This window comes from Pseudorasbora parva, chromosome 6 (genome assembly GCF_024679245.1).
Source record: "Pseudorasbora parva isolate DD20220531a chromosome 6, ASM2467924v1, whole genome shotgun sequence".
NCBI lineage: Eukaryota > Metazoa > Chordata > Actinopteri > Cypriniformes > Gobionidae > Pseudorasbora > Pseudorasbora parva.
Window position 1 is genome coordinate 287,501 of NC_090177.1, and position 57,500 is coordinate 345,000.

General features: G+C 39.5%; 2 protein-coding genes across 8 annotated transcripts in view; both read right to left on the minus strand.

Annotated features, from left to right (window-relative positions):
- Positions 1-3,913: 3,913 nt before the first annotated feature.
- On the minus strand, positions 3,914-47,411 carry si:ch73-168d20.1 (NLR family CARD domain-containing protein 3). 7 transcript variants are annotated; one of them, XM_067445328.1, is made up of 18 exons: positions 47,366-47,405; positions 44,760-44,843; positions 44,124-44,207; positions 42,982-43,065; positions 42,578-42,644; positions 41,992-42,196; positions 37,947-39,660; positions 36,039-36,212; positions 35,305-35,478; positions 34,946-35,119; positions 13,835-14,008; positions 12,660-12,833; positions 12,361-12,534; positions 11,099-11,272; positions 6,145-6,318; positions 5,874-6,047; positions 5,447-5,620; positions 3,914-4,135 (listed from the first exon to the last, which is right to left on the minus strand). In XM_067445328.1, exons 1-18 carry the CDS (start codon positions 47,380-47,382, stop codon positions 4,033-4,035), a joined length of 4,098 nt encoding a protein of 1,365 aa, XP_067301429.1. In that variant the 5' UTR covers positions 47,383-47,405; the 3' UTR covers positions 3,914-4,032. The 7 variants fall into 7 exon arrangements, with proteins under 7 accessions (XP_067301429.1, XP_067301430.1, XP_067301434.1 ...); XM_067445329.1 differs by lacking the exon at positions 47,366-47,405 and adding an exon at positions 47,308-47,328; XM_067445333.1 differs by lacking the exon at positions 44,760-44,843 and having other exon boundaries at positions 47,308-47,411.
- Positions 47,412-54,968: 7,557 nt separating this feature from the next.
- The window catches only part of LOC137078236 (zinc finger protein basonuclin-2), a 3,912-nt gene continuing 1,380 nt past the window's right edge, over positions 54,969-57,500 (minus strand). Inside the window, exons 3-5 of the mRNA XM_067445382.1 lie at positions 57,449-57,500; positions 56,399-56,634; positions 54,969-56,248 (exon numbers count right to left, since the gene is read on the minus strand). The exon at positions 57,449-57,500 is cut by the window's right edge and continues 51 nt beyond it. Of these exons, the coding sequence (XP_067301483.1) occupies positions 55,127-56,248; positions 56,399-56,634; positions 57,449-57,500 (1,410 nt within the window). The 3' untranslated portion in view covers positions 54,969-55,126. The remainder of the gene's footprint in view (positions 56,249-56,398; positions 56,635-57,448) is intronic.

The window sequence follows — 57,500 nt, forward strand, 5'->3', positions numbered from 1 at the left end:
CCCAATGATGTGTAGTTTAACCCAATGATGTGTAGTTTAACCCAATGATGTGTAGTTTAACCCAATGATGTGTAGTTTAACCCAATGATGTATAGTTTAACCCAAGGATGTATAGTTTAACCCAATGATGTATAGATTAACCCAATGATGTATAGTTTAACCCAATGATGTATAGTTTAACCCAATGATGTATAGTTTAACCCAATGATGTATAGTTTAACCCAAGGATGTATAGTTTAACTCAATGATGCATAGTTTAACCCAATGATGTATAGTTTAACCCAATGATGTATAGTTTAACCCAATGATGTATAGTTTAACCCAAGGATGTATAGTTTAACTCAAGGATTTATAGTTTAACCCAAGGATGTATAGTTTAACCCAATGATGTATAGTTTAACCCAATGATGTGTAGATTTACCCAATGATGTGTAGTTTAACCCAATGATGTGTAGTTTAACCCAATGATGTATAGTTTAACCCAATGATGTATAGTTTAACCCAATGATGTATAGTTTAACCCAATGATGTGTAGTTTAACCCAATGATGTATAGTTTAACCCAATGATGTGTAGTTTAACCCAATGATGTATAGTTTAACCCAATGATGTATAGTTTAACCCAATGATGTGTAGTTTAACCCAATGATGTATAGTTTAACCCAATGATGTATAGTTTAACCCAATGATATATAGATTAACCCAATGATGTATAGTTTAACCCAATGATCTGTAGTTTAACCCAAGGATGTGTAGTTTAACCCAATGATGTATAGATTAACCCAATGATGTATAGTTTAACCCAATGATGTATAGTTTAATCCAATGATGTATAGTATAACCCAATGATGTATAGTTTAACCCAATGATGTATAGATTAACCCAATGATGTAAAGTTTAACCCAATGATGTATAGTTTAACCCAATGATGTATAGTTTAACCCAATGATGTGTAGTTTAACCCAATGATGTATAGTTTAACCCAATGATGTGTAGATTAACCCAATGATGTGTAGATTAACCCAATGATGTATAGTTTAACCTAATGATGTGTAGTTTAACCCAATGATGTATAGTTTAACCCAATGATGTATAGTTTAACCCAATGATGTGTAGTTTAACCCAATGATGTGTAGTTTAACCCAATGATGTATAGTTTAACCCAATGATGTATAGTTTAACCCAATGATGTGTAGTTTAACCCAATGATGTATAGTTTAACCCAATGATGTATAGTTTAACCCAATGATGTATAGATTAACCCAATGATGTATAGTTTAACCCAATGATGTATAGTTTAACCCAATGATGTGTAGTTTAACCCAGTGATGTATAGTTTAACCCAATGATGTATAGTTTAACCCAATGATGTGTAGTTTAACCCAGTGATGTATAGTTTAACCCAATGATGTATAGTTTAACCCAATGATGTGTAGTTTAACCCAATGATGTGTAGTTTAACCCAATGATGTATAGTTTAACCCAATGATGTATAGTTTAACCCAATGATGTATAGTTTAACCCAATGATGTGTAGTTTAATGAAAAGGCTTATATTGGCCTGATCACACACTTGGCTCTTCTATCGTTTCTCATTTACATTCAATAAAAATGAAGAAAATGTTCTAAAAGTGGAAATAAAGTTCCCGAACGAAATGTTTAATAATCATAAAAGCATTTATTGGGTAGGGGTCGGTGTAAGAAGGGCTCTTATTGTCACATTAGGGTGTCATCCATTTAATAAAGATAACAATTTGCACAGTTATTATTGCATCCTGTTAATGTACAACAATACTGAGGTGAATAATATGAATCTGTCCAAATAAAGTATAAACAGCATCTAATCAAACATGGTGTAAATATAATATATCCCTGTTTCGCCGCTACCTTTCAAATCAATAACAAAACCCGTAAAAATCAATAACAGCAACAATTCGAACAATATTTAAAGCATAATTAATGAGAGTTGTTGTATTTTAAATCCAATCTTTTCTTTTGTGAAAGTCATAAAGTTAATCACACTGATGTCTGAATATTCATCATAACATCCGGATCATTCAATTACAAATAATACTGTATTTCTGAAAGATCATACTACTGTTTTTAACCGCACAGTTTCGGTTAACGGTTAGGTAGCGACCACAGAATAGTGAAAAACACTGTAAAAAAGGCAAATTTTGATATTTTGCAGTACAATCGACTGGGATGTTTACGTTATTTCAACTTAAATTATTTTAAACTGACTTACAAAAATGAGTTACGTCTTGTATTACTAATAAAAAAAAAGTTTAACATTTGTTAACTTATTTTGATGAGTTAAAACAATGTAAAAACATATGTTGTCATAACTTATTGAACATATATTTTTTTACAGTGTAGTGTGCTTGTGTTTTAGTGTGCGACTCATACTAATATACTAATATAGTAATACACTAATATACTAATGGTTTGCATAACGGAAATAAATTGTTTATTTCCCCTAATAAATCATTCTGTGTTCCCTTTAGTCTCTACCGACACATGTGGTGAAGTTACGGTAGTGAAACTTTCACACACTTTAGAGTCTCGCTCAAAGATGCTAATCGTGGTTAGCTAGCACAGTTCTGAACCGTTGTACACACACATTAAAACTACATTTACGGAACAACATCCCAAAAAAGTGCTTACTGGCAGAAAAGCGGAGTTTGGTGGTGACGTTACTGAATAACGTTCAGACTTATGGACAGATTTAGCTCAGAATGACGCGCGGATATTTCCTGATTTACAAAGAAAATATAGATTTAAAAAAAAATATATATATATATATATATATATATATATATATATATATATATATATATGAATACTTTATAATACTTTGTAGAAAAATATAAAAAAGATATTTGTAAAAACAACAAATGAAAAAAATTGATAAAATTATTTCAATGCCATTTTCATAAGTTAGGGTTTGGGACAGCCAGCTCCCAGTTGAAAGTACCAATAAATGATATATATATCTTAATTTCTCAAATAAAGACTGGATGTATATTAAGCTAACGGATATTTTAAATATTATTGTGGGATTCAGTAGTTAATACTAATAATAAATGAAATACTTTAAGGCTTTTTAACCCTCTGGTGCTCCTCGTTTAGGGCTGCATTGGTCATCATAAGTGACCCGACACAGAATAATTAAACTTCCTCATCCCAGTAAAACCAATGCAACTTATTTTTCTTCAATAATATTATTTTTCTTTTTCATTTCGTATTTTGTAGATGATTTGATGGTATTTTTTAATATGTATGCAATATTATGGTCTATTTTTGCCTCTGAAAATTATACCATTTTTTTTGTGCAGTATTTCTTTAAAATAGGGACCAAGCCTCCCAAAATACTATTGTAAGGCAGATTAGCGCCTCTTTTGGAGATATTTAAGAAATGATGCAGCCACGGGTGTAATCCACTAGAGGTCTCCACGGAGCGGCTTCTGAATTCCCTCATTCTCTTTTCAACACATTTAATATATTTTTTAGATGGATTAGAATATATGTTTAAAAAATCTCAAAGACTGTGTATTATATATATATTTTTGTTGTTAGAAATAGTGTTTTTTCTTCTGTGAATGTTTTGCAGATTTCTCATTCATTTCCTATGGTGGTCATGTTTGACCGAAGAGCTCAAGTTGGAGTATTTTTAACGTCCACCTAGCATGCTCAAATCATGAATAATCTGTGTGTGTGTGTGTTTACATGCCTAATGCTAGGACAGCCACCACGTTTCATATCACTCCGATGAAGTTTTTTTTTTAAATTTCAAAACTTCAATTAAAAAAAAACTAAATTTAAAAAAAATGCCAAAGAGCACCAGAGGGTTAAATGTATTTCTGGCTGTGGGACAGCAGTTTGCACCACTCCTATAGAATGGTCCGCATATTTATATATATATAGAATAAGAGATATATTGAACGTTCATTTACACATTTAAAACAAACAAACCAAGCATTACTTTGAGTTTACAGAGTGCCTCCAGTAGATCGCAGTCCCTGTTTAATGCCCTAGTTATAGTTCAGATTGAGCTCTCTCAGGTGTGAAGGGTTTGAACTCAGAGCTAAAGTCAGAGCAACACAACCTTCCTCTGTAATATTGCAGTGAGACAACCTGAGGAGACAAAGAGAAATGTGACGAAACATCCCTGGTTTACATAGTAAATAATAAAACTGTAGTGATAATGGTCTTATCAGTACATTAAAGGGTTAGTTCAGCCAAAAATGAAATGTCTGTCATTAACTCCTCTCCCTTATGTCGCTCCACACCCGTAAGACCGACCTTCACACACAGTTTAAGATATTTTATATTTAGTCCGAGAGCGTATGCAAGTGTATGCACACTATACTGTCCATGTCCAGAAAGGGAATAAAAACATCATCACAGTAGTCCATATGAGACATCAGTGGGTTAATTCGAGTCTCTTGAAGCATCCAAAATACATTTGGGTCCAAAAATAACAAAAACTACGACTTTATTCAGCATTGGCTTCTCTTCCGCGTTTGTGTTCAATCCTCAAATAGAGATCCTCAAATAAATGACAGAAGTATCATTTTTGGCTGAACTAACCCTTTTAGTAGTAATGGTCATAACAGGAATATTAGAAATATAGCGGTGCTAAAAAGATGCATAAAAAGAAAAGTATGGATCTTGTTGTTTGTATAAAGTCCAGTTATTTAGCATTTTTCATCAGGCAGATGAAGTTAAAGGGACAGTTTACCCAACTGTGGGAATTCTCTCATTAATTACTCACCCTCGTTACAAACCCAAAAGATTTTCACTCATCTTCCAAACACAATTCGAGATATTTTATTAATGAAGAAAAGTTATTTCTGTCCCTCCATCGACAGCAAATACCACTTCGACACATCAAAAAATTCATAAACAGATCGTAAAACAAATCCAAATGAATTGAGCTGTTTAGTACGAATTTATAAAGAGACACCATTGCTTTTTATGATGAACATATTTAATATAGGCTTTTATTTACATATAAACATTCATCAACTCTCACATCAGTTGTGCTAAGTGGAAGTTCAAGCATTTTCGCTTGATGGACGAGAGCCAATGAGGTTTATTCTCATGTTACGCAGCACGCTTGAGCTTCAGCCTCTTCAGAAAATTTGTACTAAACCGCTTGATTCATATGAATTAGTTTTACAATCTCTTGATGAACTTTTTGACTTGTGAATGTGGTAGTTGCATAGCTGTCAATGGAGAGTGCAGAACTGGCTCAGATCTTATTTAAAGTATCTTCAGTCGTGTTCTGAAGATGAACAAAAGTCTAAGTTTGGGGAAAAAAAGGAAGAGTTTTCATATTTGGGTGCACTAACCCCTACAACTTTAGTCTACAGAAGTTCATCTAAATGCATGACTGTGTCTTGTTTTAATACGATAATGACAAAAATAAACGTTATCACTCACTCTAGTTTCTCCAGTTTACAGCACGGGTCCCGCAGTAGAACAGACAAAAGGTTAACTCCTAAATCCCCTGGTTCGTTGTAGTTCAGATTGAGCTCTCTCAGATGTGATGGGTTTGATCTTAATGCTAAAGCCAGAGCAGCACAACCTCCCTTTCCAATACTGCAGCACTCCAACCTGAGGAAAGACATTTACAGCTGAGCCCTCAAATTATATATATATATAAACCTTCATCCAATGCTAAAGTTAGGGTCTTTCTCCAACATTGTTTATACCTTTTGCTTTAGTGTGTCAGTAGGAATTATCAATTTACATTTACAAACATTCATTTGGCATTAACTATAATCCAGTAATATTTTTGTCAAACTTCTGATCTCACCATCATCAAGTCTGTCTGGGTTTAGAGACATATATAGGAAATATCACTCACTGTAGTTTCTCCAATTTACACTGCTGATCTCCCAGTAGATCATAGAGCTGCTTTACTCCTGAGACCTCTGGTTTATTAGAGTTCAGATTGAGTTCCCTTATGTGTGAGGGATTGGATCTTAGACCTGAAACCAAAGAAGCAAAACCTCTCTCACCAATACTGCAGTCATCAAGCCTGCAAAGAAAAGAATAAAATGCCTCAATACTCAATATGCATATCAACAGAAGTGAGTGACACTATATGAAAACATGTTTAAAAGCCTGATACTCACTCTAGTTTCTCGAGTTCACACTGTGGATCCTTCAGGAGATCAGAGAGCATCTTCACTCCTGAATCTCCAGGTTCATTCCTGCTCAGATTGAGTTCTCTCAGATGTGACAGGTTCGATCTCAGTCCTGAAACCAGGGCAGCGAAACCTTGCTCACCGATACTGCAGTATTCAAGCCTGCAAAGAAAAAGAGGAATTTTCCTCATGCTTAAGCTCAACACAAGATCAAGAAGATCCAGAACTGAAATCTTGCAGAGTGTCTTTTCTCCAGTGCTAAAAGGAATTGCAAATGTTATGACACCAACCGTACACCAGAGTCCTGCACGGGTCCATTTTTGGAGACCCGCCCACGCCAGTACCCGCAAGGTTTAGCACCAGATCCGACCCGTGACCCGTGAAAATATCAAAATTAAATCTGCACCCGCCCAGACCCATTATATTTGGCCCATTACCCGACCTGTGCCCGCGTTAATCGCACACGCTAAAATCATTCCAATTAAAATGTTTTATTTTATTATCTTGCACCTCTCTCACCATCACAACAGCGTCATGAATGGGCTAATGAAACAGGCTAAAGTGCCTTTATAGCAGGGGTCTTCAACTAAAATGACTTGGGGTCCAGTAAATAAACCTTCCTCACTGGCCGAGGTCCGGAAAATGATATACCTAAAAACATGAATTGATGTATTTTTGCCAGATTAAAGAAATTAGTGTAGATTTAAAAAATATATATATTATAAATATATATATATATATATAATATATATTTATTGAACGAAATATAATATGTTCTCATATAGGTAAACGTCTTTTCATATTGTTAAAGCAAACATAGGCAATCATTTACTAAATGTATCTCATTTTGAGGTTGTTCTGTTTAAGTTTCGTTGGTACAAAATATCTAATTCAACCAGTAGCCATGTTTGACAAAAAATATGATGAATGAAAAAATGCCTTTATCTCTAAATCTGCACTGAAAATACATTCAACATTGCTAATAATGTAAATAATTTCAACATTGCTAGCAACTAAAGTGCTTTTTCTGCTGAACTGAGATAAAGAGTAACAATCAATGGACACACACCCTCCTGGATAAAAAACTAAACAGAAATCTCATAACATGATTGTATGTTCATTCACATGTAAAGTCTTTCCCGAACTAAATGTAGGCTATCTTCAGCACTGCTCTCTCTGTGCTCCAAATTGCACTGGTAAAAAAAATCATAAGCAATATTATCCAGAAACACAAACAGGTAAAAATAAAGTGCCACCAGTGTTGGAAAAATGAAAATGTGCAAGAAACATTTCTCTTTATTTCAACTGTTCCTTTAAATCCAGAGAAACATAAATAACCTCAAATAACATTTCAAAAGGCTGAGCTGAGTTGAACTTAAAGACGGAACGGTGTGCAAACTCACCCGTTAACATGGGAGCTGAAATAATAAAAACGGACATGCCACGAGCTGCACGATTTATTCAATTTAAATTATATTTCCCTCAAATCGTCCATGTACATACTGATTTCACCCGTCTATGATTTCACCCTGTGCTACAAGATACACTCATCGTGCAGTTCTTCTGTCAGAAGTCGATTCAAAACTGAGCTCGCGCGTATATAATGTGTGTTTCCGGTGTGAGATCCTGAGACGCGCCGCTGAGCTTCAGTCCGGTGTGTGACCCCTTTACCTATCAACGCAACCGTAGCAACATAGGAAAAAAGGGTTCTGCTGAGCTGCCTGATATAAATGATTATTGATAGATTATTTATTTAGGTATTTATTTATTTTTTAAATCGCATTTGGCATTTATTTATTTCATTAGCCAACGTCAAAAGGCTTTGCCAGTTGGCGACCCCTGCTTTATAGACTCGTTGTCAACAATTTTATATACTCCACCCACCAACTTTACTTTTACTTCATCCATTGCTACTCCTCCAACGCTCGCTCCACCTGGGCTACGAGAGGCATTAACAAATGTCGCAGTGGTGGTGACATGATGGGTCAAATGGCATATCGTCGTTGCGTGTATGTGTAATGGTAATTTGGACATAGAAATTGTAATACAGTATGTTCGAGGGAAGAAGGAGGCGGGAACCGGCGAACATTTAAAAGACTTTAACCAAACAAAACGAAAGTAACGTGGGCAGCCTCTCACGGACAACTGCCACACACACACACATAATAAAACGTAAACACAACTCGAGGTCAAATCCAGGTCTGGTGATCTCTCGTCCTTTATTGGTGTCGCTCGTCCTTCTATGCCTCAAGCTCCCTCATGAGAGGACTCGAGACCGGTGTGGCTCGCAGCTGACACTCATTCGCCATCACGCCCCGGTCTCTCTCTCTCGCTCGCTCATCCACCTCGCCACAGAAATATTGCACATATTTTCCATCCGCGCTACTACCCACCCACACAGAGTTGTCGCCTTTGGCTTGGCTTGCTCAGTTGGGGACACTAAAAATATGATTAAAGTTATTCAACTTATTATACAAATAAAATGTATGAATTAGGTCTTATTTAATTCTATAAACTTAAATACTGATCTGCCAACATTGTTGCTATATGATAAATTAAACTAAGCTGATAACATCACTGTTTTCTCCAGTACGACTGTACAGCGAAAATCTAATTTTGTCGCAATATTATCCTGTTTGACACTGTGAAGCTGCTTTGACACAATCGTGATTGTAAAAGCGCTATATAAATAAAGTTGATAGATTGATTGATTGATTGACAGAGTTAATTATCCGCCCGTACCCCCGCCAATGAAATTTATTAATATCAAAATCCACCCGTTTTAGCCACTTTATGCGGGTACCCGTTAAGTCCCAAAGTCCCGTTAAGGCAAGTCATTGCACTCTGCGTAGCATACATAATTCAGTCATGCAAGGACCAAAAAAGCTGAACATGGGTTAAATCTAATCTTGTACTTAGTTTGTACTTTTACTCTCACTCACAAGGTGTCACAATATAGTATTTATTCAGGACATATGATATAGTATCAGTGATCGACCAATATATCGGATTCCTGATATTTTCCCAGATATTTAAGCATTTTCCCATAATCGTATCGGTTTTGTAATATCTGATTTCCCCATAAATGGCGCCATCTTGATGTCGTTTTGAGAATTGCATACAAGCGCGCCATTAACAGACTGTCTGAGGGGAGATGAGTCAACAACGGTGTTCAAAGGTAAAATAATCTGCATCCCTTAATTAATAAACTTTGTTTAACATAACATTAATGATTAATGTCACAATAAAGACATAACTTCACATGAATGAAAGAAAACAGCCATGAATGAGGGTGTGTTGGAAATAAAAGCACCGAATTTCTTTCTTTCTGTGTGTTTATGCTCAGTCGCATTCAGCCGTTCACTCATCGAGTTGTTGCTCCAGCATATAGGCTAACGTTACCGTAGGCTATGTAAAGAAGACAGACTCGTTTAAAACTCCTTAAATTATATTAACGTCTGCTATATAACATTTATATAATAAACATCTTACTAATTACAGCTCCGTGAAAATGAATTATTAGGCCACCATGAATGAGAGCATGCTGGAAAGCGCTAAACGTATTTCTCTCTCGGCATTGTTTACTCTCTGTCGTGTTCAGCCGTTCCCTCACTGAGTTGCTGCTCCAGCATATAGGCTAGTCACCGTATGTAAACAAGATCGGCATGTTTAAAACTCCTAATTATATTAACGTCTGCTATATAACATTTATATAATAAACATCTTATTAATTACAGCTCAGTGAAAATAAATTATTAGGCCACCATGAATGAGAGCATGTTGGAAAGCGCTGAACTTATTTGTCTCTCGGCGTTGTTTACTCTCTGTCGCGTTCAGCCGCTCTGTTACTGAGTTTAAAACTCCTAATTATATTAATGTCTGCTATATAACATATATATATATATGTATATATATATATATATATATATATATATATATAAATATCTAATTAATTACAGCTCCGTGAAAATTTATTATTAAGCCTATCTCCGCGAGACGTGCAAGTTAAACGCAGAGATGAAAAAGCGCTGTCGTCAGCATTTCATAGATATACACAAACATTAATTTTGATACTGGACTAGATGAGATTGACTGTAAGAAAAATAAACAAACCTGCGAATACATCATAGCTATTACAATTCCAGAGAATATCAATCTTTAGTCTATTAAACACATAAACCTTTTAAAACTGTAGCTTAAAATGAATGCTTATATTTATGATCATAGTTATGGGGATTTGATAGACTCAACTCTCATTTATGTTCTCCATTTGAAAATATTAGACTTTATAAATGTATTTTGCCTGTTGTTAATATGGCTGCATTTATAAACAAAAAGGTGAAACAGCATTCATGTTAAAAAGACTGCACTGTATTAAAAAAATGCTAATTTTGTTAGACTATTTATTGATGTAAATGTCTTTTGTTCTGTATGTAAGGGAGTGCAATGGCAAAAATTACAGTGTTTAAACAGCTCAGTTCAGTTCAGTGCTGTTGCTGTAATTGTAAAAATCAGAAATAACACAATAAATAAATATTGGTTCTATATATTGGGTTATCGGCACATAAACATCCAAATAATTGGTATCAGTTATAAAAAATCAATATCGGTCGATCACTATATAGTATCTTATAAAACCTGCACTCCAAATTCTCAAATATCCTTATCTAATAACCGTGATTAATTAATTTTTTATTGATGCTTTAAAAACTGCTGAAACAGTTTAAGTAGTTATTGAGGGAAAACAAAAATAATTTTGAGGTTTTGGCTTATATCTTGATTTTGGGTCTTTTTAGTGTAAGATTACTTTAATATACTGATAATATTTGAATAGTTTAAATATTTTTTAAGTCATCCGTTTGAGAACCACTGAAATAAACACATCGTGCTGATGTTGGTATGGTACACTGATAATTAAGTACAATAAAATAAAACCACTTACTGTAGTTTCTCCAGTTTACAGTGTGGATCCTTCAGCAGATCAGAGAGAAGCTTCACTCCTAAATCTCCTGGTTCATTATTGTTCAGATTGAGTTCTCTCAGATGTGATGGGTTTGATATCAGTGCTAAAGCCAGAGCAGCGAAACCTTGCTCACCGATACTGCAGTCATACAGCCTACAGAGAAGAAGCACTCAGTGTGCATGTATATGTGTGATAAAGTAAGTTTTAGCTTGTTCAGAAGTAACAAGTGTGTGATAGATAAGAAGTGCTTATCAACAAAACACAAGATTTAAAAGCTCAATGTGTTTTTTAATATTTGAAAATGAAGTAATTAGGACAGCCACAAATATTAGTATTGTAATTTAAAACTTGTAATATACAATAAAATTCATACTTTTTATTTTGGAGTAAAATATTACAGTAGTGTTAGGTTAGGGTTAGTAGATTAAAGGGTTAATTCACCAAAAAGCGAAATGTCTGTCATTAACTCCTCTCCCTAATGTCGCTCAACACCCGTAAGACCTCCGCTCATCTTCACACATAGTTTAAGATATTTTATATTTAGTCCGAGAGCGTATGCAAGTGTATGCACACTATACTGTCCATGTCCAGAAAGGGAATAAAAACATCATCAACAAAACACATCCATAAGTGACATCAGTTGGTTAATTAAAATCTCTTGAAGCATCGAAAATACATTTTGGTCCAAAAATAACAAAAATTACAACTTTATTCAGCATCGTCTTCTCTTCCGGGTTAGTGTTTAATCCTCAAATAAAGATTTAAACGCTTGTGAATCAGTGAATCGATCAATGATTCGGATCGCGTGTCAAACTGATGTCACATATGGACTACTTTGATGATGTTTTTATTGGCTTTCTGGACATGGACAGTATAGTGTCCTTACACTTGCATACGCTCTCGGACTAAATATAAAATATCTTAAACTGTGTGTGAAGATGAGCGGAGGTCTTACGGGTATGGAGCGACATTAGGGGGAGGAGTTAATGACAGACATTTCATTTTTGGGTGAACTAACTCTTTAAGTTGACATGTAGTTGCAAAGTCACTTATAGTCAGTAGAATGTCTGTTGGGAGCATCAAAATATAGTGTTAGCAGATATTAAGCAGACGGCCTACTACGACTACTAGCTGACGTGTAGTTGCAAAGATACTTATATTCAGTAGAGTGGAAATATATCCTTAAATATATCCAAAAATATGGAAAACTAAATATAAATAATATTTAAAATATCACTTACTGTAGTTTTTCCAGATTACAGTGTGGGTCCTTCAGTAGATCAGAGAGAAGCTTCACTGTTGAATATCCTGGTTTGTTCCAGCTCAGATTGAGTTCTTTCAGATGTGACGGGTTTGATATAAGAGATGAAGCCAGAGCAGCACAACCTTCCTCTCCAATGCCGTCATATTCCAACCTGCAAATAAGAGAACAACTGACATTTACTGCTTGACACATATTCTACATTCAATATAGAATGAAGAAAGAAACATTCAAACATATAAGACACGTTCTTTTGATAAAATGATTATCATCACTCACTCTAGTTTCTCCAGTTTACAGTGGGGGTCCTTCAGCAGAACAGACAGAAGTTTCACTCCTAAATCCCCTGGTTCATTGTAGTTCAGATTGAGCTCTCTCAAATGTGACGGGTTTGATAAAAGACCTAAAACCAGAGCAGCACAACCTTCCTCTTCAAGTCTGCAGCACTCCAACCTGAGGAGAGAAAGACAGAGAAAATTTGTTCACACTTGTAGTTTGCTTACATTTAAGCTCTGGTTCTTTTTTACTCTGTAATTTTTAACACTGAACAACAACAGCTAAAACAGTAAAAGTAATTGAAAAATTACACAACTTAAAATTAATTGTTTTACAAGTACTTTTTTTTTAAACTTACTTGACCAGCCTATTCCTGCTCTGCTTTTCAACCATTCTCTCCCCTTTATTTAAAATAATTATAATAATAAAATGCCAGAGTGAACATCCTTACAGAGATGTTTGCAACAATCACATTTTTATCAATTATGTTAAAATTAGCTAATTTTTCCCAATGGTTGGGATTTCCTGATATGAGTAATTACCTATATATATATTTTATAGATGTAATTTTATAATTACAATATTGATTTAATTTCTTTTATATTTATTATAAAAAATTAGCAAAAATGCAAATGACAAACAATGACAAATACTACAAGAATATGAAATAAAAAAAACGGTGCTTTATATTTTAGCTACATTATAGATGTTTTTAACAGTAGCATTCAAAAAAGAAAATAATTACTCAAATGTAAGAAAAACTGCATAGTCTTCACTCCATTAATTAACTATAAACTGATTCATAAATATATTAAAGCTATTCAGTCAATCATTGGGTGATTTTCTATATTCTTTTGTTGTGTGATTAACATTAATAACAGAACATTAGGCTACCGGTCCGGCCCTTAAAGACCTGCATGGACCACATACATTGGAAAACAATGTCTTTTTACAAACTGTTCATGTTCGAGAACTCACATAAAGCTTATAAAATGTGTAAAGGATTCAAAACAGTGGTAGGAATTCCTCCGTTAGTCACACAAATAAAGATCTGCCATAAGGAGATACATTTCCGATGAGTTACCAGAAATGCCAGTTTACACATTTCAAATGTATTTCTTTATGTAATGTTGGCAAGGTTTTGTGTTTTGCATCCCTGAATATGAATCATCACTCACTGTAGTATTTCCAGTTTACAGTGCGGGTCCTTCAGTAGATCAGACAGAAGCTTCACTCCTGAATCTCCTGGTTTGTTCCAGCTCAGATTAAGTTTTCTTATTTGTGAGGGGTTTGATCTCAGACCTGAAAGTAAAGTTGCAAAACGTTCCTCTTCAACACTGCAGTCATCAAGCCTGCAGAAAGAAAAAGAAAAACACCTTATAACAACTACAACTCTTTACAAGAAAGGTTTAATCAATATTACAAGGGGAGATGACTTTTGTTTTCTTTTACTAATTTGGAAAAATGCAATACACAAAAAACAGCGTGATTTCAACCGCATCAAAAACACCCCCAAAAAACTGTTTGTTGTATGTTGTATATAGATACTAACTGTATATTGAAAATATAATGCAGCTTAGACCCCTGCAAACACAATACCATCACAACCCAAGAGCTCTAAGTCCAAGTAGACAAAAAATAGAATATAAAGATGATACTCAACAGTCCTTTTCTGCTTGGTGGTAGGTAGGAAGTGTAAAGTTCTGATGAAAAACCAATGTCCACACAAAAAGAGAAAAGGAATAAGTCCCCTGGATCAGAGTCCCAAAAGAAATAGGGTATCCTTCAGCTGTACAAAAATCTCCAGAGTAGTACAAAATGTATACACTTGACCAGAGATGGCACATATGAAACAGCTGCAAGGTCTACCACACAGAGTCTCTATTCCCCAGAGGTAAGCCTCAAAAACCTTTACTCTGGGCTATGTTAGCCAAAAGATATAAATGCATATAAATCCATATAAATGCATTGATTAGCTGTTTCAGGTGTGTTTGATTGGGGTTGGAGCTAAACTGTGCAGGACAGTGCACCGAGATTGACTGAGGACCGAGATTGGGGACCCCTGCCTTAAACAAAAAGGCACATGTACATATACAATTACCAAGCAAATTGAAGCTTTAATATGCTAGTGTATGTTTAAAATAGTGTTGTTTATGAATGATAGTCAAGGTGTCAGATGCTGATTAACAAACATGTTTATCATATATTTTAGTCTTATTCTTAGTGCACGCTGTAACAATAAAATTAAAATTATGCTCACTGTCCTGCAGAGCTTAGGGCCAACCTTGGTCAAACTGAACTGCCTGTAATATTCTAGTACTCCTGAAGACCTTGATTAGCTGCCATGCTAAGCCTTGCTGTAGATTTCTGGGTAAATAACTATATAATCGCCAGTATTTAGCTTTAACACCAGAGAAAGGTATTTTACTGTGATACGAGGTGAGATTTTGCTGCACTAATAATAAACTACAGTAAATTACTTTCAGTGCACATGAAGGAAAATAACTGTAACATTTACTGTTAAATTACTGGTCTACATTTCCCTGATGCATTATGTCACCGATTTCAAACTGTTTACATCTTCAGTCAGAAAACAAGGATTAATGCATTAACACACACATACGCATGCAAGCATGCATGCGAGCACACAAATACATACACAAGGGCTGAATGTTTTAGCCTAAACAAGCAGGTGTCACCCATTTGGAGTTTTTTTGCCACTTCTACGTGCGGGTTGAGAACTCCAATAGTAGATTTGTAGAATAGTAGAATTACGTTTTCAGACTGAAAAGGAATCGCACAGCTACAAGTAAGTAAACAATTCAAACATTTGTGTTTTTAAAATACATAATGTAAAGTTAGATTGTTTATATGCATGTTTTGAAATAGCTTCCTGATTAGCAAGTTTGTTAGCCTCTCCTCACAACTCCTCACTAAGTAATATCCCTTTGTGTAGAACATTTTTCCTGGAGTAACTGCATTTATCAGCAATTGAACTCTTGCTGATAAACAACTTGTTTTATCATTGCTTTCGTTTTTCTTAGTAAGTCAGGATTTGCCACAATGTACAGATGCAAACTTTCATAACTTTTTTATACAAAACAACACAAATTTATTTTCTAAGAAAACTTCAACCCGAATGTCAGTGGAAAATGATCTACATCTACCAGACACACCAAGGTTCATGATGCTTGGTAAGTATGAACTATTTGATAAATAATTCATGTGTTTTGGTAGTTTTTATGGTGAAATTTCACTAGATAGCCTTCTATATTCATCTAAGTGGATGAAAGTGACACACATTGCATTGATGAGCAGTTGGATTTCTCAGTGGCACTGCATCTGTTTTCGGCGTCTTCTATGATTTTAACATTGAATACCAATAAGAGTCAGCCAGAGCCACATTAGAACTCATTGAAAGGTACATGTGTAATAATGTAACATGAGTTTGCCCCAATTGTGCCCCAAATTTGCCCCCATTTTATTTTTATTTATATTGTTTCGTAGTATGTTTTTTCTGAACTGTTTGATTTGTTACTCCATTTCTGAAATAGCTATTGTCTGATTCACTCAACAGGTTTTTGGTGAGGATTAATCCTGAGGGGACAAAGTGTGCTTCCAAAGCTGGAACTATAGCCGTAAAACTGTCATCTGATAAGAAAGACTGAAAACATAAATCCACAAGCAAATACATTGTTGTAGAGGCTCACTGAATTTGAGTGGAAAACAAGCAACTAACTGAAATCATTTTTTAAAATGTTTTACTTGTACGGATATAAGAAGGTCATTTAATTTGTGTTAACATAAATAACCTGAGGGTCATTAGTGTCTGAGATGTAGATTTGGGTGTTGTATCCAAGTTAAATCATTTTTGGTTGGAGGCAGGATTTGACATGTCTTGAAATTATTTGTGTGTTTTCATATCATGTTTGTTGATATTATTGTTATGAAGGAGCAAATTATTATTATTAGGGGTTCAAGCACGAAGTGCTGAAACCCTATTGTAATTGTACTGATTTTTATTATTATTATTATTATTATTATTAGGGGTTCAAGCACGAAGTGCTGAAACCCTATTGTAATTGTACTGATTTTTATTATTATTATTATTATTATTATTATTATTATTATTATTATTATTATTATTATTCTCCGCTAAAACGCATCGTGCAGACCAAACCGTAAGAGCTGGAAATTTGAAACTTTGTCAGATGGTAGTACTCATGTTGGGGAGACCCTGAGAAGCTATGACCCCAATTGGCCCATAGGTGGCGCTATAGCAATCAATTGCGAGAAAAGGCTCATAACTCCTAAACCGTTTGGTCCACACTCAAGTGTCATATATCATTGGAAAGCTGAGTCCTTGGCGAACAAAATGTATATCTCAGATTTTATTTATAGTATGCAAATTTTTCCGCCATTTTGAATTTTATTGAAAACCTACTTTTGCAAACTAGTCCCTGGTTTTTTGACCGATCGGAACCAAACCAGTGTCAAAATGTTCTCTGGTCTCTGTTTATCAATAGTTATCAAAAAAAAGTTGAAATTTCGATTCATTTATGCTAATTGGCTTCAAAATGGACGTTCAGGGCGGAGTCTATTTTACTAAAAAGGCTATAACTCAAGAAGGAAATGAGATATCGTCACCAAACTTGGTACACATGTATATCGGCTCAATTTGAGGTCACGATAAAAAAATCGCGATGATTGGCCACTTGGTGGCGCTATAATGTGAAAAAAACATGAAAAGGGCTATAACCACGCGACCGCTAGTCCAATTGACCTGAAAATTGGTATGTAGTGTCTTGGTCCAAGGCCCCATGTACGTCTATGAGGACATTGGCGTATCTCAAAAAACATGGCCGCCATCGGCCAATGAAATTTGAGCACCTATTAGATGGGGTTAACAGAGGCCGATCGGAACGAAACTTGATGGGCATGTTTGACTCATGGTCCTAGAGGTCTGTAAGAATTTTGAAAGAAATCGGCCACTAGTTGGCGCTAACGAGTTTTATGGCTCTGAAATCACGTGTTTTTTCACGCATCCACAAAATATGCATATCATATGATAGACCTCCTCATGCTGAACAAATTTGCCTCTGGAACCATTGCTGTCAATCAAATCATTAATTAAATATTCACAATTATGTTAAAAACTTACTTTTGCAAACTAGTCCCTGGTTTTTTGACCGATCGGAACCAAACCAGTGTCAAAATGTTCTCTGGTCTCTGTTTATCAATAGTTATCGAAAAAAAGTTGAAATTTCCATTCATTTTTGCTAATTGGCTTCAAAATGGACGTTCAGGGCGGAGCCTATTTTACTAAAAAGGCTATAACTCAAGAAGGAAATGAGATATCGTCACCAAACTTGGTACACATGTATATCGGCTCAATTTGAGGTCACGATAAAAATATTGCGACGATTGGCCACTTGGTGGCGCTATAATGTGAAAAAAACATGAAAAGGGCTATAACCACGCGATCGCTAGTCCAGTTAACCTGAAAATTGGTATGCAGACATTGGCGTATCTCAAAAAACATGGCCGCCATCGGCCAATGAAATTTGAGCACCTATTAGACAAGGTTAACAGAGGCCGATCGGAACGAAACTTGGTGGGCATGTTTGACTCATGGTCCTAGAGGTCTGTAAGATTTTTGAAAGAAATCGGCCACTAGTTGGCGCTAACTCAAAAGGGAAGCTCAAAAATTCACGAAAATTGTTGGGTATATGTAGCATGACATGCTGATGAAGCATGAAAAGTTTTAAAGAGATCGGACTATAGGTGGCGCTATAACTGTTAAAAAGCTATAAAAACCATGCATTTTTATGGTAAATTGCCTATATTGGCTGTAAATGGACTTTTCCATCTATTATTTCAGTGTTTAAAATCTTGCTAAATAAAACTTAATGTCTTTAATGCCTATGTGCTTAAAAGGCCTTAAACGCTTGAACCCCGCTAAATGCTGCTTGCAGCTTTAATTATTATTATTATTATTATTATTCTCCGCTAAAACGCATCGTGCAGACCAAACCGTAAGAGCTGGAAATTTGAAACTTTGTCAGATGGTAGTACTCATGTTGGGGAGACCCTGAAAAGCTATGACCCCAATTGGCCCATAGGTGGCGCTATAGCAATCAATTGCGAGAAAAGGCTCATAACTCCTAAACCGTTTGGTCCACACTCAAGTGTCATATATCATTGGAAAGCTGAGTCCTTGGCGAACAAAATGTATATCTCAGATTTTATTTCCAGTATGCAAATTTTTCCGCCATTTTGAATTTTATTGAAAACCTACTTTTGCAAACTAGTCCCTGGTTTTTTGACCGATCGGAACCAAACCAGTGTCAAAATGTTCTCTGGTCTCTGATTATCAATAGTTATCAAAAAAAAGTTGAAATTTCGATTCATTTATGCTAATTGGCTTCAAAATGGACGTTCAGGGCGGAGCCTATTTTACTAAAAAGGCTATAACTCAAGAAGGAAATGAGATATCGTCACCAAACTTGGTACACATGTATATCGGTTCAATTTGAGGTCACGATAAAAAAATCGCGATGATTGGCCACTTGGTGGCGCTATAATGCGAAAAAAACATGAAAAGGGCTGTAACCACGCGACCGCTAGTCCGATTGACCTGAAAATTGGTATGCAGTGTCTTGGTCCAAGGCCCCATGTACGTCTATGAGGACATTGGCGTATCTCAAAAAACATGGCCGCCATCGGCCAATGAAATTTGAGCACCTATTAGATGGGGTTAACAGAGGCCGATCGGAACGAAACTTGATGGGCATGTTTGACTCATGGTCCTAGAGGTCTGTAAGAATTTTGAAAGAAATCGGCCACTAGTTGGCGCTAACGAGTTTTATGGCTCTGAAATCACGTGTTTTTTCACGCATCCACAAAATATGCATATCATATGATAGATCTCCTCATGCTGAACAAATTTGCCTCTAAAACCATTGCTGTCAATCAAATCATTAATTAAATATTCACAATTATGTTAAAAACCTACTTTTGCAAACTAGTCCCTGGTTTTTTGACCGATCGGAACCAAACCAGTGTCAAAATGTTCTCTGGTCTCTGTTTATCAATAGTTATCGAAAAAAAGTTGAAATTTCAATTCATTTTTGCTAATTGGCTTCAAAATGGACATTCAGGGCGGAGCCTATTTTACTAAAAAGGCTATAACTCAAGAAGGAAATGAGATATCGTCACCAAACTTGGTACACATGTATATCGACTCAATTTGAGGTCACGATAAAAATATTGCGACGATTGGCCACTTGGTGGCGCTATAATGTGAAAAAAAACATGAAAAGGGCTATAACCACGCGATGGCTAGTCCAATTAACCTGAAAATTGGTATGCAGACATTGGCGTATCTCAAAAAACATGGCCGCCATCGGCCAATGAAATTTGAGCACCTATTAGACAAGGTTAACAGAGGCCGATCGGAACGAAACTTGGTGGGCATGTTTGACTCATGGTCCTAGAGGTCTGTAAGATTTTTGAAAGAAATCGGCCACTAGTTGGCGCTAACTCAAAAGGGAAGCTCAAAAATTCACGAAAATTGTTGGGTATATGTAGCATGACATGCTGATGAAGCATGAAAAGTTTTAAAGAGATCGGACTATAGGTGGCGCTATAACTGTAAAAAAGCTATAAAAACCATGCATTTTTTATGGTAAATTGCCTATATTGGCTGTAAATGGACTTTTCCATCTATTATTTCAGTGTTTAAAATCTTGCTAAATAAAACTTAATGTCTTTAATGCCTATGTGCTTAAAAGGCCTTAAATGCTTGAACCCCGCTAAATGCTGCTTGCAGCTTTAATTAGGGGTTCAAGCACGAAGTGCTGAAACCCTATTGTAATTGTACTGATTTTTAGGGGTTCAAGCACGAAGTGCTGAACACCTATTGTAATTGTACTGATTTTTAGGGGTTCAAGCACGAAGTGCTGAAACCCTATTGTAATTGTACTGATTTTTAGGGGTTCAAGCACGAAGTGCTGAAACCCTATTGTAATTGTACTGATTTTTATTAGGGGTTCAAGCACGAAGTGCTGAAACACTATTGTAATTGTTAGGGTTTTTATTAGGGGTTCAAGCACGAAGTGCTGAAACCCTATTGTAATTGTACTGATTTTTATTATTATTATTCTGCCGTAAAACTCATCGTGCAGACCAAACCGTAAGAGCTAGAGACTTCAAACTTTGTCAATAGGTAGTCCAAAAATCGAGGAGAGGTTATCAAATTATGAGCCAGATTGGCCAATAGGTGGCGCTACAGCAACCAAAACCGCAAAAGGGCTCATAACTCCTAAACCGTTTGGTCCACACTCAAGTGTCTTATATCATTGGAAAACTGAGACCTTGTCAAACAAAACGTATATCTCCGATTTCATTTCCGGTATGCAAATTTTTCCGCCATTTTGAATTTTGTCAAAAACCTACTTTTGCGAACTAGTCCCTGGTTTTTTGACATATTGGAACCAAACTAGTGCCAAAATGTTCTGTCTAGTCTGAATATCAATAATTATCAAAAAAAAGTTGAAATTTTGTCTCATGGACGAAAAGGGGCGTGGAAATGTACATTTAAGGCGGAGCCTTTTTTACTAAAGAGGCTATAACTCAAGAAGGAAATGAGATATCTTCACCAAACTTGGAACACATATGTATGGGCTCATTTTGAGGTCAGCATATAAAAAATGTGAAGATTGACCACTTGGTGGCGCTATAATGTGGAAAAAACCTGAAAATAGCTATAACCACGCAACCTCTAGTCCGATTGACCTGAAAATTGGTAAGCAGTGTCTTGGCCCAAGGTACCATGTATGTGTATGAGGACATTGGTGTATCTCAAAAAACATGGCCGCCATAGACCAATGAATTTTGAGCACCTATTAGACAAGGTTAATGGAGGCTGATCGGAACGAAACTCAGTGGGCATGTTTGACTCATGGTCTTAGAGGTTTGTAAGAATTTTGAAAGATATCGGCCACTAGTTGGCGCTAACAAGTTTTATGGCTCTGAAATCACGTGGTGTTGCACATATCCATGAAATATGAATATCATATCATAGATCTCCTCATGATGAACAACTTTGCCTCTGGAACCATTGCTGTCAATCAAATCATTAATTAAATTTTCGTAATTATGTTAAAAACCTACTTTTGCGAACTAGTCCCTGGTTTTTTACCCAATTGGAACCAAACCAATCTAGGACAATTCTATAGACTCTTTAGGTCAATAATTATTGAAAAAAAGTTTAACTTTTGCATTTAGATGGCTATAACAGGGCCATTTAGAAAAGAGGCGTGGCAAAATACACTCAAAAGCCTATAAATCCTAAGGGGAAACTCAAAACTTCACGAAAATTATTTGGTATATGTGGCATAACATGTTGAAGACACATGCAAAGTTTTATGGAGATCGGAGTATAGGGGGCGCTATAAGTGTTAAAAAGCTTGGAAAACCATGTATTCCCTATGGTGAATTGCCTGTATTGGCTGTAAATGGTATTTTCCATCTCTGTAATCAGGTGGGGTTAAAACAGCCACATAATATGCATATATTATGATAGATCTTCTCATACTGAACAACTTTGCCTCTATAACCAATACTGTCAATCAAATCTTTATTTAAATATTCACAATTATGTAAAAAACCTCGTTTTGCAAACTAGTCCTTGGTTTTTTTGCCTGATCGGAACCAAACCACAGCAGTATGATTCTCTGGACTCTCCTGATCAATAGTTATCAAAAACATGTTGAACTTTACACTTTGGGTAGCTATAACAGGGTCATTTGGAGAATAGGTGTGGTAAAACATGCTCAAAAGCCTATTAATACTGAACGAAAACTCAAAACTTCACAAAAATAGGTGTGTGTGTGTGTGTGTGTGTGTGTGTGTGTGTGTGTGTGTGTGTGTGTGTGTGTGTGTGTGTGTGTGTGTGTGTGTGTGTGTGTGTGTGTGTGTGTGTCTCTGTCTGTCTGTTTGTCATGCTAGCAAACAGCACTTCCAACATGCTACACATGCTAGCAGTGATTAGCTAAGTGTTAATCAGGCAAAGAACATAGTAAGAACTCTATAAACATTATAGTGACCATCTGTGACAGCTAACAACTGCCTAGCAACACCATAACAACCATCAAGAACAACCTAGCAACCACCTAGCAACATGTTTATCATGTTAGCAAAGTAAAATAGTAATTTTGTCATACTATTGATTAATATTGTTCTATAATTCATATTTAGACTTTATAAAGTATATTTATAATATTTATTATTATTATTCTCCGCTAAAACGCATCGTGCAGACCAAACCGTAAGAGCTGGAAATTTGAAACTTTGTCAGATGGTAGTACTCATGTTGGGGAGACCCTGAGAAGCTATGACCCCAATTGGCCCATAGGTGGCGCTATAGCAATCAATTGCGAGAAAAGGCTCATAACTCCTAAACCGTTTGGTCCACACTCAAGTGTCATATATCATTGGAAAGCTGAGTCCTTGGCGAACAAAACGTATATCTCAGATTTTATTTCCAGTATGCAAATTTTTCCGCCATTTTGAATTTTATTGAAAACCTACTTTTGCAAACTAGTCCCTGGTTTTTTGACCGATCGGAACCAAACCAGTGTCAAAATGTTCTCTGGTCTCTGTTTATCAATAGTTATCAAAAAAAAGTTGAAATTTCGATTCATTTATGCTAATTGGCTTCAAAATGGACGTTCAGGGCGGAGCCTATTTTACTAAAAAGGCTATAACTCAAGAAGGAAATGAGATATCGTCACCAAACTTGGTACACATGTATATCGGCTCAATTTGAGGTCACGATAAAAAAATCGCGATGATTGGCCACTTGGTGGCGCTATAATGCGAAAAAAACATGAAAAGGGCTATAACCACGCGACCGCTAGTCCGATTGACCTGAAAATGGGTATGCAGCGTCTTGGTCCAAGGCCCCATGTACGTCTATGAGGACATTGGCGTATCTCAAAAAACATGGCCGCCATCGGCCAATGAAATTTGAGCACCTATTAGATGGGGTTAACAGAGGCCGATCGGAACGAAACTTGATGGGCATGTTTGACTCATGGTCCTAGAGGTCTGTAAGAATTTTGAAAGAAATCGGCCACTAGTTGGCGCTAACGAGTTTTATGGCTCTGAAATCACGTGTTTTTTCACGCATCCACAAAATATGCATATCATATGATAGATCTCCTCATGCTGAACAAATTTGCCTCTGGAACCATTGCTGTCAATCAAATCATTAATTAAATATTCACAATTATGTTAAAAACCTACTTTTGCAAACTAGTCCCTGGTTTTTTGACCGATCGGAACCAAACCAGTGTCAAAATGTTCTCTGGTCTCTGTTTATCAAAAGTTATCGAAAAAAAGTTGAAATTTCAATTCATTTTTGCTAATTGGCTTCAAAATGGACGTTCAGGGCGGAGCCTATTTTACTAAAAAGGCTATAACTCAAGAAGGAAATGATATATCGTCACCAAACTTGGTACACATGTATATCGGCTCAATTTGAGGTCACGATAAAAATATTGCGACGATTGGCCACTTGGTGGCGCTATAATGTGAAAAAAAAAACATGAAAAGGGCTATAACCACGCGATCGCTAGTCCAATTAACCTGAAAATTGGTATGCAGACATTGGCGTATCTCAAAAAATATGGCTGCCATCGGCCAATGAAATTTGAGCACCTAACAGACAAGGTTAACAGAGGCCGATCGGAACAAAACTTGGTGGGCATGTTTGACTCATGGTCCTAGAGGTCTGTAAGATTTTTGAAAGAAATCGGCCACTAGTTGGCGCTAACTCAAAAGGGAAGCTCAAAAATTCACGAAAATTGTTGGGTATATGTAGCATGACATGCTGATGAAGCATGAAAAGTTTTATGGAGATCGGAGTATAGGGGGCGCTATAAGTGTTAAAAAGCTTTGAAAACCATGTATTCCCTATGGTGAATCTCTGTAATCACCTGGGGTTAAAACAGCCACATAATATGCATATATTATGATAGATCTTCTCATACTGAACAACTTTGCCTCTATAACCAATACTGTCAATCAAATCTTTATTTTAATAATCACAATTATGTTAAAAACCTCGTTTTGCAAACTAGTCCTTGGTTTTTCTTGCCTGATCGGAACCAAACCACAGCAGTATGATTCTCTGGACTCTCCTGATCAATAGTTATCAAAAACATGTTGACCTTTACACTTTGGGTAGCTATAAAAGGATCATTTAGAGAATAGCTGTGGTAAAACATGCTAAAAAGCCTATTAATCCTGAACGAAAACTCAAAACTTCACAAAAATAGGTGGTGTGTGTGTGTGTGTGTGTGTCTCTGTCTGTCTGTTTGTCATGCTAGCAAACAGCACTTCCAACATGCTACACATGCTAGCAGTGATTAGCTAAGTGTTAAATCAGGCAAATAACATAGTAAGAACTCTATAAACATTATAGTAACCATCAGTGACAGTTAACAACTGCCTAGCAACACCATAACAACCATCAAGAACAACCTAGCAACCACCTAGCAACATGTTTATCAAGTTAGCAAAGTAAAATAGTTATTTTGTCATACAATTGATTAATATTGTTCTATAATTCATATTTAGATTTTATAAAGTCACTACTATAATATTTATAATCATATTTTGTCAGTTAATCATTTCATTTCACCTGATATCTCTCAAATTCATTCAGTGCTTAAAAACCTTCCATGCAAAAGGCGTCAAATGCTTAAAGACCTTAAATGGCTTGAACCCCGCTAAATGCTGCTCGCAGCTTTAATTATTATTATTATTCTCCCCTAAAACGCATCGTGCAGACCAAACCGTAAGGGCTAGAGACTTGACACTTTGCCACATGGTAGCCCAAAAATCGAGGAGAGCTTATCAAATTATGACCCCGATTGGCCAATAGGGGGCGCTACAGCAATCAAAAGCGCAAAATGGCTCATAACTCCTAAACCGTTTAGTCCACACTCAAGTGCCTTATATCATTGGAAAGCTGAGACCATGGCGAACAAAACGTATATCTCCGATTTTATTTCCGTCTGGAAAAATTTTCCGCCATTTTGAATTTTGTCGAAAAACTACTTTTGCGAACTAGTCCCTGGTTTTTTGACCGATCAGAACCAAACCAGTGCCAAAATGTTTTCTGTAGTCTGAATATCAATATTCATTGAAAAAAAGTTGAAATTTCGATTCACGGAAGATAAGGGGATTCAAAATGGACGCTCAGGGCGGAGCCTATTTTACTAAAAAGACTATAACTCAATAATTAAATGAGATATCTTCACCAAACTTGGTACACATGTGTATAGGCTCAGTTTGAGGTCACGATAAAAAAATCGCGACGATTGGCCACTTGGTGGCGCTATAATGTGAAAAAAACCTGCAAATAGCTATAACCATGCGACTGCTACTCCGATTTATCTGAAAATTGGTATGCAGTGTCTTGGCCCAAGGTAGCATGTATTTCCCTGAGGATATTGGCGTATCTCAAAAAACATGGCCGCCATCGGCCAATGAAGTTTGAGCACCTATTAGACAAGGTTATCGGAGGCGGATCGGAACGAAACTCGGTGGGCATGTTTGACTCATGGTCCTAGAGGTCTGTAAGAATTTTGAAAGAAATCAGCCACTAGTTGGCGCTAACGAGTTTTATGGCTCTGTAATCACGTGGTGTAGCATACATCGGCAAAATATGCATATCATTTGATAGATCTCCTCATGCTGAACAACTTTGCCTCTAGAACCATTGCTGTCAATCAAATCGTTAATTAAATATTTGCAATTATGTTAAAAACCTACTTTTGCGAACTAGTCCCTGGTTTTTTGCCCGACCGGAACAAAACCAGTCTAGGACAATTCTATACACTCTCTAGATAAATATTCATTGAAAAAAAGTTGAACTTTTGCATTTGGATGGCTATATCAGGGCCAATTAGAAAAGAAGCGTGGCAAAATATACTCAAAAGCCTATAAATCCTAAGGGAAAACTCAAAACTTCACGAAAATTGTTGGGTATATGTGGCATACCATGCTGATGAAGCATGCAACGTTTTACAAAGATCGGAGTATAGGTGGCGCTATAACTGTTAAAAAGCTTTAAAAACCATGCATTTCCTATGGTAAATTGCCCATATTGGCTGTAAATGGACTTTTCCATCTATTATTTTAGTGTTTAAAATCTTGCTAAATAAAACTTAATGTCTTTAATGCCTATGTGCTTAAAAGGCCTTAAAGGCTTGAACCCCGCTAAATGCTGCTTGCAGCTTTAATTATTATTATTATTATTCTCCGATAAAACGCGTTATGCAGCCCAAACCGTAAGGGCTAGAGACTTGAAAATTTACCCGAAGGTAGTCCAAAAATCGAGGAGAGGTTATCAAAATATGAGCCCAATCGGCCAATAGGTGGCGCTATAGCGCAAAAAACCAAAAAATTTTACATTTGTGAGCTTTTCTCATAAACCGGTGGTCGTAGACTCGAATGATTTATACTTTTGAAATCCTTGGGCCAAGACGAAAAAACTGTAAGCGGGAATTTTTTTGTTTCGTCTTAAAATGTCCGCCATTTTGGAGTATGTCTGAAACCTATTTTTGAGAACTAGTCCCTGGTTTTTTGACCGATCGGAACCAAACCAGTGTCAAAATGTTCTCTGGTGGCTAATTATCAATAGTTATCAAAAAAAAGTTGAAATTTCGATTCATTTTTGCTAATTGGCTTCAAAATGGACGTTCAGGGCGGAGCCTATTTTGCTAAAAAGGCTATAACTCAAGAAGGAAATGAGATATCGTCACCAAACTTGGTACACATGTGTATCGGCTCAATTTGAGGTCACGATAAAAAAATTGCGACGATTGGCCACTTGGTGGCGCTATAATGTGACAAAAACATGAAAAGGGCTATAACCACGCGACCGCTAGTCCGATTGACTTGAAAATTGGTATGCAGTGTCTTGGTCCAAGGCCCCATGTATGTCTATGAGGACATTGGTGTATCTCAAAAAACATGGCCGCCATCAGCCAATGAATTTTGAGCACCTTTTAGATGGGGTTAACAGAGGTCGATCGGAACGAAACTCATTGGACATGTTTGACTCATGGTCCTAGAGGTCTGTAAGAATTTTGAAAGAAATCGGCCACTAGTTGGCGCTAACCCAAAAGGGAAGCTCAAAAATTCACGAAAATTGTTGGGTATATGTGGCATGACATGCTGATGAATCATGCAAAGTTTTAAAGAGATCGGACTATAGGTGGCGCTATAACTGTTAAAAAGCTTTAAAAACCATGCATTTCCTATGGTAAATTGCCTATATTGGCTGTGAATGGACTTTTCCATCTATTATTTCAGTGTTTAAAATCTTGCTAAATAAAACTTAATGTCTTTAATGCCTATGTGCTTTAAAGGCCTTAAAGGCTTGAACCCCGCTAAATGCTGCTTGCAGCTTTAATTATTATTATTATTCTGCCGTAAAACTCATCGTGCAGACCAAACCGTAAGGGCTAGAGACTTGAAACTTGGCCAATAGGTAGTCCAAAAATCGAGGAGAGGTTATCAAATTATGAGCCAGATTGGCCAATAGGTGGCGCTACAGCAACCAAAAACGCGAAATGGCTCATAACTCTTAAATCGTTCGTCCAAAGGGTCAAGTGTCTTATATCATTGGAAAGCTGAGACCTTGCCGAACAAAACGTATATCTCCGATTTCATTTCCGGTATGCAAATTTTTCCGCCATTTTGAATTTTGTCAAAAACCTACTTTTGCGAACTAGTCCCTGGTTTTTTGACATATCGGAACCAAACCAGTGCCAAAATGTTCTCTCTAGTCTGAATATCAATAATTATCAAAAAAAAGTTGAAATTTTGACTCATGGACGAAAAGGGGCGTGGAAATGTACATTTAAGGCGGAGCCTATTTTACTAAAGAGGCTATAACTCAAGAAGGAAATGAGATATCTTCACCAAACTTGGTACGCATGTGTATGGGCTCATTCTGAGGTCAGGATAAAAAAAATGTGAAGATTGACCACTTGGTGGCGCTATAATGTGGAAAAAACATGAAATTAGCTATAACCACGCGACCGCTAGTCCGATTGACCTGAAAATTGGTATGCCGTGTCTTGGCCCAAGCTACCATGTATGTGTATGAGGACATTGGTGTGTCTCAAAAAACATGGCGGCCATAGACCAATGAATTTTGAGCACCTATTAGACAAGGTTAATGGAGGCCGATCGGAATGAAACTCAGTTGGCATGTTTGACTCATGGTCCTAGAGGTTTGTAAGAATTTTGAAAGAAATCGGCCACTAGTTGGCGCTAACGAGTTTTATGGCTCTGAAATCATGTGGTGTTGCACATATCCATGAAATATGCATATCATATGATAGATCTCCTCATGTTGAACAACTTTGCCTCTAGAACCATTGCTGTCAATAAAATCATTAATTAAATTTTCGTAATTATGTTAAAAACCTACTTTTGCGAACTAGTCCCTGGTTTTTTACCCAATTGGAACCAAACCAGTCTAGGACAATTCTATAGACACTCCAGGTCAATAATTATTGAAAAAAAGTTGAACTTTTGCATTTGGATGGCTATAACAGGGCCATTTAGAAAAGAGGCGTGGCAAAATACACTTAAAAGCCTATAAATCCTAAAGGGAAACTCAAAACTTCACGAAAATTATTGGGTATATGTGGCATAACATGTTGAAGACACATGCAAAGTTTTATGGAGATCGGAGTATAGGGGGCGCTATAAGTGTTAAAAAGCTTTGAAAACCATGTATTCCCTATGGTGAATTGCCTGTATTGGCTGTAAATGGTATTTTCCATCTCGTTAATCAGGTGGGGTTAAAACAGCCACATAATATGCATATATTATGATAGATCTTCTCATACTGAACAACTTTGCCTCTATAACCAATACTGTCAATCAAATCTTTATTTAAATATTCACAATTATGTTAAAAACCTTGTTTTGCAAACTAGTCCTTGGTTTTTCTTGCCTGATCGGAACCAAACCACAGCAGTATGATTCTCTGAACTCTCCTGATCAATAGTTATCAAAAACATGTTGACCTTTACACTTTGGGTAGCTATAACAGGATCATTTAGAGAATAGGTGTGGTAAAACATGCTCAAAAGCCTATTAATCCTGAACGAAAACTCAAAACTTCACAAAAATAGGTGGTGTGTGTGTGTGTGTGTGTGTGTGTGTGTGTGTGTGTGTGTGTGTGTGTGTGTGTGTGTGTGTGTGTGTGTGTGTGTGTGTGCGTGTGTCTGTCTGTTTGTCATTCGAGCAAACAGCACTTCCAACATGCTACACATGCTAGCAGTGATTAGCTAAGTGTTAAATCAGGCAAAGAACATAGTAAGAACTCTATAAACATTATAGTAACCATCTGTGACAGCTAACAACTGCCTAGCAACACCATAACAACCATCAAGAACAACCTAGCAACCACCTAGCAACATGTTTATCATGTTAGCAAAGTAAAATAGTAATTTTGTCATACAATTGATTAATATTGTTCTATAATTCATATTTAGACTTTATAAAGTCACTACTATAATATTTATAATCATATTTTGTCAGTTAATCATTTCATTTTACCTGATATCTCTCAAATTCATTCAGTGCTTAAAAACCTTCCATGCAAAAGGCGTCAAATGCTTAAAGACCTTAAATGGCTTGAACCCCGCTAAATGCTGCTCGCAGCTTTAATTATTATTATTATTATTATTATTCTCCGCTAAAACGCATCGTGCAGACCAAACCGTAAAGCGTGGAACTTTGAAACTTTACCCGAAGGTAGTCCTCAATTTGGGGAGAACCTCAGAAAGTATGACCCCGATTGGCCAATAGGTGGCGCTACAGCGACCAAAAGCGCGAAATGGGTCATAACTCCTAAACCCTTTGGTCCACAATCAAGTGTCTTATATCATTGGAAAGCTGAGTCCTTGTTGAACAAAACGTATATCTCCGATTTCATTTCCGTCATGAAAATTTTTCCGCCATTTTGAATTTTGTTGAAAAACTACTTTTGCGAACTAGTCCCTGGTTTTTTGACCGATTGAAACCAAACCAGTGGCAAAATGTTCTCTGTAGTCTGACTATCAATATTCATTGAGAAAAAGTTGAAATTTCGATTCACGGTTGCTAAGGGGTGGAAAAAGAATGTTGTGGGCGGAGCCTATTTTACTAAAAAGGCTATAACTCAAGAAGGAAATGAGCTATCTTCACCAAACTTGGTAAACATGTGTATGGGCTCATTCTTTGGGCACGATAAAAATATTGCGACGATTGGCCACTTGGTGGCGCTATAATGTGAAAAAAACATGTAAATAGCTATAACCACACGACCGCTAGTCCGATTGACCTGAAAATTGGTATGCAGTGTCTTGGTCCAAGGCACCATGTATTTCTATGAGGACATTGCCGTATCTAAAAAAAACATGGCCGCCATCGGCCAATGAAGTTTGAGCACCTATTAGATGGGGTTAACAGAGGTCGATCGGAACGAAACTCGGTGGGCATGTTTGACTCATGGTCCTAGAGGTCTGTAAGAATTTTTAAAGAAATCGGCCACTAGTTGGCGCTAACTCAAAAGGGAAGCTCAAAAATTCATGAAAATTGTTGGGTATATGTGGCATATAATGCTGATGAAGCATGCAAAGTTTTAAAGAGATTGGACTATAGGTGGCGCTATAACTGTTAAAAAGCTATAAAAACCATGCATTTCCTATGTTAAATTGCCTATATTGACTGTAAATGGACTTTTCCATCTATTATTTTAGTGTTTAAAATCTTGCTAAATAAAACTTAATGACTTTAATGCCTATGTGCTTAAAAGGCCTTAAAGGCTTGAACCCCGCTAAATGCTGCTTGCAGCTTTAATTATTATTATTATTATTATTCTCCGCTAAAACGCATCGTGCAGCCCAAACCGTAAAGCGTGGAACTTTGAAACTTTGTCAGATGGTAGTCCTCAATTTGGGGAGAACCTCAGAAAGTATGACCCCGATTGGCCAATAGGTGGCGCTACAGCAACCAAATGCGCAAAAAGGGTCATAACTCCTAAACCCTTTGGTCCACAATCAAGTGTCTTATATCATTGGAAAGCTGAGTCCTTGGCGAACAAAACGTATATCTCCGATTTCATTTCCGTCATGAAAATTTTTTCGCCATTTTGAATTTTGTCGAAAAACTACTTTTGCGAACTAGTCCCTGGATTTTTGACCGATCGAAACCAAACCAGTGGCAAAATGTTCTCTGTAGTCTGAATATCAATATTCATTGAGAAAAAGTTGAAATTTCGATTCACGGTTGCTAAGGGGTGGAAAAAGAATGTTGTGGGCGGAGCCTATTTTACTAAAAAGGCTATAACTCAAGAAGGAAATGAGATATCTTCACCAAACTTGGTAGACATGTGTATGGGCTCATTCTTTGGTCTCGATAAAAAAATCGCGACGATTGACCACTTGGTGGCGCTATAATGTTAAAAAAAAATGAAAAGGGCTATAACCACGTGACCACTAGTCCGATTGACTTGAAAATTGGTAGGCAGTGTCTTGGTCCAAGGCACCATGTATGTCTATGAGGACATTGGTGTATCTAAAAAAACATGGCCGCCATCGGCCAATGAAGTTTGAGCACCTATTAGATGGGGTTAACAGAGGTCGATCGGAACGAAACTCGGTGGGCATGTTTGACTCATGGTCCTAGAGGTCTGTAAGAATTTTGAAAGAAATCGGCCACTAGTTGGCGCTAACTCAAAAGGGAAGCTCAAAAATTCACGAAAATTGTTGGGTATATGTGGCATAACATGCTGATGAAGCATGCAAAGTTTTAAAGAGATTGGACTATAGGTGGCGCTATAACTGTTAAAAAGCTATAAGAACCATGCATTTCCTATGTTAAATTGCCTATATTGACTGTAAATGGACTTTTCCATCTATTATTTTAGTGTTTAAAATCTTGCTAAATAAAACTTAATGACTTTAATGCCTATGTGCTTAAAAGGCCTTAAAGGCTTGAACCCCGCTAAATGCTGCTTGCAGCTTTAATTATTATTATTATTCTCCGGTAAAACGCATCGTGCAGCCAAAACCGTAAGGGCTGGAGCGTTGAAACTTTGTCAGATGGTAGTCCTCACTCTGGGAAGACCCTCAGAAGGTATGACCCCGATTGGCCAATAGGTGGCGCTACAGCAACCAAAAGCGCGAAATGGCTCATAACTCCTAAACCGTTTAGTCCACACTCAAGTGCCTTATATCATTGGAAAGCTGAGACCATGGCGAACAAAACGTATATCTCCGATTTTATTTCCGTCTGGAAAAATTTTCCGCCATTTTGAATTTTGTCGAAAAACTACTTTTGCGAACTAGTCCCTGGTTTTTTGACCGATCGGAACCAAACCAGTGCCAAAATGTTTTCTGTAGTCTGAATATCAATATTCATTGAAAAAAAGTTGAAATTTCGATTCACGGAAGATAAGGGGATTCAAAATGGACGCTCAGGGCGGAGCCTATATTACTAAAAAAGACTATAACTCAATAATTAAATGAGATATCTTCACCAAACTTGGTACATATGTGTATGGGCTCAATTTGAGGTCACGATAAAAAAATCGCGACGATTGGCCACTTGGTGGTGCTATAATGTGAAAAAAACCTGCAAATAGCTATAACCATGCGACTGCTACTCCGATTTACCTGAAAATTGGTATGCAGTGTCTTGGCCCAAGGTAGCATGTATGTCCCTGAGGATATTGGCGTATCTCAAAAAACATGGCCGCCATCGGCCAATGAAGTTTGAGCACCTATTAGACAAGGTTATCGTGGGCCGATCGGAACGAAACTCGGTGGGCATGTTTGACTCATGGTCCTAGAGGTCTGTAAGAATTTTGAAAGAAATCGGCCACTAGTTGGCGCTAACAAGTTTTATGGCTCTGTAATCATGTGGTGTTGCACACATCGGCAAAATATGCATATCATTTGATAGATCTCCTCATGCTGAACAACTTTGCCTCTAGAACTTTTGCTGTCAATCAAATCATTAATTAAATATTTGCAATTATGTTAAAAACCTACTTTTGCGAACTAGTCCCTGGTTTTTTGCCCAATCAGAACCAAACCAGTCTATGACAATTCTATAGACTCTCTAGATAAATATTCATTGAAAAAAAGTTGAACTTTTGCATTTGGATGGCTATAACAGGGCCAATTAGAAAAGAAGCGTGGCAAAATATACTTAAAAGCCTATAAATCCTAAGGGAAAACTCAAAACTTCACGAAAATTGTTGGGTATATGTGGCATACCATGCTGATGAAGCATGCAACGTTTTACAAAGATCGGAGTATAGGTGGCGCTATAAGTGTTAAAAAGCTTTAAAAACCATGCATTTCCTATGGTAAATTGCCCATATTGGCTGTAAATGGACTTTTCCATCTATTATTTTAGTGGTTAAAATCTTGCTAAATAAAACTTAATGTCTTTAATGCCTATGTGCTTAAAAGGCCTTAAAGGCTTGAACCCCGCTAAATGCTGCTTGCAGCTTTAATTATTATTATTATTATTATTATTATTATTCATTGTTTTTTTGTCATTCTGTTATGTTGGGCAATAGATACACATCTAAGTAATAAAATCAATTTGTGTAAAGATTTAAAAGTCCTTTCTATTTTTTTTTCATTGAAGTAACATGAAATAATGCTTCAGAAGTTTAAGAGTACCACAATGAGTACTGAATTATAAATTATTTAAAAGTTTATGCAGTACAGTAATTAACTGAAACCACTGCTGCCAGTTATCAACTGCAATGCCTGATTTACGGTATAAACTGGCAGCACTGTTGCCAGTTAGTCACTGTATTGGTATAGACACATTAATATACTGCCAACAGTGTTGCCAGTTATTCACTGTAATAGATTCTTTACAGTAACTAGCTGCCAACAGTGTTGCCAGTATTTTACTTATAAAAAACCTGGTAAGGTTTAACAGTGTGGTTCAGCTGTGTTTGATCAGGATTGACTCTACAAGACACTGTGACAACCCGTTTTAAAGCCCAAATTATGTCTGGTGTGGGATATTATGCCATCGTTGATCCAACTCAAACTCTAACTACACAAATTAAAACAAAGAGGTGGATATCACAAATCTAGTCCCAAAAACAAATAAAAATATACAAAGAATGACCTTTGTTGGTTCTAATGATGAAATATCCCTCACTGAACAGTATCACTTACTGTAGTTTCTCCAGTTTACAGATTGGATCCTTCAGCAGATCAGAGAGAAGCTTCACTCCTGAATCCCCTGGTTTATTATTGTTCAGATTGAGTTCTCTCAGATGTGATGGGTTTGATATCAGTGCTAAAGCCAGAGCAGCACAACCTTCCTCTCCAATACTGCAGTCATACAACCTACAGAGAAGAAGCACTCAGTGCGCATGTACAGCTTAACACACACACACATTAATTAAGCTGTACTGCTGTTTAAAAAGTGAATGCAATATTTTTGTGTATTTGTCATTAAATAATTTATATATATATATATATATATATATAAAATAGAGATTCATTTAATAATGTAATAAAATATCACTCACTGTAGTTTCTCTAGTTTACAGTGTGGATCTTCCAGTAAAACAGACAAAAGCTTCACTGCTGAATATCCTGGTTTATTAGAGTTCAGATTGAGTTCTCTCAGATGTGACGGGTTAGATATCAGGGCTGGAAACAGAGCAGCACAACCTTCCTCCCGAATATTGCAGTTACACAACCTGCAGAAACATTTGTATTACATTTCTAATTATTTATATTGAGCTAACACACAAAATCAGAACATAACAAAATTCAGAAATTGTAAAAAAAGCTGGATTGAAACACACTTCGCAATAGAGTGCATCAGTGCTGCCCACTTTTTTCAGCGCAGATTTATTTTTCCCATAGGAATTTAAAATAGCCTTCGTTACAAGTATTAAAAGCCATGAACCAAACCAACAAGCTAAGGGGAGAATACAACATTTTATTTGAAGCAAAAGTATTTGAAATACTATCTTGAATACATAATAAAGAGATCTTTCGCTGCGTTTTGCTTGTCTAAACTCTCTGATTAATGCAATTAATTGGTATGCAGCATCATAGGTGATGTAGTTAATGTATCATTCCAACATCATAGATAATTAAGTTTGCAACGGTTTATAAGTTATCATTAACATCAACTTCCTTATAGAGAAAATTAATGAGTTTTTACATCTGGAACCCGATTATTGCACTCTATTTAAAAAAAGGCATCAACATTGATGTGCACTGCCACTTATACTTATACAAAGGATCTTACTTCAATATCTCCAGTTTACATTGAGGCATCTTCAGTCCCGCAGATAAAAGCTGTACTCCTGAAGCCTGGAGGTTGTTGTCACTGAGGTCCAGCTCTTTCAGACGTGAGGAGTTTGAGCTGAGCGCAGAGGCCAGGGTTGAACAGATTTGATCTGTGAGATTACAACCCCTCAAACTGGGAGAGAAAGAACATTTCTGTGCTGTTATCTCAACTATAGCTTTACACTGAGACTAACTTTAACCAGTTCAAATGTCATACTACTTTCTGACCCTCAGACTATTTAAAGCTGGGCTTATAAAAAGTGTTCTAATAAATACATTTGCTAAAAATAATTTTAATTTTACTATTATTATATTAAAATGTACTGCATGTAATGTGGACTAAGATTGCAATTGTGGAGTCATAATTTTAGATTTATGTTACTTTTTTACCTTTTAATGTGTCCTTAGGAAGCAATTATTTATAAAAACTATTTCCTTAAAAAATTTTATAAGGAAAAATAGAAAAATTATTTGCTTGAATTCAAAATTCAAAAATTCAATTCAGTCCAATTTGGAAAACAAATCTTTGATACACCAAGGGAAGAATCTGAATTAACAATTCAATGCCCAAATGTATTTGAACGGATATAAAAAGTTTGACTTAACAATTTGACAATTAAAATACAACAGTAAATATGAATTATATTATATCTAATATACAATGTGTTCATTTTAATACCACTTAATTTCTAAACTATAAATTGCCATGAGACAATAATGATAAAAAAATCTGGAAATTGTTTTATAATTTTTGTACTATTAGAACAATAGAAAATTAGAAAATATCTAAATATCAATGAGATACTAATAAAGTTTTATTCATATTTTGTAAATTTTAAAAACATTTATTTTAGATTATTTTAACTTTTTATCTTTTTGTTGTAGTTTTGTCATTTTATTAGTGTTACAAAAGTAACTCTATTAAGCTGTCACAGTGTTTTCTAGCCTGGGTAAACCCAGACAACTTAGTAAGTAGTCTGGCAAAGCGCTCATTCAAACCCATTTCTAATCCTTCGAAATTGCAGCCAATCAGAAACGTTGCTTAACACGATGACAGCACAGTGATGTGAAGCAGATTTTGTAAATTACAAAGATGGATCATCACTCGTTCGAATCAGCTATCGTGTCAGTTTATAGCAATTGAAACTTTTCCTTTTCGTTAAAACCCGAGCAAAGAACAACACTGGGCTCCAGATGTGGATTACACCGGCTACTGATGAGGAGGATGAGGAGTGTGATTATACACACACACACACACACACACACACACACACACACACACACACACACACACACCCACCTCTGGATCTGGCCTTTCTGTGCTTTTTTCCTCATACTAGACCTGGTAGTCATTTAAAAATTGTAAATATCTGTAAATAAATAACTAGCATAACTATGCTCAAGTCTGGAAATGTTCTAACACACATCTGCAATGACTGAATTTGATTAAAGTTTGTGAGACACAATTTTCCAAAGACTCATCAATATTATTTTATTCTCAAAATATAGCAAATCGCGTTCTAATCGCAATACAAATGCCTTACAACGGGGGGAAAAGCGATCAGAGTTTGATGTTGTCTGTTCCACCGAGTGGTGGCGGACACCAGCTATTATCATATTTCTTTTACAACAATGGCAAAAGTCTTCAGAAGCCATTGCAAAATCTTCCTGGAAATCACAAACAGAGAATTGCTGTCTCTGATGTTTCTCCGTCGCCCTGCATACATCACCGTCGATTGGTGATGCCCCCTTTTGAAATGATTTGTCTATGAAGCCTTGCCAGACCATAACCTGTCCATTTGATCAAGTGTCCGCTAAGTTTACTGTAATTCTTTATTCTAGCAACTAAATACTTTGATATACTCACTCCGCTTTCCTGGAAGCTTTGACCACCGGCAGCAGCCTCAGGAGGCACTCCTCTGATAGATCATATTGCCTCAGTTCAAACTCATCCAGGTCCTCTGTGGAGTTCAGCAGAACGAACACCAGCGCCGACCACTGGGCCGGAGTTAGCTGGACTCCGGCGAGACGATGGCTGCTTGTGCTGCGGCTCAGGTATGTTTGGACCTCCTGGAGCAGGGAATGATCATTCAGCTCATTCAGACAATGAAACAGGTTAATGGACTTCTCCGGGGAAGGATTGTCTCGGATTTTACTCTTGATGTACTCAACCGTCTCCAGCTTGCAACAGGAGCTTCCTCTCGGCGTGAATAACCCCCGCAGGAGAGTCTGATTGGACTCCAGAGAAAGCCCCAGAAGGAAGCGGAGGAAGATATCTAGGTGTCCGTTCTCACTCTGCAAGGCCCTGTCCACTTCGCTCTTCATGAAATCCGTCACTGAGCCCTGATTCTTGTCCTGAGCGAAGGTAAGGAACTTGTACAAAGCGGCGAAAAACTCTTGAACGCTCAGATGCACGAAGCTAAACACCTTCTCCAACTGTAGCCCCAACTCTTCTCTGAATATCTGGGTACAAACTCCAGAGTGCACGGACGCTTCTTGGACATCGATGCCACACAGTTTCAGATCGTCCTCGTAGAAGATCAGGTTCCCCTTTTCCAGTTGTTCAAAAGCCAGTTTCCCAAGCGACAGGATGCTTTTTCTGACCTCCTCAAGATCACATTTCCCACCATACTTCTGGGTCTTCATTTTGGTTTGGACGATCAGCAGGTGTGCAAACATTTGAGTGAGAGTCTTGGGAATCTCCGCACCATCTGCGTCGCCAATCCTCTCCAGAACAGTGGCGGAAATCCAACAGAACACTGGGATGCGGCACATGACGTGCAGGCTCCTCAACGATTGGACATGTGCGATGATCCTACTGGCCAGGCGTGGATCTTTTATCCTTTTCCGAAAGTACTCCACTTTCTGAGGGTCTCTGAACCCTTGGACCTCCGTGATCTGGTCAACACAATCCGGTGGAATCTGATTGGCTGCAGCTGGTCGCGTGGTGATCCAGAGATGAGCAAAAGGAAGCAGGTTTCCTCTAATGAGGTTGGTCAGCAGCACGTCGACCGAAGCCGATTCGTTCACATCCCACAATATCTCATTATTTTGGAAATCCAGAGGAAGACGCCACTCATCCAGACCGTCAAAGATGAAGATTGTTTTGAAGTCGTTAAACTCGATCGGTTTAATTTCTGCGAAAAAAAAGCGGAGAAGCTCCATCAGACTCACTCGTTTCTCCTTCATCAAATTCAGGTCTCGGAAAGGAAGTGGAAATATGAAGTGAACATCCTGATTGGCTTTTCCTTCCACCCAATCTAGGATGAACTTCTGCACAGAAGCGGTTTTTCCAATCCCAGCGACTCCTTTGGTCAGAACCGTCCTGTTGGCCTTGGCTCGTCCAGGTAAGGGTTTGAAGATGTCATTACATCTGATGGGTGTCTCTAGACCAATGGACGACGAGGTCTCGATCTGTCTCACCTCATGCTCATCTCCAGTCCCTGCCTCTGTGATGTAAAGCTCTGTGTAGATATTGTTTAGAAATGTCACTTTTCCTCCATTGGAGACTCCTTCGCTGATTCTCTGAAATTTCTGTTTCAGTCTGGACTTCAACTGTTGCTGACTCACTGAGATCAGCTCTGCAAAATGCAATAAAAACAAGGTTTTTTGTTGAAATTGCTGTAAGTCGACTCTTCAATCAATCAATCAATCAATCAATCAATCAATCATCTTTATTTATATCGCTCTTCTCGAACGGCGATTGTGTCAGAGCAGCTTCAGTGTTAAACAGGACAATACTGCAGCAGAATTAGATTTGGCTGTACAGTCGTTCTGGAGTAAACAGTGATGTTATCAGCTTATTTTAATTTATCAGAGAGAGACAATGTTGGCAGATCAGGATTAGAGTTTATAGAATTAAATAAAACCTCATTCATTAATGTTATTTGTATATTCAGTTGAATAATTTCATCATAATTTTAGTGTCCCCAACTGCCCTTACGAAACAAAAATATTTTGCAATGTATTTGAAAATATCATGCAATATATTCACATATATGGGATTTAATATTTCCAATATATTGCAATATATTGAAAGCGGCAATCATTTGTATATTTTGCAATATATTGCATGAATATATAATATATTTTATAATGCCATCAATATATTATTCCATATATTAAAATATATTTCAAGAAAATATATTGGTAAATATATTTTCCTTTCGTAAGGGTGAGCAAACCCAAATATACAATTCATAGTCTGTTTGATGCTGGCACAAGTAGAAATAAACTTGTTATTGAACTAGAATAAGCAAAGTTATTGCTCACTGAACAAAGCAACATTCTTCATAATAATAATCATCAAAATGAATTGAAAATCTGTGAACAAATTGACTCAAAATTTAAAAAGTTGGTTGACACAAAAAGGAAAATTCTATCAATAAGATATTAGTGTTGAAATCCGATGGCTCAGAAAGGCCTTCATTGACACCAATGTCATTTCCTCTCTCAAGACCCATAAAGGCACTAAAGACGTCGTTACAAAGCCCATCTCACTACAGCGGCTCTACAATCATTGATGAAGAGGCCAGAATAGAGTTAGTGCGCAAAAAACACTAAATAACGACTTATAGAGTGATGGCCGATTTCAGAACAAAGCTTCGAACCGTTATGAGTCAGTGGGCCCTATCTTGCACCCAGCGCAAATGACTTTGTACACCGCCGCATGTGTCATTCCTATTTTGCACCCGCGCAAAGCGCGCTTTTCCCTCCACAGAAGCACGTCGCTAAACTATTGAATGAACTTGCGCTCCCTGGGCGGTTCAGTGCAAAAAAGGAGGCGTGTTCCGGCGCAAACAATCCCTGGAGCTATTTTGCTGTTCCATTAAACAGTTGCGCCACTGACCAGAAAAAACCTAGTCTAAAGTCAGCGGCGCGTTGCGCGTTGTTCATTATGCTATTTTAAGGGCGCATGCTTGACCATAATGTATAGCGTGCACAATGCGCATATTTGCTCATGTAATCTACACAGATGCAACAGTTATTTTTTGGCTAATTGTAGTAATTAAGGATTAGACCTGTTTGCTCAATAGTGGCAAGACATATATGTATATAAGGACATCTGACAAATTGGTTTGTCCGTCAAGAACCAGGAAAAAAAATCGACTGAAAAACTGAAAAAACTGTTTAACCGACGCCTGTTTAACCAACGCTCTTTCGGGTGTGTTTCTCCCATCCCCATACAACACAACTTCTCTGTCTTTCACTGCTCTTAGAAGAACATCAGTCACGTCGGCTGTGAACCGCTCCTGGCGTGCGCCTGGTAAATACGCCATAATAATAGCGACCCATAATGGAACTTGCGCAGCTGCTTTTAAAGGGAATGTTGGATGCCGCTCTGATTGGTTTATTCACATTACGCCCAAACCACACCTATGAATAATGAAGCTACTTCAGACCAACCCATTTCAGATTTGCGCCGGGCGCAAGAGCCATTTATCCCGCCGGGGAAATAACAACAGCGCCGAGACCCGCCCACAAAGTTACTTGCGCTTCGGGCTTTGACACTTGCGTTTCAGATCGTTAAAATAGGGCCCAGTGAATCGATTCATGATTCGGATCGCCAAAGTCTCGTGATTTCAGCAGTTTGACACACGATCCGAATCATGACTCAATTCACTGACTCATAACGGTCAACGAAGGCCTTTCTGAGCCATCGGATTTCAACACTAATATCTTCATCTGTGTGTGAAGATGAGCGGAGGTCTGACGGCTGGCCAACCACAGGAGGAATTAATCACACTATTTACACTACTGGCTGAACTAACCCTTTAAACCCTATTAAGTGTACTGTATCATACTCTATTTGATACGCAAAGGCCTCTAAACCATCAAAACCTTTGAAAAACCTCTCGCACAGAATCTACAACATGCTACAGCACAAAGGTAGTTTCGAATGGGTCTCGTACTGGTCTGTAGCGTGTTAGCGAGGTCTGTCTGGTTCATCTTCCGCAGAACGTGAAGTGACATCTTCAGCACGCCCTCGCTCACTGGGCTCTGACCCTCATCCTCCGCCTCCTCTCTCGCTGAGCATGCTGGGAAATCTGGCCTCAGCAGTCTCTTGAACCTTCTCAGCTCTTTCTTCATCAAAGAAATGTTTGTGTCCTCAAGCTCCTGAAATCAGAAACCACTGCGATTTTGTTGATTTGCCTCAACAAATCAACTCATTACAAGAACCATATGTGAAGATGGCACGCATTTAGTCTTTAATTGCTTGTTAAAGCAACTCAAACACAAAAGATGACGCATTTACATTACATTCAATCAAGGCGCTGAAAACACTGGATCATAAGCTACTCACATGTAATTAAACACAGTGCTGTACTTCACTCTGAAATATGCAGCGCAAACTTTTATTTAATTAAATCGCAGCCTTTGAAATTTCCCAATTGCACTAAAGCCACATCGCAGCCATGCAGTCCTGATGTAAACAGATCCAGGCTAATATTCAGTCAAGAGGCCGATAATTCCTGTAGTATTTGAACAAACACTCACCCCAAAAATGGCATCCAGAGACATCTTATCATATGAGGATTCAGATCCCTCCTGTTTGTTTCTGGAGCTGAACAGGGAAATATTTACTCAAGCATATAATACGTGACAGTAAATACCCTGAGTGTGTCCATTCCTCAGGGACAAGTACATGAGCAACATTAAAGTTTTTGACCAGGTAAAATTAGTGTTTTCTTACAGTACTAATGAGATATTTTAATTAAAGTATATTACAACGTTTTCATTTAGCAACTAAATAATCATATTAACATACTAACGGTCAAAAATAGCATTATATGACCCCTTTAAAGACAGATGAACATGAAAAACAGCATCATAGGTGCTCTTTAAATAGCCAGTAATGTTCTCTGATAATCAACATGCTTCATCCACGAGGCGTTCCTCACCTCCGTTTAGCGGAGCTGACTTTAGGTGGAGGATCCATCGAGGCGTCGGACACACAGCTCTCAGCTGAAGGCGAGACGGGTCTCCTTTAAAACATCCAACAAACAGAAGAGAAGTCATGAGTGCCAATGGCAGGTTTCCAATTGCAAAAACTGAGCAGATGCCATGAGTTCAACGAGTCACTACATCTCATTTGAAGTATTTATGCCGTTATATTATGATTTAGATGATGCTCAAAAAATGCAAACTTTGTTTGCATATTTTGTCTAAAGGTTCAATAAATTTCACTAAATTATCTGACTATTATTTTATATGTCAGGGTCTACAGGGTTAATCAATGCTGATATGAAACGCAATCACAGATGTTGTGTAACTAAAATAATGTTTACTCAGATCCACAGAGAATTGTTTGTGCTTTATATATATATATATATATATATATATATATATATATATATATATATATATATATATTAGGGCTGGGACTTTAACGCGTTAATTAATTACGCAAAAAAAACAATAATTTTAACCACACTTATTTTTGCACCGCGGAACGTTTTTCAATGAATGAGTTTTGACGGAGCGATTATACTGGTGCTCACGAGTCACGACAACAACAAACCGCAGTGAACATGAATAAAGAAGCTGCTGAGACCGCTTCGCTCGGCCCCGTGGATGGGAAATTTTGTTTTAAAAAACAAAAGGATGGAAGCGTCGATAAGGGCACGGTTGTGTGCGAGCGATACAGCAAGGAGTTAGCGTATCACCGCAGAACATCGAGACTCAAATTTGTTTCGAATGGCCTGTATGCCAAAGCTAGCTACTGCTTTGTTTGCTTTTCCGGCATCACCCATTATTCAGATGTTGAATTTCAGCTTGTTTTTAACGTCATAAGTGGTTTGTTAAACATGCTGCATAAACAAGCTTATGTTTATTGCTTGGAAGTTCGGTCCGGTTAGCTCCACGTAACGCTAGGCCGATGTTATTTATCTATATGTCAGTGGCACTAACGTTTTCAGCTCCGAAACTCACAGGATATTCTTATATCACGATGACCTTTTATATATCAAAGGCTGAATGAAAACACATGACCCCTTTCCTCTCCAATAGTCGATGTCAGTCATATTCATACGGCGTTCCTCACCTCCGTTTAGCGGAGCTGAATTTAGGTGGAGGATCCATCGAGGCGTCGGACACACAGCTCCCAGCTGAAGGCGAGACGGGTCTCCTTTAAAACATCCAGAAAAACAGCAGCAGTTTCATACTGTTGCTATTTGTGAGTAAAACATAACTTAACCTCTTACACTCAGGGCCATTTTTTGGGATTTCCGCCTGGATTTGGCCGACCCAAACTGAAAAGCCTCCCATACACACACACACACACACACACACACAGTGGTCTAGGTTCAAAATGTTGGTGTCATTTTACAGGAAACCCTTTAAAGTTACATAAAACACTGCTAAAAGTCATAAACATGTGAGTATATGTTGTCTAAGCTGTAATAACCCCCCCCAAAAAGTAGGCGCTTTTTGATTTTTTTTTTTTACAAATTAATTTGTGAAAGTGTGTAACTCAGGCCCTGTGTGCTCTAGGACCCTGCAGACACTTTGGGCTGTTTCCACTAAATTACAGAAAATAGAGGAAAAAAGAAGTTTGTCAACGGCGACCAAAGGAACCGAAACTCCACAGAGAAGTGTTGGTGTTTTTATCTACTTGACTAGTCTCCATAAGCCTTGTTTAATCATATTTATGGAGTGATAAGCACGAGGCGTTCCTCACCTCCGTTTAGCGGAGCTGACTTTAGGTGGAGGATCCATCGAGGCGTCGGACACACAGCTCTCAGCCGAAGGCGAGACGGGTCTCCTTTAAAACATCCAGAAAAACAGCAGCAGCTTACTTTTACTTTTTGAGTCATTCATCCAGTTTTTAAGTTATGTTTTACTCACAAATAGCAAATTATGGGTAATAAATCATGAAGAACATTCAGTTATTGAAACTTTTTTTTTAATGATTTATAATTATTTCATGTAATTATTTGAAAATGAGCAGCTTATCGACTATCACACGGCAAAAATGCTCTTCTTCCTCAGTATTTCTGTCTTGTTTCCAGTCTAAACATTCTTGAAACAAAAAGTATTTACTAGACAAGCAAAAGTAATTGTCTTGTTTTGGGAAAAATAACTCAAAATGAAGAGAGTTTTTGCTTAAAATAAGATAAATAATCTGCCAATGGGGTGAGATCAATAATCTTAACTCAAACGGAAAACAAGATTATCTTTCTCACCCCATTGGCAGATTATTTATCTTATAAAACACTTAATTTTGAGATTAAGTTAAATTACTTTTGCTTGTCTAGTAAATGTTTCTTAATGTAAGAGTGTTTAGATGCTTGGACTGGAAACGAGACAGGAATACTGAGTAAGAAGAGCGTTGTGCGCAGTGAGCTCTTTGATCACGAGAGGGGCCGAACCAAACCAAAGTAGTTGAATATCAGCCACAGTTTAAAGGGGAAAGAGTGCAAATTAAACCCTGAGTGAAAGAAAAGCTTCTTCGAGTCATGCTGCGATACTACTCTGCGAACAAATCAATTTTACACTGACAATTTTTGTCGTACATTTATAAAACTCAAGACAAACTTTGAAGCTGGCTGGAGAAAGTCGGACCAGAAAGTTTGAAGAAGTTTTTCAGTTTAAAGTTTTGATGGATGGATGGATTAAATAACATGTTCTAGCACATTGTTACCATTAATATTATTTTAGTATCACTGTGATACTATTATAGTTTTTGTTCATATTTTGAATTAGATTTTATTTTTTAATTAATTTTGTTGCATATGTTTTTTTTATATCGCTAAAAGTGTTTAAAATTTCAAAAAGAAAAAAAGATTATTTTTCTCACCCCATTGGCAGATTATTTATCTTATTTTAAGCAAAAACTCTCTTCATTTTGAGTTATTTTCCCCAAAACAAGACAATTACTTTTGCTTGTCTAGTAAATGTTTCTTAATGTAAGAATCTTTAGATGTTTGGACTCGAAACAAGACAAAAATACTGAGGAAGAAGAGCATTTTTTTGCGGTGTAATATACACCATATCTCCAGAAGTGTTGTGCCGCCTCTACACACACCTGAGCTCCCCATTGTTAACCCGTGGGGTTTAATCTGGAGTCGGCCCACCCTCTCTAACAGCTCCAGCTCTTCTGGGAAGGCTTTCCTCAAGGTTTAGGAGTGTGTTTATGGGGATTTTTGCCCATTCTTCTAGAAGCTCATTTGTGAGGTCAGGCACTGATGTTGGATGAGAAGGCCTGGCTCTCAGTCTCCGCTCTAATTCATCCCAAAGCTGTTCTATCGGGTTGAGCTCAGGACTCTGTGCAGGCCAGTCCAGTTCCTCCACACCAAACTCCTCATCCATGTCTTTATGGAGCGACGCTTTGTGCACTGGAGCGCAGTCATGCTGGGACAGGAAGGGGCCGTCCACAAACTGATCCCACAAAGTCGGGAGCATGAAAAGTTCCAAAATGTCTTGGTGAAGCATTAAGAGTTCCTTTCACTGGAACTAAGAGGCCAAGCCCTGAAAAACAACCCCACCCCATAATCCCCCCTCCACCAAACTTTACACTTGGCACAATGCAGTCAGGCGAGTCCCTTTCTCCTGGCGACGGCCAAACCCAGACTCGTCCATGTGATTGTCAGCCTGAAGCGTGATTGGTCGCTCAGAGAACACGTCTCACTGCTCTAGAGTCCAGTGGCGGCTGCTTTACTCCACTGCATCCCACGCTTTGCATTGCTCTTGGTGATGTAAGGCTTGGATGAGCTGCTCGGCCATGGAAACCCATTCCATGAAGCTCTCTCCGCTGTTCTTGAGCTCATCTGAAGGCCACAGAAGGCTGGAGGTCTGGAGCTGTTGACTCTGCAGAAAGTTGGAGACTTCTGTGCACTGTGACCCTCAGCATGCGCTGACCCCGCTCTGGGATTTTCTGTGGCCTAACACTATGATGCTGTTGTTTCCAATTGTGTCACTTGATTTCGCTTGTTGCTTTGCATGATAGACAGCTGGACGGATGTAAGGTGTTAGGTTAGACAGGAGTTCATCTTTCGGAGAGCAGTGTAGTCGGTGTCCAGGACTGATGTGATTGTGTAAATTACATTTGGAAATGAATTAATACCTAAAATTAAGGTTCATGGTAGCCATTCCTGGATTTTGATGAAATGCACACACTTTTCACACCCTAGAAAGTCACACACTCCCGCAGACGACGGAGACCTTTAACATGTTGGTGTAAGATTACATTTTGTGAATTGTAAACAAGTATAAAGTCAGATTCTTACTACTGGTCAATGTGGTGATCTCTCAGTGATGTGATGATTTATGAGTGTGTGTTCTCACCTCTGTCTGGAGTCCATGGTTCCATTTAGACTGCACACACACACACCTGTGGACAAACCAACACACATCAGCTCAGTGCTTTCGCTAACAGTGCCTGACTATAAACGTAACACAGCTGATTGATCTTCTTCTGTATTTTAGGCAGTCCCACAGGTTTGGAAGGACAGGAGCGTGAGTAACTGCTGACTGCGGTACATTTACTTCACGCACCCTGGCTCAGAGTCACCAGCGCTTTACTGGGGTCAGTTGCCCCTGGACATCAGAGTCACCAGCGCTTTACTGGGGTCAGTTGCCCCTGGACATCAGAGTCACCAGCGCTTTACTGGGGTCAGTTGCCCCCGGACATCAGAGTCACCAGCGCTTTACTGGGGTCAGTTGCCCCCGGACATCAGAGTCACCAGCGCTTTACTGGGGTCAGTTGCCCCCGGACATCAGAGTCACCAGCGCTTCACTGGGGTCAGTTGCCCCCGGACATCAGAGTCACCAGCGCTTCACTGGGGTCAGTTGCCCCTGGACATCAGAGTCACCAGCGCTTCACTGGGGTCAGTTGCCCCTGGACATCAGAGTCACCAGCGCTTCACTGGGGTCAGTTGCCCCTGGACATCAGAGTCACCAGCGCTTCACTGGGGTCAGTTGCCCCTGGACATCAGAGTCACCAGCGCTTTACTGGGGTCAGTTGCCCCTGGACATCAGAGTCACCAGCGCTTTACTGGGGTCAGTTGCCCCTGGACATCAGAGTCACCAGCGCTTTACTGGGGTCAGTTGCCCCCGGACATCAGAGTCACCAGCGCTTTACTGGGGTCAGTTGCCCCCGGACATCAGAGTCACCAGCGCTTTACTGGGGTCAGTTGCCCCCGGACATCAGAGTCACCAGCGCTTCACTGGGGTCAGTTGCCCCCGGACATCAGAGTCACCAGCGCTTCACTGGGGTCAGTTGCCCCCGGACATCAGAGTCACCAGCGCTTCACTGGGGTCAGTTGCCCCTGGACATCAGAGTCACCAGCGCTTCACTGGGGTCAGTTGCCCCTGGACATCAGAGTCACCAGCGCTTCACTGGGGTCAGTTGCCCCTGGACATCAGAGTCACCAGCGCTTCACTGGGGTCAGTTGCCCCTGGACATCAGAGTCACCAGCGCTTTACTGGGGTCAGTTGCCCCTGGACATCAGAGTCACCAGCGCTTTACTGGGGTCAGTTGCCCCTGGACATCAGAGTCACCAGCGCTTTACTGGGGTCAGTTGCCCCTGGACATCAGAGTCACCAGCGCTCTACTGGGGTCAGTTGCCCCTGGACATCAGAGTCACCAGCGCTTTACTGGGGTCAGTTGCCCCTGGACATCAGAGTCACCAGCGCTTTACTGGGGTCAGTTGCCCCTGGACATCAGAGTCACCAGCGCTTTACTGGGGTCAGTTGCCCCTGGACATCAGAGTCACCAGCGCTTTACTGGGGTCAGTTGCCCCTGGACATCAGAGTCACCAGCGCTTCACTGGGGTCAGTTGCCCCTGGACATCAGAGTCACCAGTGCTTCACTGGGGTCAGTTGCCCCTGGACATCAGAGTCACCAGCGCTTCACTGGGGTCAGTTGCCCCTGGACATCAGAGTCACCAGCGCTTTACTGGGATCAGTTGCCCCTGGACATCAGAGTCACCAGCGCTTTACTGGGGTCAGTTGCCCCTGGACATCAGAGTCACCAGCGCTTTACTGGGGTCAGTTGCCCCTGGACATCAGAGTCACCAGCGCTTTACTGGGGTCAGTTGCCCCTTGACATCAGAGTCACCAGCGCTTCACTGGGGTCAGTTGCCCCTGGACATCAGAGTCACCAGCGCTTCACTGGGGTCAGTTGCCCCTGGACATCAGAGTCACCAGCGCTTCACTGGGGTCAGTTGCCCCTGGACATCAGAGTCACCAGCGCTTCACTGGGGTCAGTTGCCCCTGGACATCAGAGTCACCAGCGCTTCACTGGGGTCAGTTGCCCCTGGACATCAGAGTCACCAGCGCTTTACTGGGGTCAGTTGCCCCTGGACATCAGAGTCACCAGCGCTTTACTGGGGTCAGTTGCCCCTGGACATCAGAGTCACCAGCGCTTTACTGGGGTCAGTTGCCCCTGGACATCAGAGTCACCAGCGCTTTACTGGGGTCAGTTGCCCCTGGACATCAGAGTCACCAGCGCTTTACTGGGGTCAGTTGCCCCTGGACATCAGAGTCACCAGCGCTTTACTGGGGTCAGTTGCCCCTGGACATCAGAGTCACCAGCGCTTTACTGGGGTCAGTTGCCCCTGGACATCAGAGTCACCAGCGCTTTACTGGGGTCAGTTGCCCCTGGACATCAGAGTCACCAGCGCTTTACTGGGGTCAGTTGCCCCTGGACATCAGAGTCACCAGCGCTTTACTGGGGTCAGTTGCCCCTGGACATCAGAGTCACCAGCGCTTTACTGGGGTCAGTTGCCCCTGGACATCAGAGTCACCAGCGCTTTACTGGGGTCAGTTGCCCCTGGACATCAGAGTCACCAGCGCTTTACTGGGGTCAGTTGCCCCTGGACATCAGAGTCACCAGCGCTTTACTGGGGTCAGTTGCCCCTGGACATCAGAGTCGCCAGCGCTTTACTGGGGTCAGTTGCCCCTGGACATCAGAGTCACCAGCGCTTTACTGGGGTCAGTTGCCCCTGGACATCAGAGTCACCATCGCTTTACTGGGGTCAGTTGCCCCTGGACATCAGAGTCACCATCGCTTTACTGGGGTCAGTTGCCCCTGGACATCAGAGTCACCAGCGCTTTACTGGGGTCAGTTGCCCCTGGACATCAGAGTCACCAGCGCTTTACTGGGGTCAGTTGCCCCTGGACATCAGAGTCACCAGCGCTTTACTGGGGTCAGTTGCCCCTGGACATCAGAGTCACCAGCGCTTTACTGGGGTCAGTTGCCCCTGGACATCAGAGTCACCAGCGCTTTACTGGGGTCAGTTGCCCCTGGACATCAGAGTCACCAGCGCTTTACTGGGGTCAGTTGCCCCTGGACATCAGAGTCACCAGCGCTTTACTGGGGTCAGTTGCCCCTGGACATCCACCTTGCACCTTCTATTACTACTTTTAAAGTAAAATATAGCCAGAGATGGGCATAAATACATGGAAATGTATTTAAAATACAAATGCAAAATACTCTGAGGAAAAATGTATTTAAATACAAATACAGTATTTTGTATTTTGAAAATACACCAAATACATGTGAAATTGGCAATTCAGTGAAGGTATCCATATTAGGCTGTAATCTATCTGGGCCTATTCTGAATGCCAAAAAGCATTTAGATGTGTGCAACTGCTTAGAAACTTTCGTTTTCAATTTGATTTTGAGTTTCCTTTAGCGGCAGTTATAATAACACAAATTACGTCAATAACTCATTCGCCCTCACTTCCACTCCAACATTCCAATTATTCCCGCCCACTAAAAGCTGCACAGATATAGTATGTGCTTACCCCGATAGGCCTATCTATGTAAATGATTTAGAAAAAGTTCCATCGATTCACATTTTATATTATTGCTACGAATCTACGATATGTATTGTCATATGATATCACTCATGCCTAACATGCAGTAACGTTAATACTTCAAACACATTTGACAAGCTACTTTAATCAACAAGTAGAATTGACCATGACATCCTCACCTTATTCCAACAATTTTGTAAAGTTGCCGATCCAAGGCTGGGTTGTACTAGCCTAGAAATCTAGACGCACCCTAGCGGCAGCAAATCTAATCTGCCACGAGTGCCGTCTACACTGTAAACCCTAATGTTGTCTTTACTTAAACAAATAAAGTAAACTTGACTAAATATTAATGATAAGATGATAATAACATCATCATGTATAGGCAGAATTCCTGATCTTGTGCAGAGTCCAATGCTTTGGATGTCAAATATTAATAATACTAGAATCTTCACTATTGTGCTAATATATATATATATTTATTTTATGTGCACAAAATGTTTAGATCTATGGCATTAGTTAGACACATACACACATCACTAATCTGCGTATGAATCTCTACAATGGTGACACAAATCTTTTTACAATGGTGAAAAAATTCTGATAAACAGATCAACTCTGAACATAAAACAAGCTACAAAAACATCAGAACAAAACTGCAAAAGTAACAGCAAATAGTAAGAATTCAAAGAAAATTTGTCACAATTCAGACGCATAATTTATTCATGCCGCAATGCATGTTGGGACCAATGGGGAAGTTTTGATTGGTTGTACCCAGCGTGGTGTACTGAACTGGTGTACCCAGTTTGGTGAACTTAACAATTTAAGTACAGTGAAAGTGAGCACAAGTTAAGTAAACTTAAATGTACAAGTTTTAGAATCACTTTCCTCAAATCATTTAAGTATTCTCAACTTATTAGGGTTTACAGTGTAGCAACTCTCAATACACTTCTGAGCTGTAAAAACCAAACTCTGGTCGGGCCAATCACATCGTGTATAGAGTCGGTGGGCGGGGCTTAACATAATGACGGCCGAGTTGTGTTTGCGTGCTTCTAGTAAACACAGAAACTGGCGAACGGCGGTCTGTCGAATCAGCTTTGGCCGTGACTCTGGAAGACTTGAGTTCAGCTTTTCTCTGAGAAAAGAACGGCACTGAAGTCATTCTGAAGAAGGGAAGATGTGTTCGGGGTTTAGCCGACCGGATACGGCGAATGTTTAATCTGTCAGCTCCGCTTGACGTTGCTCTTGATGGTTGTAGCGCTATCCTATCGCGTGCAGAGGGAGTTTGACAGACAGCCGTTTATCCGCCCCTCAGACTGAGCCGTCAATGGTGAGTTTCCAGACCAAACATCTGGATGAGGCTCCGGCTTGTCAGGCTAGGGTTGTACAGCTGCGGCTCACCTGAATGAATGTTGGGGGGAGGGGCGTGTCTGGTCTGAACTAGTAGATGCATGAATACAGCTCCTGATAAAGAGGTTGCCTGGCTCAAAGTATTTTGAGTATTTTGAAAATACAAAAATACTCATCTTAAATGTATTTAAATACAGATTACATTCGATTTTTTCCAAAGGCTTTAAAATACAAAATAGTATTTTGTATTTCAAATATGTATTTTAAATACATGTATTTGAAATACTGCCCATCCCTGAATATAGCCTATCACCCCTAGCATTTTAATAGTATTATATTTCTGTCTGATTTATGTATTCATTATTTTTCACGTTGTCTTTTTTATTGATTTATTCTATCTTTATTGTTTTAGTCTGGTTGTCTGTAACGCACTTTGGATAGCTTTGCTATGTTGTGCTATATAAATCAAATGTACTTACTTTACTTTACTGTTAAGTGCGTTTCTTTGTGACACAAGTGCAATATTAAGTTTGTGCATTTCCAGTAAATTCGATAATATCCATCATTATTTGTCCCTGTCTTAGTTTTATTTATTTACTCAGATTTAAGGCCCTGAGTCCAGCAAAACATTAATGGGGAACTCATGGTTCTCCGGATTTTAGCCCAGTCCAGCCCTGGTTACTATTAACACATTCATTTTTTATTTTTTATTTTATCGAGATGAAATGAGCAGAAATATGCAGGTATGCTCGTGATACTTACTCGTGATTTCCTATCGTTAGTTTAAGCTGATCACGGACGGTAATATTCTGCTACGGATCCTGACGCGCTGTAGTTTCACTTTCGCTCGTGCGCGGGCTCGTGCGCGGGCTCGTGCACGTGATTGTGGTCGAGTGTGTGATAAATAAACACGTCACACGGATAGAATCATGGCGTCCGCGCGGACGATCACGTCATACGCGTAATAAAATGTCGTCTAGTCATGTCATTATCATTTTTTTTAACTGCACTTAATTTCTTTTGTCTTTTTTTTTTTAAATATTGTTCCACACTTTTGGTACGCATAGAAAATGCAACATACATAAATAAATAAATAATAATAATATATCCGGATGTTCATATATATATATATATATATATATATATATACACACACACACACACACACACACACACACACACACACATCCATGTGGCTGTCCTCCATCCGTGTGGATGTTACTTTGACACGCTCCACCTACCTAAGCATTGCTGAGACCATGTTCAGCCTTTGATGGAAACGGTATTCTGGTGGCGGTGGCTCTTCCAGCAGGATAATGCTCCTGACACAAAGCACAAATGCTTCAGGAATGGTTTGAGGAGCACAACAACCAGTTTGAGGCGTCGACTCGGCCTCCAGATTCCCCAGATCTCAATCCAATCGAGCATCTGTGGGATGAGCCGAACAAACAAGACAGATCCACCTCGCAACTTACAGGACTTAAAGGATCTGCTGCTAACATCTTGGTGCCAGATACCACAGCACACCTTCAGGGGTCTAGAGGAGTCCATCAGAGACGGGTCAGGGGGACCAACACAATATATTATATATATATATATATACACACACACACACACACCCACACACACTCGCCTAAAGGATTATTAGAAACACCTGTTCTATTTCTCATTAACCCCATTATCTAATCAGCCAATCACATGGCAGTTCTTCAGTGCATTTAGGGGTGTGGTCCTGGTCAAGACAATCTCCTGAACTCCAGACTGAATGTCAGAATGGGAAAGAAAGGTGATTTAAGCCGTTTTGAGCGTGGCATGGTTGTTGGTGCCAGACGGGCCGGTCTGAGTATTTCACAATCTGCTCAGTTACTGGGATTTACACACACAACCATTTCTAGGGTTTACAAAGAATGGTGTGAGAAGGGAAGAGCATCCAGTCTGCAGCAGTCCTGTGGGAGAAAATGCCTTGTTGATGCTCGAGGTCAGAGGAGAATGGGCCGACTGATTCAAGCTGATAGAAGAGCAACTTTGACTGAAATAACCACTCGTTACAACCGAGGTATGCAGCAAAGCATTTGTGAAGCCACAACACACACAACCTTGAGGCGGATGGGCTACACCAGCAGAAGACCCCACCGGGTACCACTCATCTCCACTACAAACAGGAAAAAGAGGCGACAGTTTGCACAAGCTCACCAAAATTGGACAGTTGAAGACTGGAGAAATGTTGCCTGGTCTGATGAGTCTCGATTTCTGTTGAGACATTCAGATGGTAGAGTCAGAATTTGGCGTAAACAGAATGAGAACATGGATCCATCATGCCTTGTTCCCACTGTGCAGGCTGGTGGTGGTGGTGTAATGGTGTGGGGGATGTTTTCTTGGCACACTTTAGGCCCTTTAGTGCCAATTGGGCATCGTTTAAATGCCACGGCCTACCTGAGCATTGTTTCTGACCATGTCCATCCCTTTATGACCACCATGTGCCCATCCTCTGATGGCTACTTCCAGCAGGATAATGCACCATGTCACAAAGCTCAATCAACTGCAAGATGCTCTCCTATCAATATGGGCCGACATTTCTAAAGAATGCTTTCAGCAGCTTGTTGATCAATGCCACGGAGAATTAAGGCAGTTCTGGAGGAGAAAGGGTCAAACACAGCATTAGTGTGTGCTCCTAATAATCCTGCAGGGGAGTGGATATATAGTAATATAAAGTACTAAACAAAAAGCATAACTTACTTCTGCAACCTTTATTGCTTTACATTAATTATATTTCAGACATTTGAAGTTATTCTATGTTGTTTCATGTTATAAGACACATTAGTTTTACAGTAACGACGTGCACTGACGAATCGCTCACAATCAAACCAGAAACTCAAACAGTCTGTTTCCATCTCTCAATGGGACAATCACAGGTTGCTATGGCGACGACCTCTGCAGTCATAGGCGGGGGTCACACATCTCCTCTTTGACCTTGAGCAGAGGTCGGCATCTTTCCTTCCATTCCCCATCCTCTCCCGTCGTCCAGTCGATCCTCCCAGGAAGGAGTTTGCTGAACGAGTGATGCTTGTTGCCATGGAGACTATCGAGTAGTTGCCGTGGAGATATTGCGAGAAGATCGTCGTCCTGACGGCGAATCTCTGGCTCGAACCGTAGCGGTGTGCTGGACTTGCGTGACTTCTTTTTAGGCACTGTATCAATCGCATCGCAAAGGCCGTTCCGATTGGCTGCGGCTGTAGCTCCTCCCACCGCAGGGTCTTTCTGAAGCCCGGTTGCCGTGGAAACCGGCGGGGTGGGCGGAGCCTGTCTGAGTCGGCGGGCGGGCTGGAGCGCGGCGTGCAGTCGTGGGTTTGGGTTAGCGCTGTGCCGGTTGCGGCTGCGCAGCGAGCTGAACATCATGTTGCAGCCGGCCACCGTGCAGCGGTGCTTTATCTTCAGGTGCACCGCATTAAAGTGGATCTTCAGTGTTCCTTTGTCGTAAAACGTCTTGGCGCAGGCGTCGCAGCTCACGCGACCTTTACTCGTGGAGCCGGCGGCTGGAGGACGGAGACGCTGCTCAACGTGTTCCGGCGCGGGATGAGGATCCGGCGGGAAGAGGAAGGGCGGAGTCTCAAAGTGGCCCCTCCTTTCTCTGGGCGGAGTCTCAAAGTGGGGTGGAGTCTCAGAGTGGGCCCACCCCTCTCTGGGTGGAGTCTCAAAGTGGGGCGGAGTCTCAGAATGGGCCCGCCCCTCTCTGGGTGGAGTCTCGAAGTGGGCCCGCCTCTCTCTGGGCAGAGTCTGCGTGTGGGCCCGCCTCTCTTGGGGCGGGGTCTGAGTGTGGGTCCGCCTCTCTCTGGGCGGAGTCTCGAAGTAATCACGCCTCACTCTGGGCGGAGTCTCGACATGGCCCCTCCTCTCTCTGGCCGGACTCTCAACGTGGCCCCGCCTCTCTCTGTGCATCTCCTCAGCCATGAGTTCCACGATGGGCTTCGTTTCTCCAAAACGGAGAAACTGCCGCAAGGTCACGACCTCGTCCTCCGGGCTCATGCTGACCCAGTGATCCAGGACCTTCCCCATGGAGTCCTGGAGGATTTAAAGGGACAGTTCACACACATTTATATTCTGCCATCATTTACTCACACTCATGTGTGCAATTCTGTTCATTGTTGTTCAATGTGTGTGTGTGTGTGTGTGTGTGTGTGTGTGTGTGTGTGTGTGTGTGTGTGTGTTCACCTGCAGCATGTATCCTCTCACGTAGTCTCGCAGCGTCCAGCCCAGTGTGTGTATGATGTTGAGCACCTGTGTGTGTGTGAGGACGCTGAAGAGCCGGTCCAGCAGGATCTTCATCCGCACAGGAACCGCTTGAGTCCCAAACAGGATCAGACTACTGATGTCAAACACCACCTTAATCTGGACGATCTCCACCTGCCCCGAACACAGGAGAGCCGGCTCACACACCTTCCCCACAGCTGCACACACACACACACATTAGGTTTTTGTGAATTGTGGGGACTCTCCACAGGCGTAATGGTTTTTATACTGTACAAACCATATTTTCTATCCCCTTACACTGCCCCTAAACCTACACACACACACACACACACACACACACACACACACACACACACACACACACACACTTCTCCTGCCCCTAAATCTACCCATCTCACACACACACACACACACACTTCTCCGGCCCCTAAATCTACCCATCACGCCCATCACACACACACACACACACACACACACACACACACACACACACACACACACACACACACACACACACACTTCTCCTGCCCCTAAATCTACCCATCTCACACACACACACACACACACACTTCTCCGGCCCCTAAATCTACCCATCACGCCCATCACACACACACACACACACACACACACACACACACACACACACACACACACACACACACACACACACTTCTCCTGCCCCTAAATCTACCCATCACGCCCATCACACACACACACACTTCTCCGGCCCCTAAATCTGCCCATCACGCCCATCACACACACACACACACACACACACACACACACACACTTCTCCTGCCCCTAAATCTACCCATCTCACACACACACGCAGACACACACACACTTCTTCAGCCCCTAAATCTACCCATTACGCGCATCACACACACACACATACACGTGCACACTCTCACACACTCACACACACTCACACACACACTCTCACACACAAACACTCACACACACACACACACACTAACGCACTCAAACTCACACACACAAACACACACATACCGTGGGCAACCCAGCCATGATCACAGCGATCACATGACCTGATGAGACGCCG

Bases quoted from the DNA above. Each gene is read 5' to 3' on its own strand.
- si:ch73-168d20.1 (XM_067445328.1), bottom strand. The intron at 42,197-42,577 runs GTGAGTGTTTGT...TTCTGATTTCAG, and splicing joins CTCTGGATGCCATTTTTGGG to GAGCTTGAGGACACAAACAT. The intron at 14,009-34,945 runs GTAAGTGATACT...TTCTTTCTGCAG, and splicing joins TGTAAACTGGAGAAACTACA to GCTTGATGACTGCAGTGTTG.